Source organism: Triplophysa rosa, unplaced genomic scaffold (assembly GCF_024868665.1).
Source record: "Triplophysa rosa unplaced genomic scaffold, Trosa_1v2 scaffold363_ERROPOS117636+, whole genome shotgun sequence".
NCBI classification, from domain to species: Eukaryota; Metazoa; Chordata; class Actinopteri; order Cypriniformes; family Nemacheilidae; genus Triplophysa; species Triplophysa rosa.
The window spans coordinates 2,603-73,116 of NW_026634369.1; the positions used below are offsets into that span (position 1 = coordinate 2,603).

The 70,514-nt window shown below is 41.7% G+C and overlaps 3 protein-coding genes and 1 long non-coding RNA gene across 6 annotated transcripts; all 4 read right to left on the reverse strand.

Annotated features, from left to right (window-relative positions):
• Positions 1-17,810: 17,810 nt before the first annotated feature.
• Positions 17,811-27,121, reverse strand: gpr174 (G protein-coupled receptor 174). Its single transcript, XM_057328084.1, has 2 exons — positions 26,880-27,121; positions 17,811-19,515 (listed from the first exon to the last, which is right to left on the reverse strand). The coding sequence occupies exon 2, from the start codon at positions 19,279-19,281 to the stop codon at positions 18,280-18,282; it is 1,002 nt and encodes a 333-aa protein (XP_057184067.1). The 5' UTR covers positions 19,282-19,515; positions 26,880-27,121; the 3' UTR covers positions 17,811-18,279.
• A 1,371-nt stretch (positions 27,122-28,492) lies between these two features.
• Positions 28,493-35,279, reverse strand: p2ry10 (P2Y receptor family member 10). Of its 3 annotated transcripts, XM_057328082.1 has the most exons (4): positions 34,649-35,127; positions 31,476-34,485; positions 30,130-30,340; positions 28,493-29,846 (listed from the first exon to the last, which is right to left on the reverse strand). In XM_057328082.1, the coding sequence occupies exons 3-4, from the start codon at positions 30,306-30,308 to the stop codon at positions 29,018-29,020; spliced, it is 1,008 nt and encodes a 335-aa protein (XP_057184065.1). In that variant the 5' UTR covers positions 30,309-30,340; positions 31,476-34,485; positions 34,649-35,127; the 3' UTR covers positions 28,493-29,017. The 3 variants fall into 3 exon arrangements, with proteins under 3 accessions (XP_057184065.1, XP_057184066.1, XP_057184064.1); XM_057328083.1 differs by lacking the exons at positions 31,476-34,485; positions 34,649-35,127 and adding an exon at positions 35,160-35,279; XM_057328081.1 differs by having other exon boundaries at positions 31,476-35,127.
• Positions 35,280-51,554: 16,275 nt separating this feature from the next.
• On the reverse strand, positions 51,555-58,882 carry LOC130550586 (uncharacterized). Its single transcript, XR_008962453.1, has 3 exons — positions 57,759-58,882; positions 56,251-57,655; positions 51,555-51,637 (listed from the first exon to the last, which is right to left on the reverse strand). It is a non-coding gene; the product is annotated as an uncharacterized LOC130550586 (long non-coding RNA).
• Positions 58,883-65,606: 6,724 nt separating this feature from the next.
• Positions 65,607-66,896, reverse strand: LOC130550587 (uncharacterized protein F54H12.2-like). The gene has a single exon (XM_057328080.1). The coding sequence runs from the start codon at positions 66,894-66,896 to the stop codon at positions 65,607-65,609; it is 1,290 nt and encodes a 429-aa protein (XP_057184063.1).
• Between the last annotated feature and the right edge of the window lie 3,618 nt (positions 66,897-70,514).

Below are 70,514 nucleotides of genomic sequence, written 5' to 3' on the forward strand. Positions count from 1 at the left end.
CTCCCATAGGTAGCTAATGGACACACCATTTTTAAGCCTCTGGAGCACATCTATGAGCCTTAATGCACGTCATTGTGAAGGACTAAGCCTCTCATACACTCTACTGTTGGCTAAAGCTATATAACTCCTTACTTAGGATTATAATGACCCTTAATAGACTGTCCATCATTTACCTATAAGGGCCCCACAAGATAAGTCACGACTGGGACTTCCTGTGGTCACAGGAAGTCCCACACGTAACACTTTTGGCACTGCTCCCATAGGTAGCTAATGGACACACCATTTTTAAGTTTCTGGAGCACAACTATAAGCTTTATTGTACATCATTGTGAAGGAATGTATCTTCTGTGTACAATATTATTGGTTTTACCTGTATAACTCATTGTAAAAGCAAATAATGGTAAGTTAGAGGCTTTGTACATCCGCCAAGTATGAGGGCCCCTTCAAACAAGATAGAGATGTAAGAAATAGGCATGTGTGACAAAGCGCTAAGGATTCCCAAACTGTAGCACGAAATCACAATTCACAAAAATGCATCCCACTCCTTACCTGTCACATAGGAGTTGAATTTACACAGTTTTAAGCCTGTAGAGCACAATATTGAGCTTTAATGTACATTATCATGAAGGAATGTGTCTCCATAGGCTTTGTCCATTATTTACCTATGAAGGTTCCATTAGATAAGATACGAATGTACATGCCACACGTAACACTTTTGGCGCGTCTCCCATAGGTAGCTAATGGACACACCATTTTTAAGCATCCAAAGCACATCTATGAGCCTTAATGCACGTCATTGTGAAGGACTAAGCCTCTCATACACTCTACTGTTGGATAAAGCTATGTAACTCCTTTCTTAGGCTTATAATGACCCTTAATAGGCTTTGGCCATTATTTACCTATGAGGGTCCCATTAAATAAGTTACACATGTATGTGAGCCAAATCAAATAAGTCACAAATGTATATACCATTTTTATCATAATAACCATGTTACAAAGCTGTAATAAACAGTTAAGTGCCAAACTGAGTCACACACACTTTTGGAACGGCCTCCCATAGGTAGCTAATGGACACACCATTTTTAAGCCTCTCGAACACATCTATGAGCCTTAATGCACGTCATTGTGAAGGGCTAAGCCTGTCATACACTCTACTGTTGGCTCAAGCTATAGAACTCCTTACTTAGGCTTATAATGACCCTTAATAGGCTTTGTCCATTATTTACCTATAAGGGCCCCATAAGATAAGTTACGACTGGGACTTCCTGTGGTCACAGGAAGTCCCACACTTAACACTTTTGGCGCGGCTCCCATAGGTAGCTAATGGACACACCATTTTTAAGCATCCAAAGCACATCTATGAGCCTTAATGCACGTCATTGTGAGGGGCAAAGCCTCCCATGAACTCTGCTGTTGGTTAAAGCTATATAACTGCTTACTTAGGCTTATAATGACCCTTAATAGGCTTTGTCCATTATTTACCTATGAAGGTCCCATTAGATAAGTTACGAATGTACATGCCACACGTAACACTTTTGGCACGTATCCCATAGGTAGCTAATGGACACACCATTTTTAAGCCTCTGGTGCACATCTATGAGCCTTAATGCACGTCATTGTGAAGGGCTTAGCCTCTCATACACTCTACTGTTGGCTAAAGCTATTGAACTCCTTACTTAGGCTTATAATGACCCTTAATAGGCTTTGTCCATTATTTACCTGTGAGGGTCCCATTAAATAAGTTACACATGTATTGTCATTTTGAGCATAATAACCATGTTACAAAGCTGTAATAAACAGGCTTTGTCCACTATTTACCTATGAGGGTCCCATTAAATAAGTTACACATGTATTGTCATTTTGAGCATAATAACCATGTTACAAAGCTGTAATAAACAGGCAATTGCCAAACTGAGTCACACACACTTTTGGAACGGCTCCCATAGGTAGCTAATGGACACACAATTTTCAAGCTTCTGCAGCACATCTGTGACTTTAAATGGACGTCATTTACACAGTAAAGTGCCTCTTATACACTCTATTGTTGGTTTAAGCCATATATCTCATTGCCAAGGTTAAATAATGACCCCTAATAGGCTTTGTCCATAGTTTACCTATGAGGGTCCCATTAAATAAGTTACGAATGTACATGCCACACGTAACACTTTTGGCACGGATCCCATAGGTAGCTAATGGACACACCATTTTTAAGCTTCTGGAGCACATCTATGAGCCTTAATGCACGTCATTGTGAAGGGCTGTGACTCTCATACACTCTACTGTTGGCTAAAGCTATATAACTCCTTCTTAGGTTATAATGACCCTTAATAGCTTTGCCATATTTACCTATAGGGCCCATAAGATAAGTTACGACTGATTGCCTTGTCACATGTCCTGATAGTCAAGCGAACAGTCCAACGAGTAACACTTTTGGCGGCCTCCCATAGGTAGCTAATGGACACACCATTTTTAAGCCTCTCGAACACATCTATGAGCCTTAATGCACGTCATTGTGAAGGGCTAAGCCTGTCATACACTCTACTGTTGGCTCAAGCTATAGAACTCCTTACTTAGGCTTATAATGACCCTTAATAGGCTTTGTCCATTATTTACCTATAAGGGCCCCATAAGATAAGTTACGACTGGGACTTCCTGTGGTCACAGGAAGTCCCACACGTAACACTTTTGGCGCGGCTCCCATAGGTAGCTAATGGACACACCATTTTTAAGCTTCTGGAGCACAACTGTGAGCCTTAATGCACGTCATTGTGAAGGGCTGTTCCTCTCATACACTCTACTGATGGTTTGAGCTGGATAAATCATTGCCAAAGCAAACGAGACCACTGACAGGGGTCTTACTCTGTCTACCTAATTTTGGGCCCTTCGAATGAATCGCAGATGTGAGAAAACATTGTGTCGATGCACACCGGCGCTTTTATGTGCACGTTCGACTCGAAAGTCAAAGAAAAGGGCTTTGGGCTGTTTAAGCGTCTGTCGCACAGCCGCTGGGCTCAAATGAGGCAGTCATCTCCGAGACGGGGTCCCCCTGGGCGCCGGGTGGAGACCGGGTCTTCGGGCAGGCTTCGGGGGTGTCGGGCAGGCCTCCCTCAAGTTTAGGCTGCAAGGGGAATGCGTAGGCGTTCTGAGGATGGAGGCGTGGCCAGCGGGAAGCCCCGTCCAAAATAGGTTACAAGGGGCACGCGTAGGCCTCTCGTGTACGTCGGGGTCCAGAGCCGGCCCGTAGGCTGCAAGGGGGTTGCATAGGCGCTCTTCGGGAGGCCCGGTCGCAACCTTATCGGCGCGTGCGGCTTAGGCTGGGACCATACGTCGAGTCGCCCCCTCGTGGTTGTGCCCGAGAGAGCGCCTAACCCTTCGTTCCGTGACTCAAAAATTAGGCACTTTGGGCATTTTTCTGGAGTCCCCCGGGCGTCGCCGCCGCCCCATGATGCTTCCGTTCGATCGCAGGCGCTCTCCCCTTCGTTTCGGCACCGCCGGGCGACCTGGCAAAAATTTGGGGTTGTCGGCGCTCAGCGTCCATAACTAGCCGTCCGGCGCGTGTCGACTAAGTTACACAATACGTTTGATGGCCTTAGGCATGGCGCTCACCTCCAAGAGGGTAGGGAATCTGCAAGCACCCTCCGTGTCCACAGATTGCCTAGAACTCGGGGCCGGGATTCTCACGTTATCTTGAGACCCCGCCCTGGCTACGTGCTCAAAGTTCCCACCACTCTTCCTAGAGACCCGGTGGTGAACCTGCGGGCGCTCCCCACCGGGGAGGAAGACCCAACCTTTCCGTGTTGTGTCCAGTACGCGCACTGCGCCTCTACTTGGACCGCACGCAGAGCCCAGAAGCTCTGAACAGCTCTTTGTCTGTTCGGAGGTCAGCAGAAGGGAGGGCTGTCTCCAAACAGAGGCTGGCACACTGGATTGTGGATGCCCTCATTAGGGCATACCGATCTCAATTCGCCCCTGCCCGTTGGGAGTGAGGTCACTCCTCATGGGCACTGGCTCAGGGCGCCTCTCTAGCAGACATCTGCAGAGCTGCGGGTTGGGCTACGCCCAACAACTCCGTGAGTTTCTAATACCTATGTGCGGAACCGGTGTCAGCCCGCATCCTGGCAAAGTGTAGGACCGGCAGCCGGTAGGGCGTACACCTGCGAAAGCCCTTCCCCCTTCCTTAGGGGGATCAGCGGCTATTACGCCTCCCCTCTTTCCCCCACTGGGTAAAGAACAGGCATTTTATCCATCACTAGCACCTTCCTCGGGGCAGGCTGGGCAGAGCAGCCCTGCCCCCTTAGGCCGGGGTACAGTTGAGTTATCTCCCACATAGCTCTAACCGGACCTAGTGCTCCAGACGTGGTAACCCCCCCTCCGTGGGCTGTTCCGTCTGATGTATCCTCATGAATGGTTCCCACCTCGGCAACGCATGACCTCCCTAGGTGGACTCCCACTTTGCGGTTAACTCCTGCAGTCCGCACATTTTCCCATGAGTTCTCCCCTGATGGTGAGACCATGTGGTGTCTCCGCTAATTTCTCCCTACGGTAGGTAGTGGTCTCAGCAGCGTTTTTCCCCCGGGGGGAATAATGCTTACCCAGTGGCCCTTACGGTGCCGGGCGGCTTCTTGCCATTTAGAGAACTAGGCCTCCGCCCGTGACGGCCGGTGGCAGGGGCTTCCCAACTTTGTGGTAAAGCTCTGGGTCCCCCCCTTCCTCTCCACTGGATGGTCATAATTTCGCGTTAGGAATTTCGTCTGACTCGCCCAGGCCAGTCAACGTCGGTTGGGGGAGGATGCTTAAGGCTCCTCAGACCAAAGGTGAATGAATGAGTACGCCGGATTCCCTCTTATACCCGGACATCTGGGGAGGAGTCCAGCATGCAAATTTCATTCGCCAATTTTCATTGGCCTTTTCCAAATACTCAGAAGATGATAGGTTCTCAAGACAAACCCATTCTGTCGGTTCGACACAACGTCTCGTTCCCTCCATCAGGGAACCGAGGTTACATCCGTAACCAAGACGTTTTGTTACCCCACCGTGGGTTTTTGTTTTATCTTTATAATAAAGATCTGTGTTAACCCTTTATGGCTGCCTGCATCTGGGTTCTTCCTGCGATCCCGTGACACAGGGCCGTTATGTTCAAGCCCCTCCCCCTTAAAAATAACAGTGCATTAATTGTGGTTACAATACTGTAACGATTGATTGACAAGAAAAACTTTCAATTTTACCACAGAAACATTAGTGACAATAAAGTGATTAAGAGGGGGGTTGTTTTTTTTTACTATTTTTGTTGAAAAGCACAATAGATTGATTTGTTTTGAATCAATACAAAAAAAAACACAGTATGAATAATTCTACGAAATTCCCTGTCATGGCTCTGCTTCATTTAGTCATGTTTTTCTTGGTCCTGTAGCAGAGTCATGGCAAAGCCTTTGGTTATGTGTGGAGAGAAACATATTATTGTCCTTTTGACAATAATATACGTTCTCTCCAGTGTCTCGTCATTGGCCCCGCTCCTCTCGTTTCCTTGTTATCTTTCCCTGAGTGTTTGATTACCCACACCTGCCCCGTGTCGTTATCCCTCGGTTGTCTTGCCTATATATTCCCTCTTGTTTCTTTGTCCTGCGCTTGTGGATTGTACTGTGTTCTACGTATGTACCTTGTGCTTGTTGCTGTGGATTACTCCCTGTTCGTCTTAGTAAGGGTTAGTTTTTGTCTAGTTTGTATTTAGCCCAGTGTCAGTTAGTCTACGTCCTGTTGTTTGTTTTATTATTTTGTGACCTTTTGTTTTCCCCCATCGAGGGTGTTTTGTTTTGTACTTTTGTTTATTGTTTAAAATAAATATATATCTTGTTAACCCCTTCACGTTTGCCTGCATCTGGGTTCTTCCACCTCGCTGCCACACCCCCCGGTCGGACCAAAGTTGGCGGTCCACCAGCGGTAACCACCTGCGGGCCACCGGCTTTTTGCTCATAGTTTTTCCAGCGGTACACTGGTGGCAGCCGCCATATTTCCACCGGTGGTCTGCTGCTAAGTCGCTGGTTTATCATTAATGTTTGCTGGCGGCCCACGGTCAGTCCGCGGTTTATAATCGTTAAATCACGCCTACCAAAATGTCATTCAACACAAAAACCAATGTTCAATAACAACTGTAAATTTAATATTTTAACAGATTAAATAAACAAATATATTACATTTACCAGACCAAAACACAAATACAGTATTTGTACACATATGGAAGTTATCTATGCTTTTTTACAGCATTTGCAGTAAGACCATACAAAATCTACTACAATGATTGATTGTTGTAGTAAAACCACAATAACCATGACATTACTACAACATACAGAAAACCTATACAGACTTTCACCATGCTTTCAAAAGCATCAGAACCATTTTTAAAACCTTGATTTGAAAAAAGAAAAAAAAATTATTACATGCTTGCAGTGTTACCATAGTAAAACGTCTTGGTTACGGATGTAACCTCAGTTACCTGATGGAGGGAACGAGACGTTGTGTCGAGCCGACAGATGGGGTTCGCTCTTGAGAACCTATCAACTTCTGACTAGTTTAGAAAAGGCCAATGAAATTGGCGAATGAAATTTGCATGCCGGACTCCGCCCCAGATATCCGTGTACAAAAGCGAGACGGCGTGCTGCATTCATTCACCTTTTGGTCTGAGGAGCCTGAGCATCGCTCGACTGCTGCGGCGGGCGGCCAGCGTTCTGGCAAGAAGGACACAACATCTCGTTCCCTCCATCAGGGAACTGAGGTTACATCCATAACCAAGACGTTTTACTATGGTAACACTGCGACGTTGTGTCGAGCCGACAGATGGGGTTCCTATGGAAAACTCCACAGCGCTGTGCCGTGTCACAATCTCTAGCGGAGCGACGCTGACTGGCCTGGGCGAGTCAGATGTGAGCGCTAGCGCAAAATTCTAACCATCCAGTGGAGAGGTAGGGGGTCCCAGAGCTTTGGGAGGTGGGAAGGTGGGAAGCCCCTGCCACCGGCCGTCACGGGCGGAGGCCTTGATTCTCTAACAGCGAGAAGCCGCCCGGCACCGCAAGGGCCACTGGGTAAGCATTAATCCCCCCTGGGGGAAAAACGCTACAGAGACCACTACCTACCGTGGGGAGGAATTAGTGGAGACACCAACATGGTCTCGCCATCAGGGCCACTGGCTATCCACGTGCTCGACAAACAACAATACAACCCATGTGCATAAAATACCTAGACCAGACCAAGACCGTAACAGTACCCCCCCACCAGCGCCCCTAGGCACTTTAGGGAGGGGGCTCACCTTGTCTCCGGTGGAAGTCCGCGATCAATGACCGGTCCAACACATCCCGCGAGGGGACCCACGACCTCTCTTCTGCGCCATAACCTTCCCAGTCCACTAGATATTGAAAGCCCCTGCCTCGACGGCGGAAATCCAGCAGTCTTCTGACGCTATACGCTGGGATACCGTCCACCAGTGAAGGGGGAGAGAACTGGCTGGGTTGAGATGGGAGGTAACCACTGGTTTAACCCTGGACACATGAAAAACAGGGTGGACTCGACCAAGGGATGGAGGGAGCTTGAGCCGTACGGCCACTGGGTTAACCACCTTGGTGATCCGGAACGGCCCAATGAACCAGGGTGCCAGCTTACGGGAAGGCACCCGGAAAGGGAGGTCCTTGAAAGAGAGCCATACCCGTTGACCACACACATAGGCAGGAGGAGAAACCCGGTGGTGATCGGCCGCTGTCTTGGTCCTCAGAGAGGTCTGGGCCAAGACCTCTCTGGCCCTCGTTCACGTCCGGCGGCACCGCCGGACGAACGCCAGAGCTGAGGGAACCGCAGCGTCGAGTTCCTGGGAGGGAAACAGAGGTGGTTGGTAACCAGACGCACACTCAAATGGGGACATACCTGTGGCTGAGGCGGGCAGGGAGTTGTGAGCATATTCCACCCATGAGAGCTGTTGGCTCCAGAAACTAGGATTGTTGGATGTCAAACAGCGGAGTCTCCGACCGAGTTCCTGGTTGGCTCGCTCACACTGCCCATTGGTCTGAGGGTGGAAACCTGACGACAGACTCGCTGAGGCCCCGATCTGTCGACAGAACTCTTTCCAGAACCGAGAGGTGAACTGAGGACCCCTATCGGACACGACGTCGACCGGAAGGCCGTGTAGGCGGAAGACATGGTCCACCATCATTTGGGACATCTCTCGGGTGGACGGAAGCTTGGTAAGAGGGATAAAGTGGGCCGCCTTGGAAAATCGGTCCACCACCGTGAGGATAACAGTGTGCCCCCTAGACAAGGGAAGACCAGTGACAAAATCCAGGGCAATGTGTGACCATGGCCGGGAGGGGATAGGGAGGGGGCGAAGCAGACCTGGGGGTGTGCGGTCTTGCTTTGCGCACAGACCGGGCAAGCCAACACGAACCGTTTGACATCGAGGGAGACCGATGGCCACCAAAACTGCTGGCATACAGACGTCAGGGTCCCTTTAGTTCCTGGATGGCCAACCAGCCTGGAGGAATGACCCCACTGGAGGACCTCAGGGCGCAGCGGAACGGGAACGAACAGCCGACCCTCGATTTCCCAGACAAGTGCCCCGACGACGCTCTCCTGGGGAAGGACAGAGTCGACGGGGCTCTCTTTGTCCGGTCCCTCGAACAGATGGGAGAGTGCGTCTGGCTTGGTGTTCTTGGAACCGGGCCGGTACGATAGGGTGAAGCGAAACCGGCCAAAGAACAGTGCCCAGCGGGCCTGGCGGGAGTTCAGTCTCTTGGCTGAACGGACGTACTCCAGGTTCTTATGGTCCGTCCAGACCAAGAACGGCTGCATCGCTCCCTCCAACCAGTGGCGCCACTCCCCCAAGGCTAGCCTAACCGCCAGCAGCTCTCGGTTGCCGATATCATAATTCCGTTCGGCGGGGCTGAGGCGATGGGAGAAGGCGGCGCAAGTGTGCACTTTCTCGTCATGACCGGCGTGCTGGTACAAGACTGCACCTACTCCGACGTCGGAGGCATCGACCTCGACAATAAATTGGCGATCCGGATCTGGAAAACAGAGCAAAGGAGCAGAGATAAATCGGGACTTAAGTTTATCAAAGGCTACCTGCGCGGAGGAGTTCCAGCCGAACGGGATCTTGGTGGAGGTCAATGCCGTGAGCGTTGCGGCAACTGGGCCGAAACCCCGGATGAAACGCCTGTAAAAGTTGGCAAACCCCAGGAACCGCTGTAGAGCCTTACGAGAGTCGGGAACTGGCCATGTGGCGACAGCCTTGACTTTAGCGCCGTCCGGTCCAATGCCTCGCAGTGAGATAACATGGCCGAGGAACAAAATAGTATCAGAGTGGAACTTGCACTTCTCCGCCTTGACAAATAACTGGTTCTCGAGAAGACGCCGGAGAACCTCCCTGACGTGTTGGGTGTGTTCCTGGAGAGAGGGGGAGAAAATAAGAATGTCATCCAGGTACACAAAAACAAAACGGTTGATCATGTCGCCCAGCACGTCACTGACGAGGCTCTGGAAGACAGCAGGGGCATTAGTCAGTCGAAATGGAAGGACTAAATACTCATAGTGTCCCAATGGTGTATTACAGTAAATGCCGTCTTCCACTCATCCCCCTCGCGGATGCGCACTTGGTGGTAGGCGTTGCGGAGGTCTAGCTTAGTAAAGACCCGAGCTCCCTGTAAGAGTTCGAAGGCAGACGACATAAGTGGTAAGGGGTATTTATTCTTCACCGTAATCTCGTTCAAACCTCGATAATCAATACATGGGCGTAGGGAGCCGTCCTTCTTCTGCACGAAGAAGAAACCCGCACTGGCTGGCGAGGAGGAGGGGCGAATGAGCCCGGCATGCAACGAGCTACGGATATAATTCTCCATGGCCACTCTCTCCGAAGCCGAAAGGGAGAATAACCGACCCCTGGGTGGAGAAGTGTCGGAAAGTAAGTCTATGGCGCAGTCGTAGGACTGGTGAGGAGGAAGGGATGTAGCACGGGACTTGCAGAACACGGTACGCAGATCGTGGTATTCCACCGGGACCCCGGTCAGGTCGGCGGCATCAACCTGCAACATAGGAGACACAGAAACAGGAGAGGGAGCAGGACCAAGACAAGACACATGACAAGCAGGGCTCCACGAAAGAATAGAAGTGTTTACCCAATCAATGTGAGGATTATGCTGTGACAACCACGGATCTCCTAATACCAGAGGTGTAGTGGGGGAATCGAGGATGTACAGCTTAATCCTTCCACAATGATTACCCAACAGGAAAAGACTTACATAAGGAGTAGCGTGAGTGACGGTGAAGAGAGCAGCTCCCGTAAGGGTCACGGCAGATATTGGAGGATGCAGAGGAACAGCGGGAATACCCCAGTCCAGAGCGGTGGCCTTATCCAGGAAATTCCCTTCGGCTCTTGAGTCAATGAGCGCCCGCCTGGCGTGGGTCTGATAGCCGTAGGTGAGACTAAACGGGAAGGTAGTGCGTGGCGAGGGAGAGATTTCAGAGATGGCGCCCACCCGGACTCTCCGTTCTATGGATGGGCATCGGCTTTTGCCGGACATTGTGCCACGAGATGACTCGTCTTGCCACAGTAGAAACAGAGACTGTCCACGAGACGTTGCTGCTTCTGAGCAGGGGTAAGGTGTGAACGACCAATCTGCATCGGTTCAGGTCCAGGTGACGACTGTCGGGACACGTTCCTTCCGCGATCTGGCTCTCAGTCCGTCTCACGGTTGGGCTCTCGTCGGCGCCAGTCTGGAGGAGAAGTGCGGCGTCGGCGTCGAGCTGAGATCCGGCTCTCTACTCTGAGACATAGGTTGATTAGGTTTTCAAGATCTCGTGGAGAATCTAAGGCGGCGATCTCATCCGCGACGCCGTGGTTAAGACCATCAAGAAACCGGGCGCGTAGTGCCCCCATGTTCCAGTCACACGCGGCAGGCCAAGATCTTAAACCGGATGGCGTAGTCGTTGACGCTGCCCCGACCCTGAGTCATCCGAGAGAGTTGGGAGGCTGCCTCGTCGCCACGGACCGAGCGGTCAAACAGGCTGGCCATCTCGGCGCGGAAATCCCGAAATGACCGGCAACAGGGATCCTGGGCTTCCCAAACCGCAATTCCCCAGTCTCGAGCTCTTCCCGTAAGGAGTGTAAGAACGAACGCTATGCGGGTTTCCTCTGTGGCATACCGTCATGGCTGGAGAGCGAAGACCAGAGCGCACTGCGACAGGAAGGCTCTGCAGGAGTTGGGGTCTCCGTCGTAAAGAGGCGGGCTGTTAGCGTGTGGTTCGGGCTCACTTGAGGCGCTTCGAGGCGGTGGATGTTGTGACTCTTCGGCTTGAACCGATCCTCGGAGGAGCTCCGCCATTTGGTGCTGCAGAGCTGCTACCTGTCCTTGCAAGGCATCGACCTCCTGAGCAGCGACGGACAGACGGGAAGCTTGTTGCCCTAGAAGAACGCCCTGTTGCTGAAGAGCCGCCCGAAGTGGATCCGGTCCCGCTGGGCCGTGAAGCGTGTCTGACCGTTCTGTCATGGATGAAACACAGAGACGGCCCAGATGCTGTGAAAACCAAACTTTATTTAGGACATGGCAGACAATGATAGTATAAACCCGACCGTGAGCGTTTCAGCCCGCGGTGGTAAGAGGTGATACAGTTCGTGGATGCTGCAGTAGCGGCCCGGCCGCGAGCGTGTCAGCTCGCGGTGGTGAGAAGAGAAGATCCCGGAGGAAGTAGGGCACGGTGGCCAGGACAAGGGATAGGGACCCAGCGGTGACGAGTTGGTTTGAGAGCTGGGGTACCTCACTCAGCCCGGATGCCGTGTCGGGAATCCAGAAGTGGATTCTAGCGAGACTCAGGATCACCAATCCTCCGGGAAACCACTGGCAGCCGAAGGCTGTAGCTGCACTGGACGCCCACGGGAGCTATCGGGAGAAAAGGATGTACCGAGGCGACAGACAAGGTAAGCAGAAATAGAACAAGACAAAACTGTGACTATGACAAGGATAGAGTACTTCGTCAGACGTGCCGCGGCAACGTCTATGTCAGTCTGAACAGGTTACGAGAACAACGGTCAGACAACGGACGAGAGACACAGAGGGAATATATAGGGGAAACATAACGGCATGTAAGGAAAGTCAGGTGTGGGGCAATTACTGGGAACGAGTGTTAAATGAGTAATGAGGCAGCAGGTGTGTGAGTGTGGAGTGGAAATTCACCAGTGCGGGGAAGTCTAAGGAGACACGGGGCGGGGAGAGACACGCAGACACCGAGCATGGAATCAGCCACCGGCTATCCACGTGCTCGACAAACAACAATACAACCCATGTGCATAAAATACCTAGACCAGACCAAGACTGTAACAGACGTGGCTCTCAAATGACAGATTACTATCGAATAGAACGCCAAGATTCTTTGCTGACGACGAGGGTTTTATGGAACATCCGTCAATAGTTAAGCAGTATTCTTGGTTGTTACTTATAGCAGTTTTCGGTCCAATAAGTAACACTTCTGTTTTGTCCGAGTTCAGTAATAAAAAGTTGTTACTCATCCAGTTTTTTATATCGACTATGCATTCCATTATTTGATGGAACTGCTGTGTTTCATGAGGCTTCGAGGAAATATAAAGTTGAGTATCATCAGCATAACAGTGAAAGCTAACTCCGTGTCGCTTTATTATATCTCCTAGAGGTAGCATGTATAATGCGAAGAGCAGAGGCCCTAAGACTGAGCCATGTGGTACACCATACTGGACTTGCGATTTGATTGACACCTCATTGTTTATTGCTACAAATTGAAAACGGTCGGATAAATAAGACTTAAAGTAAAATTGAAACTTTCCTGTTTCAATCTGTCAGGGTTTACACTTTAAGATTACGACAGCTCCAGATTGGATACAGCATCACTTGTGAAGACTTCAGATGATGGCAACTATAGATGGACATACAAAACTGCCAAATATGTAGGAGCTGATAGCCTCGTGGGCAGTGCGCCGACACATGGCGTGGTTGTGCTCTGGGCGACCAGAGTTCGATTCCCGGCTCGTGGTACTTTCCCGACCCTATCCCCTTCTCTCTCCCACTTCGCTTCCTGTCCTCTCTCATACTATACTGTACAAATAAAGGCAAAAAAACCTGCCAAATATTGTAATCAATCCACTTTGTATTGTTACAATAATGGCCGTATATGTAAATGGACAATGTTTACCCTTATTTTTTTAGTTACTTACTGAGATATTCCCATTTACTTGTCCACAAAAAAAATTCCGGATATGCGTTGAAAATCTGCAAACTTAACCTGTAATAACATTGCCTGTTTAACTGAACATTACTTTAAACACATGACTTGTATTGCCTTAGAGCTATTGTGATATGAACATCACTTTGTTGTTTCTCAGTGAGTCACAGCCACCTCTGGCTGATTAAAGGATATATTTTTGATTGTAACATTGAAACATGCATTTTTAAGATGCTTTGAAATTATATTCATTGCTAAGCTCTATACCCTGTCCAGCTATCCTGGGTTTTACTATGGTAACACTGCAACCATGTAATCATATTTTTTTTTCTTTTTTTCAAATCAAGGTTTTAAAAATGGTTCTGGTGCTTTTGAAACCACGGTGAAAGTCTGTATAGGTTTTCTATATGTTCTAGTAATGTCATAGTTATTGTGGTTTTGCTACAACAATCAATCATTGTAGTAGATTTTGTATGGTCTTACTGCAAATGCTGTAAATAAAGCATGGATAACTTCCATATGGGTACAAATACTGTATTTGTGTGTTGGTCTGATAAATGTAATGCATTTGTGTATTTAATCTGTTAAAATATTAAATTTTCAGTTGTTATTGAACATTGGTTTTTGTGTTGAATGACATTTTGGTTAGCGTGATTTAACGATTATAAACCGCAGACCGACCGTGGGCCGCCAGCAAACATTAATGATAAACCAGCGGCTTAGCAGCGGACCACCGGTGGAAATATGGCGGCTGCCGCCGGTGGACCGCTGGAAAAATGATGAGCAAAAAGCCGGTGGCCCGCAGGTGGTTCCCGCCGGTGGACCGCCAGCCAGTTAGCTGGGCTCATTAGATATGGCCAGTTAGCTGGGCTCATTAGATATGCATACAGGCCAACTGTCATTGGCTTAAACTTGCTGCTTGTCAGTTCCTGGTCCCGCCCAGTTTCCATGGTAACTTTTCTCCGCTCCAGTGTGTGACACACATTCAGCAAGCAACGCACACCCATTAATACACTTCAAACTGGGATTAATACATAAATTTAACAATTTAAAATCTCATGAATTATTATTAAATTGCAAATTAATAGCATTTTTATTAATATATATATATACATATACTAAAATTTGTCTGTTAAATAATTTAGCCAGTATTCCATCAATGCTTTTGACTGTATTTATAAAAATGTCCTGTAAGAGCCTGGAAGAACACTATCATTTTAAAAAAGCTGGCAGACCGACAGCATTTTTACATTGGTCGGCTTGCCGACAGTGTCCCGACGGTGGTCCATCTGTGTCAAGCCGCTGAATCTGTGCCGCCCAGTTTGCCACTGCTGTACCAACAGAGGTCCAGCAGCAGCAAGCTGCTGGTGGCGTGTCACCCAAAAAAAGCTGGCAGACCGACAGCATTTTTACATTGGTCGGCTTGCCGACAGTGTTCCGATGGTGGTCCGTCTGTGTCAAGCCGCTGAATCTGTGCCGCCCAGTTTGCCACTGCTGTACCAACAGAGGTCCAAAAAAAGCTGGCAGACAGACAGCATTTTTACATTGATCGGCTTATCGACAGTGTGCGGACGGTGGTCCGACTGCATTAAGCCGCAGAATCTATGCCGCCCAAAAACCGCCAGGTCATTGTTTGCTGGGTATTGTATAGTTCTGCAGGAGACATTAACAACTATTAAATAAGTAATAAGTAACTAATTGTTACTTACTTTAAACATCAGTATGCTGTTACCTACTGATTAGTTCATCTTTCTTCCTTACTAGTATCAGTAATGACTACAGTGTTAGTGCAGCACTAACCATTTGTTCTGCATTAGCTCCTGCAAAACTACCTATTAAGTATGAAACAGTATTATAAAGTGTTACCCTGATTTAATAACAGTGTTGGAAGTAATGCGTTAAAAAGTAATGCATTACAGTAACGTATTGCTTTTTTCTGTAACGCAGTAGTGTAAGGCATTACTAATCAATTTTCAGTAATATTTTACTCGGTACATGTTCAGTAACGCTTGCGTTACAACAAACTTTTCACCTGCGAGACATTAACTAATCAAAAATCCCGCAAGTAAGTTCTATTTATTGTTCGTGAATAGACGCGTGTGGTGTCATTCATCTCCTTCTGGCTGGTGGAACTTTGTATTTTGTATTGTAACCCGGCATGATTTCAGCCTCTGAGCTCGAGGTCCGATGCTATTGGCCCCGCCCGGTTCGCTGTCAGCCCTAGCGCCAGTGTTGCCAGGGTCGCGGTTTCTCCGCACAACTAGGCTATTTTGAAAATGCAGTTGCGGGAAAAATTATGGAGTCGCGGGTGCGGGTTTTGGGAGTACTTTCATATTGTACTGCGGCCGCAAAAATGTTTATTTATATTCTAAGGATAAATGTTAATTGATGAGAATCTTAATGTGTATTCATACTCAGATGAATACCTGGCAACTCCAGGACCGGGACCCGTTCTCAAAAGTGTGGGGAATGAGCGTCTGACAGGCAGGCTACAGTACAGGGAGGGACGCGGGAGCTCAGCTCAACCAAAGAGGAAAATATAGCGGCGGTATTAGACAATGCATCCGAATTATGTTTTTACCAATGTTTCGTACTAAGGTGCATGTCACCTTGCACAATGAAAGAAATCACGCGTGAGTATACAACAGTTGATTCTTCCGGCTGCCAAATATCACGTTTGAGCAGCGCTAGGCAGTCTAGAACAACTAAAACATCGACATGCTTGTACACATTATACATATGCAATATATTTAACCATGCTTATTTCTTAAGTTTGTGCATGTCTTACGAAGAGAAAACACGTTTCTCGTCCATTTCCGTGCGTGGCCTCGAGCACACATGGGATCTTTTTTAAAGGGACACTCCACCCAAAAATCAAAATTCTGTTATGGATTACTCACCCTCTAGTTGTTCCAAACCTGTATAAATTTCTTTGTTCGGTTGAACACAAAGATGTTTGGTAGAATGTTAGCAACTGAAAATTCTTTGGCATCATTGACTACCATAGCAGAAAAAATTATAACGGTAGTCAAAGGTGACCCAAAATAGTTTGCTTTCCTAAATCCCCAAAACATCTTTTGAGTTCAACAGAACAAAAAATATATACAATACCTAGGAAACCATTCAGATAAGTAAATATAGCAATAGAAACTTCTTTTGGCAGTTGTTAACTTTGATTTGACACTGGAAAATAATTGGGCTAGTTTTCTTTCCTTTTGGGCGGGTTTTGAGGGGTCATTGGGCTGCTTACAGGAAGCTAGTTAGCAAGATCCCTGTGACCAGCAGCAATGACAAGGTAAGCTAACGTTTACATTATGACTAGCTAGAATTCTATATAATCTAGTTCAGTGATGGGATGGGACTATTTTGTATTTAAATACCTTTGAAAAAAAAAAGTATTTTGTATTTTAATGTATTTAATCTTTGTATTTTTGTATTTTCAAACTCCTTATTAGACTGCATGGATGGGCAGTGTTTCAAATATATCCATTTGAAATACGAAAATACTATTATTTTGTAATTGTATTTTGTATTTAAATGCATTTAATCTTAGTATTTTTTGTATTTATTTTTGTATAACCTAGTTAATTCAAGAAATCAGCAGTCTAATTAACAGGTTGATTGGCAAAAAGGTATTTTGTATTTTGAAAATACAAAAATACAAAGACATTTAGTCATTTTAGAATGTTAAGTTCTACTTCTGTAGTTATTTTGGTTAAAGTAACTCAAAAGTAATACAGGAGTCATGTAACATTACAATTCTGAGACAGAAATATTGCAAGGTAAGGGATTACTTTTAAATATGTATTATATAATGTATTACAGTTTGGAAGTAACTTGCACAACCCTGTTTAATAATGTTAAATACGAATTTGACAACAACAAAAAAAATTCAGTCATTTCATTACCCTTGATAGTTCTGCAGTCTATTTAAAAAATAAGTGACTGTGGTAAACGACATTTCTTCTTTTTCTGGTCAGTACTTCTACCTTGGGTTGTTTTGGATACAGTGATACTGGTCACTTTTAAAATAAGGTGTAAACGGGTCGTCAAAATATATAGTCTGATATAGTCACAAAAACGGTATTGGGCATCACAAACTGCAGTGTAAACGTGGCCTAAGCAACTTGTAATTGCCCAGCTGCACTCATTGGAGCATTTTACTGGTATTTTAACAAGGTATTATGTAGACTGGGAACATTCACATTTCTTTTGGACTTCACATAGGCCTGTCACGATTATTAATTAATCGTCTCATCGCGATTGTTTGTCCTCATCGCGATGGTTTCAAATAATTTCAATTATTGCACATCTCTATAGAAGACTCAAGGGGAAGCCGCTGTGCCTGCATATTGCATATTTTACTGTATATATTGTAACTAAAGCATGATAATACTGGTAAAATGTGCCAACAATCACTTAAAAAAAATCTTTAAAGCATATACCATAAAAAACTCGTTGTACAATTTAATATTATTTAAGATAATCTCAATGTGAAAACCAGCCTACCAAAATTATATTAACATAAAAGTAACATTTTTTGTAGTCTTGCAAGTGAGAAAAAAAACAGACTAGAAGCTTTTCTATGACTGATAGCATTTTATTAGTGGTTTCGATTCACTCCTGATCAAACTCCTTTTACACATATTTGGCAGCTGTATTATTGTCATGTTAAAGCCTAGACCTTAAATATACTATTACCCCATTTTTTAAGAGAAAATAAAACACAGTCTTATATTCAGAACAATATGGTTGTTTCAAAGCCGAATCAAAAATGTGTGAGAATTAAATGTCAAAGCCCTAAAACAGACAATTAATTGTTATAATTGTCAAAGCCCTTAAACAGACAATGAATCGTCACAATTACAATTATTTATTAGACAATTAATCGTCAGCAAAATTTAATAATCGTGACAGCCCTAACTTCACATTCTCAGTTTATTTTATTTGCATACCACTCTACATGAGTTCAGTGCTATTATAAATGAGAAAGTTTGCTGTCCATGAGCCAAAAACAATATCCCAATACTTTTTTCTGGCATCCCCATTTCCTTTTTACTTTTCTGGATTGGACTCTAAGGCCTCATTTGTTGTGCAAGACATCCTGTGGTGGAGAAGAATACTGTCTTGCAGTTCTGACCGAGACAGACGACGCTTGAACTCGTCAGTGGTGAAATAGTACATCACTGGGTCCAGGCAACAGTTCAAGCTGGCCAGACACAATGTGATAGGATGAGCATGGTGCACTGCACTCCTAAATGCACAAGTAACATTAAAATTTGATTTGGCCAAGAAGTCCAAAGGGAAAGTTATGTGATATGGCACGAAACAGATCAGAAATACACTGGCACAGCTCAGCACCATCTTGAGAGCCTTGCGCTTCTCCCCGGCATCGTAAGGTATGCAGATTTTCTCACGTAAACTCATTGCAGTGAGCCACGTGCATGTGACCACGACAGCTAGTGGGAAGAGAAATCCTGTGATTTCTGCAACTGTAACGAGGGTCACTCCTACCACCTTGCTTAGTTGCATCATGGGAAGCTCAGAGAAACAGTGTTGTGGCGTGGAAGGGTTTTTTCTTAGGAGAGGAAATGGTAAGCATCCTAAACACACTATGAACCAGCCGGCGACACACCAGCTGCGGTCCTGGCATCTCTTCGTGACGTCACAGCGTAGCGGCTGGATAATAAGTCGACAACGTCTCATACTGATACAGGCCAGGAAGTAGATGCTGGCATACATATTGACATATTTCAAATAGAAACAGACCATGCAAGCGATCTGACCAAAAGGCCATGACTTGTTTAGATAGTAGTAAATGCGCAGAGGAAGTGATAAAACCTGAAGCAAATCAGCAATGGCAAGGTTGATCATGAATATTACCGCCTTTTTTGTGTCCTTTACATATGCATAAAAAATCCAGAGCGCTAGAACATTACCTATCAGCCCAGGAACAAGAATCACTGTGTAGAAGATTGCATAGATTTGATGCTGATATTGTTGGATTGATATATTGTTGTGCTCGACAGTCTTGTTGCAGATGTGGCTGGCATTCATTTTGTCTATATTCTGACTAAAATCCAAGAACTTCCTTAAATTTACAAACTATAATTTTCAGTTGATCTACCTAATTTTACCTTGGCATAGTGCTATAGATCTGAGACGTTTGCTTGGAAACTGTTCAGAATCCAAGAATCAAAACCAGCATTTGCAATCCACTGTAATGGCAGTAACGTACATGCGTTTAAGTTCTCTGTTAGCAAGAGGGTTGTAGATCTAGCGTGTCCAGCTCTGAAAGATAGAATATAAAGTTTGTGGTTAGATACAGTCAATTAAAAGCTTTTTTCTCTTTCTATAAACTGTCACTTACATTTTTGCATAATTTGACTACTCCTGTATAGGTGTAAGGTAACAGGAGTGAATTATTAGTGTTGTATTACATCTTGTATTCATATTTGACAGATGGGTGATCCCTACAATTCTGAGCAAACTTTTAGACTTTGAAACTCTTGGAAAATTACAGATATATTTTTTCAATTTTATTTTGGTTCATCATTAAGGGGTTTATGTTAGAAATTTAAAAATTCATACAGGTCAAGATTCAGCACTTAAATTGGATAATTTATAGAAATAACAAACTACTGAAATAAATGTTTTTGTTATTACACAGTGAGTAGAGTACCGAAAAAGGTATCGGTGTTCTGACATCTTGTGCTACGATTAGAATGTGCTACCCTCCCACTGACTTTAGGGTTGGGGAGAGGTTAGTCTTATGTTTTGTATGGGAGGTAGCACAAACTGAGCAGGTAGCACAGATTGTCAGAACACCGACACAGAATTTCAGGTACCAGTTAACGGTACCCAACCATACCTGTCTGTAATTCATGCTTAAACCAACATACAATATGTCCCTACAATGTGTCTTATTCTACTTTTATTTTGAACTTTTTAAAATGTTGTAGCCACTTTAAATAATTGCCCTTTTTAAAAAATGGCTAGATTTAACTGTTTACTGTTCTAAATTAATTTCAAAGACAGTAATTTCCATTGTTTATTTATTTACGCCATAATTGGCTAAAAAGCAAAAATTTGAAGTAAATTGTAAAAAAGACTTGAATCTCAGTCACTGGTTACCCGTGCTGATAAAACAGGGTTACTCTTCTTAAGAGATATGCCTTTTCCCCATGCATTGTGGACAATTGACTGCCCATACGGCAGGGCCCCCTCATTCTCTACCTAAAATGCGAAGGTACTTTCAGGGTCGGTTTCTCAGACAAGGATTAGTTTAAGACAGGACTAGGCCAATAACGCAACATCTGTTTTTTTATCATCATTGTCAACAGTTACATTATATAATCACACTCTTATTCATATAAAGGCCTTTACACTATTTAGTCGCGATTTGAAATGGTTGTATTGACACGTCAGGTATAGATTGACAGCTTCTGGCTGTGGAATATGGCTCAGCGCAATGCGACAGCGGTCCCGTCTAGTGTACACATGGGTTAAAGGCTGCTTCAGAATCTGTCAGACAGCGCACCAGAATAAACTTCTCTTTCGTGCTTGAATGAACAAAAACACACAAGATTATGCCAGAAAGCTCATTTTGTCTAGTATTTTCACAAGCAGTCTTCTACGAGTTAAATAAAGTCTTCAATGAATGCAAAGAGTAGTGAAAATAGGAAGCGCATTCGACCTGCTCAGAGCGGCAGCTCTTAAAGGGGCCACGTTCGTAAACGTGCTGCTGTGACTCCTGTCAGTAATGTTAATCAAAGAAGAAAAGAAAAGAAGAAATAAATATGATTTTGTCGCTTTAATGAGGATTCTTCTGTATTTCATGTATTTAGCAGTAAAGACTGTAAAGTGTTTGAGAACTTTATTTATTTTCTGTATATTTCCTACCTGTTAGACAATTATTTGAATGTAAAGGATATTTAAAAATATAAAAGCTGTGTGTGATTAGTTAGTTACTTTTTTTAACCACTTGCCTTCTGTGTGTGAGTGTCGAGTGCGTGGCACTGTTGTGACAGCTTGTCCGGGTGTTTGTGTGCCCCGCCCCTCTCGTCTCCTAGTTCATTTTCCCCCATTAACTCTCATTTCGCTCACCTCATCTATTTTCGCCCTATTTATTCCTGTTTTTCCTTGCCCAGTGTGCGTTTGTCATTGATGATCACCCTGCAACCAGCATTTACTGCCCTCTTGTCTAGTAGTGTGTATTTTCTCTCGTCTTGTTGTTTGGATTATTTCTCTTGATTTGTCGTGTGGATTATTCTCTAGCCTTTTTATGGAGTCTCATGTTTTTGATGAGTGGACGAACTCTCTTCAACCCTGTCGGATTATTCCCCAACTCCTTGGATTATTTAACCCTTCCATCGGTTTGGCGTTTTTCTTTTCCTTGTTTTTTGGGGGGATTTATTAACCCCTTTGTTTTTTGTCTGCCCAGACTCCGGGTCTTTTTGGTTGTTTTTACCCCCTGCTGAATCCTTAGTTCTCTGTCCCCGTCATCAGCGCCAAGCATCTGTCACCCACCGCCTCCCCTCGGCCCCAAGCTCGGAAGCTTCAGCCCACCCCGCTAATGCCCGCTCAGAACTATCATTCTTGTCACAGTGTTCTCTAGTATTCAACCTACAACCATGCTGATACGCCGCTTTGTCCTCACCCTTTTCTCTTGTCGGTCCCTGGATATGGGGAATGGCCTTCTGGGATTCCCAGGCACCCTGCTGTGCGCCCTTCTCAGTTTTCCGTCTAGAAATGGATCGGCTGTTTGCAGTGGCGTAACTTTGTTTTGAAAAGTGGTGGGGACAAAGACGACACAAACAATACTTTAATAAATTGTTTCTGTAAGAACTCGTTGGGAATATTCATGGTCGTCACAAGCGCGAAACATGTAGGTGACGCCTCTAGAAAACAGTATAAAACCTGCGCCGCTTTATCGATGGCTTCAGTGGTGTAATGTTAGTGTGAAAGACGCATGACACGTAATATTGACACTGCCGTGAAGCAGGTTCGAATCCGCTGATCTCACTATTCTAAATTTTCACATCACATATCAGATCTGCTTCCATTTGTTTTTAAACTATATCATGTTTTCATCAATATATAATTTAAAGTATGTTGTGCTTTATTATATGTAAGGATGGCTGTTGCCGTACGTAATTAAACGTATTAATTCGTGATGAAACAAAAACTACTGAAACGAATGTGTGTTTTCCCCATGTTAAAAATTTGGTGTTTGACAACCCCCTGCTAATAAGGACAAACATTCAAGTATACAGGGGAAACAGATGGAAAATAATATCTTTAAAAAATCTTATTTTCACTAATTACTATGGGCATTGCCTGATAGGCTACAAATATACAACAAACTTTCTAAATTTTGTTTTGAACTCATGAAACTACAAAGTTGTGACTTTTTCCATTTATTGGAGTTTTCTATCAAGTATCAAAATGTAATTAATCTTGCAATAGGCGATAGCAACCGCATGTCGAGAACAATAAGGACGAATATATAGCACCAAAGTGCAATTAAGCGCGAAATGTTTGGTACATGTATGACTTGAACAGCCATTTTCAAATATTTTCATCATTTTATTAAAAATAAATACCTTTAAAATCTGATATGTGATAGGGAAAAAGTTCAGCAAACAGCAGTCGCGAATCCACGACGACATGAAGGAGGTAACACTTGCTTTACGCTCTACGCCACCGGAGCAGTTAAGCTTTGTGCGCCTTTTTTACATTTTGTCTATTCCAATCTGAAACTGATGGGCGGAGTTAGTATAAATAGCCTCTGCTTACAAAGCGGGCTACTTGCACGGTGAATAGACGCTCCGTATTTTTTATTTCTTACAATAAGTGGTGGGGACAAAATTGACTTTGGCAAAAAGTGGTGGGGACATGACCCACCCATCCACCCGCAAATTACGCCTATGGCTGTTTGACCGGTCGGCCCGAGGGGATAAAGCGGCCGCCCAGCTCTCTCGCTTGACACAGGTCGGGCCTCCATAACTGACTACTCCGTTCACTTCAAAACCCTCGCCGCCGCATGCGATTGGAATGCTGGCGCACTGCGGGGCGGATTCCTGCAGAGGTTGAATGACTCCATCCTCTTTAATAGCGTTCTGGGTGACATGGTTATCCAATTTGTCTTTGTGTATCTGGACAATATTTTAATCTTCTCCCCCTCTCTCCAGGTACACGCCCAGCACGTTAGACGAGTCCTCCCGCATTTACTGTAGAATCAGCTCTTTGTTAGAGCGGAGAAATATGAATTCCACGCTGAGTCTGTTACGTTCCTTGGCCATATAATTTCCATAAGAGGTATTCAAGCAGAAACCCGATAAGGTTAATGCCATTGCCAAATGGCCTAGTCCTGACTCCCGTAAGGCCTTGCAGCGCTTCCTCGGTTTTGCCAATTTTTAATGGTGGTTCATCAGGAACTTTGGTCAGGTAGCTGCACCTCTCACAGCGTTAACCTCCACTAAGGTTTCCTTCAGGTGGGATCAGAACCCTCAGGATGCCTTTGATAAATTAAATCTCCTAGAAAATAGATCCAGTTCATTGTTGAGGTTGACGCATCGGATGTCAGAGTTGGCGCGGTCTTATCACAGCGATCTGCTCTCGATGGGAAAGTGCACCCCTTCGCTTTCTTCTCCCATCGACTCAGCCCTGCTGAACGTAACTACGACATCGGCAACAGGGAGCTGTTGGTGGTGAAGTTGGCTTTGGGTGAGTGGCGACACTGGTCGGAGGGATCAGCGCGACCCTTCTTGGTCTGGATGGACCACAAGAACCTCGGCCAAGAGGTTGAGGTCCCGTCAGACAAGCTGGGCACTCTTTTTCGGCCGCTTTAACTTCACCCTCTCGTTCAAGTAACACCAAGCTTGATGCTCTCTCTCGTCTGTTCGAGGCACCAGAGGAGGGGATGGTGGTCAGGGCAATCTCCTGGAGCATCTAACGATTGGTAGAGAAGGCCGGCCGAGGGGTGCAAGTGCCAACAGAGTATTGTGCCGGCAGATTGAGGTCCTGTGTGAGGGCACTCGTCCAGACTGGCTTGCCATCCAGGCATTCAGAGAACGATGGCTGCCGTCCGTCAAGCGTTTTTTGTGGCCGTCATTGGTCTCAGATGTCAGAAAAGTTTCTGTTGGCCTGCCCGACCTGCACTCAAACTAAACCCAGTAATCATCCCGCCGCTGGTCTCCTTCATCCTCTTCCCCTCCCCTCCCGCTGTCTGACACGATCTAACCCGAGTTCCTGGTGCCAAAATCTCTCGTGGGTAGAATATGCCCACATATTCCCATCTGGATATGTTTAATCGCGATTACATTTTTTTATCTCTTGACAGCCCTAATTTTAAGATATATCAGTGCAAGTTGTTTTCGATCAAAACACCTCTAACATTTAAGTTAGTCTGGGACTAGACTTAAGCCCTGTCTGGGAAACCACCCTTTAATGTTTTAATATCTTTATTTTTATTAATAATAAAGGTTACTCTGAAGCATTACACAATGTAAACACTAACAGTGTAGGCTTGTTTTACATGTGGAACATACTTCAAATCCAAGTTCCAACATGAACATTGGAGGACCGCAAGTTTGTTTGTGCTTGGATTCGCACTTTGAGCGCACTAAATGTGGTGTTTAACATGGAATGGCACGGAATCTGGCAGATGTTAAATTCCTTAATCACTAAATAGCTATATACAGCTAATAACATTCAACTTGTGCTACAAATAACATCCGTAATTTTTTATATGCGGTTTAAATATGTAATCTGCAAACACATGAACTGCATCTCCAGAGCTGCTCTGAGAGTTTACTTCACAAGCATTTCACTGTCTGAGCTATCGACACACTGAAACTCAAAGGTGTTTGTGGCGACTCCTCAAAATTAAAGTCTGATTAAGTTGAACAAACTGCTGTAGTTACAGTAATTGTGGTAAACTGTAGTAAATTTATTAGTGAAAATAAAAAAAATACTACAAAGAAATGTTGAAAAAATGAAAGAAAAATCATACCAAACCATGAATTTGGTGAATCGTTACTAGTATTAAAGTCACCATGAAACGGAAGTTGTGATTTAATCCTTATCGTGATGTATATCTGAGTGAAATGGCATCTGAAATTGAAAAAATGTAGGGCGGGCTATATTCTGTTCTTCCCTTTTTGATTGGTTTGTTGTAAATTGGGCCTGGAGGGGAGGGCTAAAATGCCTGGCCATTGGACAGTCAGTATAGTCCTACATCTTTTTTGTTGCTTATGTCATGTGGTGAAGATTTGTTGTTGAGGGTGGGAGAGGAGCTTCATGTTTTTGATTTAAGATTACAACTGCAAATGAATAAAAAAATGATGGTGTGCACGGATAAATCATTTATAATAACGCTGTGTAAAACACTTATAATTATTTAAAGTCACCATGAAATCAAACAGGAAAATTCTAAGTATAATGTATATAAGTATAATATTTTAATAACATAAATATGCTTGTACAGTTTGTAAAACAACTCTCCATTAAAGGGTCACCACAGGTCAAAAGGGCAGAAGTTAAATTACTGTTAAAAATAAGGATCCGTGTCCTAAACTGTTCATAGTAAAGCCACAGATAGAATAACCCAAGAGGATTTTTCAAGCCAAGAACCAGATTTGATACCCCTTTACCCAGAACCTCAGTAGAACACACAGCTCATGTACTTTCAGTGAACTATTTTTGAACCATTTGGTCAGTTTAACAGAAATTTAAGGAGTCATATGACACGGCTAAAACAAATATTATCGATTGTTTTAGATGCAATGCAATGCGTATACACGATTTAAGGTTAAAAAATGCTGTATTTTCCACATACCGTGCATGTTTGTATCCGCCTCTCTGAAACGCGCAGATTTTTAACAAAGCTCATCGCTCTGAAAAGCAAGGTGTGCTATGATTGGCCAGTTAACCAGTGCGTAGTGATCGGTCGAATACTGCAAGCGTGTGATGGAAATGTAACGCTTCTTACCATATTTGGAACATCAGGTTCCAAAGCAATTGTAATGACAGGTACACCCACCTTACTTGGGTATACATTTGGGTGGTCTTAGTCAACTCTTACCACGAACTGACGTAGCTTTGTGGGGGTGTGGTTACACGAGGCGTTTCAGGCAGGTCTGGGTGAGCATTCGCTTTTAGATTGAATGCATATTTTGTTCTGACACTTCAATTTTTGCAATTTTACGTGTCTAATACATGCATGGGCAACTTATAACACACCAAAGACACAGAAAAACACGTGTTTGCATCATATGACCCCTTTTAATTTAATACTTGATAATCATTTGTTGTTAAACTTTTATGCTTAAAGAATTAGACGTGTAATTATTAATTCACCCATTATTATTCAGCTTCCTGACAAGCAGTTTGATTGTGACAAGCAACAGAAAAGAAAATTTACATGATTTATGTTTATATGCTATAGTGGGGAATAAGACAACTAAATTAGTTTATTGCTGCCTGCAGATCCAAATGGGTGCAGCCCCTGCAGTCAGCACATTATCGTCACATATCACACTGCTCAACATTTAATCACGTTCACTTAAGGTTAGGAAAAACAGTACAAGCATAAGGTTTTAATCATAAGGTCCAAATGGTCTAAACGGCATTCAATAACAAGAGTCTCTTACCTTGTGTCTCTATGTAAATGGTTGGCAGGAACACACAAACTCACTGACATGATCTTATAAGTCATATGCTAAATTATTTTGGCAAATAGACTCCCCATATCTCTCCATTTAGATAACGCCAACATCTCCCTTATGCGACACACTGTCTATAAACTGTTTTACAACTTTTTTGTGTCTTTTAATTTTAAGCTGTTTTATCCAACATTTTGTTTCCGTGTTAGCTCACACTCGCTGGTTTATCATGACTGTAGTTTCCTGTGGGGGAGAGAACAGCATTTCGCCGCTTTTTTAAATTCCTACTTCTGCTATTTCACACAGTGCTACTCATGTGCTCCAGAGAAAGGTTGCATGTGCTTTGCTGAGCTTTCAAAGCCTCTATAAACGAGAAACTTTCTTGAAAAGCAATACACATTAAATGTTTCATTTTAAAAAGAAAGATACTCATCTGTATAAAATAATACAGGTTAGATATTTTTTATAGTCTGATTTCTGCATAATTATCAGTGCAAGATTGTTTGTAAATCACCATCATGTGTATTTTATCTTTCAATGCAGTTTTTCACTTGATGCTCAAGTATACTAGTGATTGAGCTCGCATAAGTTATAACACTGCAGTTTTTTTAAGAAATTAAATTTACAGGAGTGTGACATTAACAATGTACATTGGTGTGTACATGGTATTAAAATGGCAACTACATGATTTGAAGGCTGAGTAACTGGTCTAATCCAAAAATTATAGCCTGAACTTACTCTTGTTGCATATGCCAGTAAAGTACAGTTAATGAAGTAAATGTGGCATGACTTCCTGCATACAGTTCCTCTCATTGATGTTATGAATAATAATGTACTTTGGTAACTAATAACGTACTTTGGTCACTGTATTTAGTAATCGCAATGGCAACATTCACACTATCAATTTTTAGGTTTGACAACCGTATTTACTTTCAGGTGCGAGTCTCAAAATGTCCTATTTACACAGCAGCTTACAGTTGCAGCTTGAATAGTGTTTGTATAAACAAGCAGCCAAACTCAAGCCTGTACTCTAGCTGCATGTAATGCCTGTAACCATAGTGATAAACGTAAATATAAAAGATTATGCCCTTGTCAAAAAAGTATTATTTGTGCAATGGACTTCACATTGTACAAAAGCAGCAGAAGTGTGCAGAGAAGAATTTACAACAGGGTTGTAAACTTAAAAATAAATTAATATAACATAAGGGAAGGTAATCACACGTTTTTTCATGCCAACTAGCAAAAAGTCTCACTCATTACATAGATCCTGCAAGATAATGGTTTCATGACCAACGAGGCGCTGCTTCCATCTGCTATCTCGTCCATTCTGCTTGTCTCTTCCTGCTCTCTGCATTTTGCTCATCATCAGCACTACATGATTGAAAACAACCTATTGCGCAGCGTGGTTTGCAGTCATTTTCATGCACTGCACCCTAACACAGCAAATGAGCGTTACAGGTGACATGACAGACAAATAGCAGTTCCATTCACACACCAGTGCGGTTCAGCTGTGAATCTGGTTATAGAATGCAGTTGTTGGTCCCGCAAATAACCGAACTGCATATGAGCGCAACCATAATAAAGACTCCAATACATTCTGGTGCTGTGTGAACGTGGCTAATATAATTTAATTTTCTTCGCTTGGAATTAACAATTGGCAACACTTTACAAAAAGATTCAATTGTAAATGCAATAAAATAACAATGAACATGAGTGAACATAATAATAATAATAATATAAACAACAGCACATTTCTAAATTAACCAACCTATCCTCCAACCCATTGGTTCCCAACCCTCGTCCTCACCCCCCCTCCCAGAATGTTTTAGATGTCTCCCTTTATATATATAATAATCTCCCTAATTAACACACTAACCATCTGATAATTTGAATTAGGTAGGGAATATAGGGAGAGATATAAAAAATTCTGGGAGGGGACCTGAGGACCAGGGTTGGGAACCACTTCTCCAAGCCATATGACTGTATAGGTTGTTTGTCTCTTCCTTGAAATTTAAAGGGCTCCCATAGGAGCATTTTTTAAGTTAGATCTTTTGCTGCCAGCAGAAAATGCTACTGCAACTACCACGTCAATGTTATGTGGGGTTAATATGCATGCTAGTCATTTCTCACTCCCTAAAGGAAGATGTTCTTTCCATGCTCATCAGACGGCCTTGGAGCACAGATATGCCCTGGCGGGATAACTGCTGCCTGAACTCAGTAGTCAGGAAGTAATAAATGAGTGGGTTCAGGCAGCAGTTAAGACTCGCCATGCAAAGAGAAATGGGATGAAACCTTTTGACAGCCAAAGTAAATTCACAGTTTGTAATAATGCACTGGGTTACCATCAGGTAGAGCAGAAAGTTGATGTGGTAGGGGGCGAAACAGAAACAGAAGACTCCTGTGCACAGCCCGACCAGGTGCAAGGCCTTCTTATTGTCGCTGGTGGACTGCTGGCATGAGTAATTATGTTTCAAAGAGTTCACTATTAAGTAGGTACAGAAGCCAATGATAATCAACGGGCCCACAAATCCCAAGAGTTCTCCAGCGATCATCATAGAAATGGCAGAGTATAAATCCAGTTTGACCATTGGCAGGTCCCTGAAGCAGGTACTGTAATTTCCTGAATTTCCCTTCCTCATTAAAATAAAAGGTGAACAGGAAATACTCACAATAACCCACAAAACAATGCTGATGCAAACGTCATAGCGGCGCCTCCATTTCTTGGTCCAGAATGGGTGCAAGATAAAGGCACAGCGCTGGATGCTGATGCACACCAGAAAGGCAATGCTGGCGTACATGTTAAGATATTTCAGATAAAAACATAACAGGCATAACTCATTGCCAAAAGGCCAATCCTGTTTGATGTAGTAGTGAATTCGAAGTGGCAGAGATAAGACTTGAGCCAGGTCAGCCACTGCCAGATTAATCATGAAGATAATGGCTTTTGTCTTCTTGCTGCAAACAGAAGCGAATATGTGCCATTACAGAAAACTATAAAGAGATCCAATGTAGTTCTTGTAATGGATTTAAAAGCAGACACACCTGACCAACTGTGAAAGCTTTACAATTTAATGAAACATTTAGAATTTAATTAAATTGTCAATTGTTGACCTGCAGTAGATTCATTCAATTGACATGTATAAGCAAAACGTACTACATCCTTTGTACTGTTCCCAGTATCAATAGCATAATATAATAAGGATTTTCCAGTAATAACAAGAACAATCAAAGGGCTGACCTTATGAATCTGCACAGCACCCAAAGAGCTAAAGTGTTGCCCAGTAGGCCTGGGATGAAGATAATAAGGTAAAAGTAGGTGTAGAGCTGGTTCATAGCATTATCCCACTCAGTGGTGTCATTGGAACAGGAGCAGTTCGAGATCTGACGTGATGCCTTTATGGACATAGTGCTGTCCATAAACGCGGTCTCATTTAAGTGAGAAATTACATCTGTAGGGTAAAACAAACAAACAAACAAAAAACTTTTTATGGATAAAGTGCTTACTAATGTTGCCTGTCTGTAATATATTTTATTCTTTCATTTCAAGGTTCATAAATTTGACCATTTGAGGGTGCATTAAGTCTCTGAATACTTTTTGAGGACTCTGTATAGATGGTTTCATCAGATGTATATGCCTGGTCCAAAGTTAATTTCCAGTCTGTGTTTGGTTATCGGTCTAGTGGCTAGTAATATAACAATTTATTAAATATAAATTATATTTAATTGCATATTAATTGTATTAAATTAAATCTACAGTTATTGATTCTTTGCAGAGGTCTACCAGAAGTTAAGTTTGGGCCACATAATGTTAGTTTATGTTGTTGCCGCTAAAACAGTCTATACATCTCTAATGTTTTGTTGAATTTACCCAAATTACCTACTTGAAACTCAGTAACCAAACCATAGATTTCTTGAAAACGTTAACTCCCTTCCTGTACAAGCCTGACAGAAGTATTTGTGGGGGTGGCGTCTATAGTTTAGTGACAAACCTCGCTGTGTGTACTGTGCGCATATTTAGAAATAAAACATTTTAACAGGTCTGCTGTGAATGGATCAAACAGCCCAGCACGTGGCTTTTAGTTTTTGTTACTGCTTCAAGTCATAAATGTTATTTCTTTACATATTCACATATATCATAGCATTTATATCTCATGAAATATGGCTCTACTGCCTAAAACAGAAAGAACATTTTAAACAATCTGAGAAACTTTGGTTTCACATTTATGATTAACTCACTACCCATTACTTTTGCTGTGAGACATTTGTAATGAAACCTCTGTAGTGAAAACACACTAAGATAGTTTTACTTTACTAATTACAAAAAGTCCTGTAAGTCCATGACTAAAATGACAGTACACGCATGAAAGTTTTTAAAGCTTGCCTGGCATTATGTTTAATATTTAACAAAATATTTGCCGCAACTACAAGGTGTATTTTCAGTCTTAACCATGAAAAGTAAGGCTTCAATAAAAATTCTGCAATCAAGTTTTTATTACAGGATTGTCTCAAGTGCATCTAAAAATAAAAGAATAACCAATACACAATTCATTTTGTTTTGTTGTTGTGCGATGTAGTTTTTCCTACCATCAGGTTGAGCTGTAGTCTGTATTCATGCTCTGCTTTTCCAGTTCAGTGGCTTGACAGTACGTACAGCAAGAGGAAGTTATCTGAATGCAGCGTGCCCTGTGATTTGTCATGTTAGACAAGCCGCCCTAATATCTCATGAAAGTGAAACTGTTTCTTTAGCATGTCTAGTGTTTGAATGCCTGTCAATTGGTTGTTACTAAAGCTCAGTATATACTCGTGCGTAGGACCTACACAGAGCCACGTACCCTACACTGTAGCCTGACGCACACCTCTCCAAAAATGTAACAATGCGTCAACTCAACGCGGACCGCAAGCACTGTGATTGGGTTGGGTACCGTTCACTTTTTAGCCGGTACTAATACGGTACCTGGAATTCGGTGCCGGTACCAAACGGTACCTTTTTTTGGTACTTTACTCTCTGTGTAATAAAAAAACATTTATTTCAGTGTTATGTGCAGTGTTGGGGTAACGCGTTACAAGTAACGTGCGTCACGTAATCAGAGTACATTTTTAATTCGCGAGTAATGTAACGCAGTTACTTTATAAATTTACATATCAATACTCGTTACTTTGAAAAGTAACTCGAGTTACTTGAAAAACAGTCTAATCATTGATTTATATGAACATTTTTTAACTGCAGAAGTGAAATTCTGAATTAAAAGTAGTGTAGACATGATGCTTGCGCAGAAACCGTCGCTAGTCAGACATAGGCAGTGTTGCCATGTCTGCAGTGCTGCAGTGTTCCGGCTTCGTTTTTGTTACGCAAATCTGACAACCCTTGACACAGCGATGGGAGGCCAGAGCTCAGATGTGGATCTATAGTGTGGCCGCTCTCGCGACCATGGACAAAATGCCTGCAAATGCCGGTCATGCTCAATAGATAACTTTCAAATTAAAATTAGCGCTAGTAACGAGTTGCAACAGCAATCAATTGTCCTGCAAATGCCGGTCATGTTTGGAAGATAACTTTCAGATCGAGAAATTAGCGCAAGTCATGGCACGCAACAGCAATCAATGGTCTCATGCCTCGTGAATGTAAACATGAGCTGTGTTCGACTGTTCGTGGCGCTGCACGCACAGACAGATCTGCAGATTTAAATGGGCATGGTCACTGTTAGAAGAAGGGTTGGGGAGTGGGCAGAGCATGGGAGAAAGAGAGGAAACAACTGTCATCTGTTAGTGTCCTCACCAAATACCAGCATATATACGACATAATATGTTAAATGTCATTTTCCCCTCAAAATAACATTATATAATATATGTTAGATTAATCATAATTTCGTATAACACTATCAAGTTGTTTTGGCTCAATGAAGTGCTCAGCAATGCAAAGAGGATCTGTCATATCGCTTATATATTACTTAAAAAAAATAAAAATAAGACCCATATTTGCCGGCCAAAAATACTCCTTTTCCCAAACAGTGTTATACGACTGGAAACTACTCTGCCGACCCAAAAGCTCACCGGCGCCATCTTGTGCAACTAGCCGTGCTGTCAAAACAATAAATATGGAGTGACACCGAAGTTAGCAGTGTCAACAGTAGGCAGAGCTCTGATGAGGTGGAGGACTACTGGTCAGGAAATATTTGAAATGTGTTTTTTAAAGGAAATAAAGGTGTGTTATAGGTTATAGGATTGTTAGATTCATTACAGCGTTAAACACTAAAGAACAGCAAAGTCTGGAAAAGCATGAGCATCAGTTGAGTGAGAAAAAGTAATGCAAAAGTACTTTCAGTTGCTTTCCACAAAAAGTACCCAAGTAAAGCATCTACTTACTTTTTTATAGAGTAACTCAATATTGTAACTAGTTACTTTTAAAAGTAACTTTCCCCAACACTGGTTATGTATGTGTGTGCGTGCCGGCTGCCTCTGAGTGCGCATTTCCTTAACGCGAGTGTATTCTTAATTTTCTAAACAAGAACAAGTGAAATAAATGTTATAAATATGATAATAGAGTCGTAGAGTCGAGTGTTTATTTTCATTTTGTACGTTTATTAGTACATCCTGCTTTATTAGCGGTTTTATTTTCGCTTTGCGTTCTCGGGTACCGAAATTCGGCACCGATTGATTTAATGTGAATCGATACTCTGTAGTACCGAGGTAATTCGGTCGGTGCCCATAAAAGTACAGAGTCCGGTACCCAACCCTAGATTTGAACCCCTCCCTCAGGTCAAAAAACTCTGCGATAGCGTCATGTTTACTTAAATGCATTTCCAAATGAATTATCCAAGTAAATTATTTGTTCTTCTGTATTCAAGATCTCAAGCTGCAACAAAAGTGACTGTTTATTTGCTGCTACCACTGCTAATGCTTCTCAAACGAGCTGCTTCTTATTCGGCTCTTGTCTTGGTTACACAAGCAACATGTGCGTGGACACTGACGCCTAGTGGTCATTGCCTGTCGACGCGGACAACGACGCAGAAGTATAAATTAAAACCGACAGGTAGTCTATGGCGTAGAGGCTACGGCTGTGCTTAAGTGAGATGGTGTCATGACTGCTGTAATCGTCAAATTACAAATGACCAAGCTACATCTGAAGCTGCAGAAAAACAGCAATTGATTCTGGTTAATTATTTGAATTTCAGTCAGTATCAAATTATATCTACCAAAAAAGGTGCATTTTGAAAGGATACTTTTAAAACACCGTCCATGCAGGATTTTGTGATCACAGAATTTAATGCATAATCAAACAAACTCTAAATGTAGAGATTGTTGCAGATTTTTCTGCATAATTTCCCCAAAGACGCGACATGTGACATCATCACATCGCACATTCCGTCAAAATCCCCGCAATTTTTAAGCGCAAAATTTGAATAAAGCCGCTGCAAAATTAAGCATTTTTTGCTCGCAGAAATCACACATTTTTTTTCGCAAAATCCTGTGGGGACTAAACACAAACTTCGGAACACAAATTAATGTAAATTTTAATTAATGTAATAATTTTAAATTATAAAAGAATGCACAGATATTTGTTTTAGCCAATCTTGCTGCATGGCCAACCACATCCCTGTTGAAAAAACCAACATATGCTGGTTAGGTGAGCTTTTAAACATGTTAGCTAGCTGGTTTGTCCTGTTTAAGCTGGTCATCTGCTGATCCTTAGCCAGCTCAGGACCAGCATAAACCAGCACATGACCAGCTTAAACCAGCTACCATTCTTCAAAACCTACCTAATCAGCATATTCTGTTTTTTCAACAGGAATATGGAGGTCCTGAGGAGGTTTGTGGCTGCCCTGGCCTGAGAGTAGAGAGAGTTTGGTGATAAGGCGAAATCCTGTGGAAGACTTTGTGTAAGACTTTCATCCTGTCCCGTAAAATGTGTCTGGCAGTAGTCCTAGCAGCCTTATCTGATGGCACATTGGGCATTTGTTTGTTAGCCCACCAAAATCCAGACACAATGTAGCAAACCTTTCTCCATAATGGCCATTAGAGAGGGGCCTGCAATAAATCAACGACCACCTCTACTGTTTTTACAGCGTTGAGCTCAAGGTTGTTCTGACTGCACCAGGATCATACCAGAAAGTCGCAATTGACTCTTCATCTGTCCTTCGTTTAAGTATTTGCACATGCGCTGCGCATGACACACTAATGGTAAAGTCAAATTATCATAGAATAGCTTTTGATGAATATGTCTGTAAACACAAAACTGCATTTCTTCGCATTGAGAAAAAGGTATCCTACCTTAAAAAATATTTTTCATGTGGGTGCTATAAGATGTTTCATAAATGAAGAATGGTCTATAAAGTTTCAGACTTGCAGCGACAGCGTGTACTTGCAACCACAGCCCAGGAAATGTGCTGCCAGCCAGGGACGTTTACCACATCAACATGACAACAGTTCATGATCAGATTGTGTTTGTAAAATCATAACACGCTGCTCAAATATTCAAGAACTACTTAAATTGTGTAAATAAAACTGCGTTTCTTCGCATTGAGAAAAAGGAATCCTATCTTAAAAAATATTTTTCATGTGGGTGCTATAAGATAAATGTTTCATAAACGAAGAATGGTCTATAAAGTTTCAGACTTTCAGCGACAGCGTGTACTTGCAACCACAGCCCAGGAAATGAGTTGCCAGGCAGGGACGTTTACCACATCAACATGACAACAGTTCATGATAAGATTGTGTTTGTAAAATCATAACACGCTGCTCAAATATTCAAGAACTACTTAAATTGTGTAAATGGTAGATGTATCACTTTGTGGCTATAAAGAACATATGTTTTGGACACTTTGATGCATTCACCTGGTAAAGGCTCAAAGCCTACTCCTTCAAACAGACAGATATTCTTCAGACATGATAATAGGCTGATGTTACGATGTTGTGTTTCAGGGTGCCTAGATTTTTAGCTGTGTGTTTATTTCTCTCTCTCTTTGTCTTTGTCTCCCACAGTCAATGCGGGTTGCCGCCACCTTGTTGATTTGTGAATCTGCACCCCGACGGTGATTGGTTGCTGCAAAGAATGTTTCCTTTCAAAAGTCAGAGAGCCGGCGGAATGGAGCCTCTTGTGACTTTGCGGGCCAGTTGTAGGGCTCTGGCAGCAACCAGACAAACACAAGCTTGTTTCCGTTATACCTCTTTTATGTTTGTTACATAAACTATCCAAACCAGAAATAGAGAAAGTTCATTCGTAGGGGTTGTAACAGTCATGAGACACTGTTACATGTTTTTCTTATTGTAATGCCTCTCCACGCCTGAAGGGGGAAACAGGGCTATGTTAGGAGGACTATCCCTATAAAAAGGGCCAAGTGAGACTGGTTAGAGAGGTGCAAGCATGGCTGTGAGTGTTTGTTAGGCTCGGCCTCATGCCATCTATAACCCCATTGTGAGGAACCTCTTAGGTTCTACAGCTCCGAGTAAGTTTGTATATATTTTGGTGATGGTTGTACTTGTTTATATTGTGAATTGTATATTTGTTTAGGGGGGTTTTCATTGATAACCTCATTGATAATGAGATGGACATTTCCTATGGACTATGGTTCATTTACCATCGATTTTACGGATTCTTTGCTGGATTATACTTGCCTCTTTGGATTATTACAATGCTGGATTTCTACACTATGGATAAGTGAACTGCTAATCGTGGTCTCGACTGTGTTTATTGTTGGACTCATGAACTCTTGAAGTGATACAAACTTATGTCTGGACTGAAATGCTCAAAGTGATGATGGCGTAAAGTTTATTAGTGTTTGGTAGGGCTATCCACTGTTTATTGTTGAATACACTTGACTCTACTCTCGAATGATTGGATCCCCTTTATTTAAATGATTGATGTATGTGTCTTAAACTAGTGACGTTACAGGGTGACCTGCCCTTTTTGGTTTGAAGCTCATTTTCCTTCGTTTATGTTAACTCAACTCAACTCAACTTTATTTATATAGCGCTTTTACAATTTTCATTGTTACAAAGCAGCTGTACATGAGACACATTGACTACAAGCAAAACAATCAAAGTTGTACCTGCAAAAACAAGAAAAGGTTGAAAACACAGAAGACAGATACACCCACACACAAAACACTCCACACACACAACACACACACACACACACGCACGCACACGCACACGCACACACACGTACGTACACAGACAAGTACACGCACACACACACACACGTACGTACACAGACAAGTACGCGCACACACACACACGCTCAGTGAGAGCACACATTTAGGATAAAGGAGAGAGAAGCACAGGTCAAATATAGCAGATAATAAATTCCTATATGCAATATTAATTAAGTAAAACTTTAAGATTCTAAAGCAGCCCCCCGGTCAGGCAGATAGTGCAAAAACAGTATGCAAACGGTGGCGAGGAACCCAAAACTCTAATAGAGAAAAAAAACCTCAGGAGAACCCAGGCCCAACCAGGGGATTCCAGTTCCCCTCTGGCAAAAGCTGCTGCCTCTGCACAAGCTCCAGAGAACTTGCACAACAAGGCTAAATAAAATAAATAAACTTAATAATAAAATAAATTGTAGTTTAAGATTATCATTAATAATCTAATAGCATTTGAAGTTTTGTGGTGAAGACATGTCAAGAGACCGCGTCCTTCTTTATCCAGCTCTATCATCTCAGCTCTTGTCAGGTCCCCACTTCCCATTCTCCGCTCTACCATCAGGTCAGGCCATGAACTGCATCCTGCTCGCTGTGGTAACCTTGGAACAATGAGACAAGACTGGCTGAGAGTAGAGTACTGTTCTGTACTCTTTGATGCAACAAGTACATCAGTTGTGTTTTTGGTTCCGGTTGATCTAACTAATGCAGCCTAAACCCTCTAAAGATTTATATTATGGAAGAGTAGTGTATGCAAGATTAAAAAGATGTTAAGGTAGTTAGGTTACATTTCTGCACTTTCTTTTCATCTTAACATGTTAGTTATTTTTCCATTTTACTTTGTAGAATTGTTTTGTTTGTTATTTTGGGCCAGGGGTCACCCTGAAGCTCATATCACTACACTATCATAAACTAAAAAGTCTTCGAACTCTTTCAGAAAATCAGTGTAGGGCCCAGGTCTATACACATTAGCCAATGTAAGAGAAAGCAATGTTTTTTTTTACTTTTGTTTGTAACAATTATATACAGAGCCCGTCTGGTCACCCCTCGCAGAAAAAAAACAAGATCCGCAAATCCGTGGCCACAGTTTTGTAATTCGTTCCCTCAGTTTACAAAACCGTGCTCTCGGATTAATAAACTGTACCCACGAGTTTACAATCCGTGCTCTCGGTTTTGTAAACCGTCCCCTCACAGTTTTTGAAATCTGTACCCACGAATTCATAATCTGTGCCCACGCTTTCGCAATCCGTGCGCACGGTTTTGCAAACTGTAGCCTACTCGGGGAATTGAAGCCTCTGTCTGTCAACAGAACAAGCTCCTTCCTACTGGAACATTAACCAATATTGTATACTGTTATATAAATTGTCCTAATGTGTTTACACACGAGTGCGTGGCGCATATAAAGCATGCGTTCATTGCCGCGTTTCACTGTCATAAAGTTGGTTTGACATTAAACTTTCGTGAATTTAGGGACCATCTCTAAAGTACACATTAAAATACATTTTTCCAACTTCAATGGCATTTAAAGGGAATGACTTATACCCACAAGACTAACTGTACAGAGATCATGTGTGTGTCAGATATAATGCACACCTTTTAGATTATTTATATTTATTATAATAAACAGTTAAATCAAATGCAAATATTCTTATGTGTTTCACTGCTGTATGGGCTCATACATAAATATACACATTTTAAAGCTCAATAGCATTTAAAGGGAATGACTTCCCTGACTAACTGTAAAGTGTTCATGTGTGTGTGAGATAGAATGCACACCTTTTAGATTATTGATATGTATTAAAATAAACCGTCAAATCACATGCAAACATTCCTATGTGTATAATGGTCTCATACACAAATATACCATTATTTAAAGCTCAATACGTATAGGAATATGTACATATGATTTGATGGTTTATTTTAATACTCAATAATCTAAAAGTTGTGCATAATAGCTGACACACACATGAACACTGTACAGTTAGTTTTGTGGCTATAAATCATTCCCTTTAAATACTTTTGAAGTTGGAAAGGGGTATTTTAATGTGTACTTTAGAGATGGTCCCTAAATTCAGAAAGTTTAATGTCAAACCAATTTTATGACAGTGAAACGCGGCAATGAACGCATGCTTTATATGCGCCACGCACTCGTGTGTAAACACATTAGGACAATTTATATCTAAAACAGTATACAATATTGGTTAATGTTCCTGTAGGAAGGAGCTTGTTCTGTTGACAGCCAGAGGCTTCAATTCCGCGAGTAGGCTACAGTTTGCAAAACCGTGCGCACGGATTGCGAAAGCGTGGGCACAGATTATGAATTCGTGGGTACAGATTTCAGAAACTGAGGGGACGGTTTACAAAACCGAGAGCACGGATTGTAAACTCGTGGGTACAGTTTATTAATCCGAGAGCACGGTTTTGTAAATTGAGGGAACGAATTACAAAACTGTGGCCACGGATTTGCGGGTCTTGTTTTTTTTTCTCCGAGGGGTGACCAGACGGGCTCCGTACAATTATGTTCAACGCAAGCACTTCAAATGATTTAAATTTATGCTCCGTTCTCAGAGTTGCAGTAAGAAAGTCTCTAAAGATTGTTGCGACACCACCACCTCGACCAACCGGTCGTGGCTCATGCATATAACAGTAGCTTGCTGGGGTAGACTCATTTAGGCCGTAATAATAATTTGGTTTAAGCCAGGTTTCGGTAAGGCAGAGTATATAAAAACTGTTGTCTGTGATAATTTCATTTACAATAACTGCCTTTGAATTTAGTGATCTAATATTCAGTAGCCCGAACTTTTTGAGTTGGTTTTGCTCGTTTATTACATTGTCTTCAGGTTTAATCACGATCAGATTTTTTCTATGACTTTTACCGAAATATAATTTGAACCAACAGAAATTGTGCTTGTCAAAAAGTATATTTATTTGCTTACAGTGTTACACATCAAAGCAAAATGAAAGGTATTTGTGATATTACGTTCTTACGATTATTTTATTGCGTATTAAGGAAACTTTTCCCTATGTTCACACAACACATGTAAATATAACGTCAAAAAAAGCATTTGCCTTTCATTTGTTCTTGCTGTGAACGGATTTGAAATGATCTGCTGTCTCAAGTATTCAACAGATAAATGACATTTCCTGAACTCATCCGTGGTTAGTTTAGTTTTAAACATCTCAAATATCAAATAATTCGTCCTCGGGCTCAAGAAATCCGTCACAGCAAACAATGAGTCGTAATAAAGAGCGCACGTTGTGTGCGTGTAAACTTGTCAATGACGACCTGGATTGTGCGCGTCTGCGGGAAACAGTGACACGTGAGTGACCTGCCTACTGACGCGCAGTTGACTTTCACACACAGCCTGCCCTGGTGGCCGGCTTGCGTTCTACTCGTCTTTCCTACATGAAATAACTACTAGAAGAAATTCCAAATTTGCAGGTCGCACATGTGCGAGTACTTGTGGTGGTAGAACAACTCACGGACAAATGCACAGACCTTGAAGGTCACAGTAGGAGACAGAACATTCGTATATTACACATCAAAGTAGCCGAGACTGGAAGGAAGCCAAGGACTTTGTGGCTCAACTTTTGATGGAGACATTCTCTGGATAATCTGCCTTTTGGTATGCTTGCTTTTGAATATGTTGACACGTTCACCAACTCTAACATTGTAAATGAAATGACATGACGTTGAATTTTTCATATGTTAAAAGTATTTTCCTAAATTTCCTTATCTCTTGACCACTAGGGGGCGCTGGAGGAAAACTTTACAGGTCCTCTCAGAATACGGACATGAGGAACCATACAAAGTTTCGTAGCGATATGCTATGGCGTTCATGAAATACTGCATTTCATGACAAAATTCAAAATGGGCCACCGAGGAATGATGGGTATGGTTTGACTATGCATGCCTTAAGGAATTAAACAAGACAACTCTTATGATTTAACACCAAAATTTTCACAAGTTATAAGCAAAAATAGCCATGTGTTGAGGGTGAGATTGTCGTCTTCACACCATGTCACAAGACACACTATTCATGTGTGAATGGTGTGTAGAGGATGGGACTGAGGACACACCTGTGGGATGCCAATGTTTGTTGTAGCAGTGGCTGAGGACTTATTTCCAATCCTTACAGACCTCTTCTCAGTCCATACTTTGCAGCTTTGTACTCTGTCTCGTTGCTTGATGTAAATGCAAAAGCTCGAGCATGCAGCATGTGACGTACATGACTGTTTATCTAGAGCAGGGCTGTCTGAGAGTTTATCTCCAACTTGGCTCAATAAGGTAAACTCTGCAGGACACAGGACCGACTTTGGACACCCCTGATCTAAAGCTTCTGGTTGGGGAACTTAGTGACTTGTATGGTTGGTACAAAGCTATCAACACAAGTGCTGATGTACCCAGTCACATACTCGGCATAATCCTGTATGCAGACCTCATGAGTGGCTGCAGCTTTAAACACATCCCAGTCTGTCAGAGCAAAACAGTCCTGCAAGACGCCCTCAGAGGTCCAAAGCTTAACCTGTTTGGTGACAGGATTTGTTTGAGTCTTTGTCTGGGTACAGGAACAAAGAGATGTGGTCTGAATATCCAAAGTGAGGGTGGGGTGCAGCCCTGTGTGCATTGTGTATGTTACTGTAAACAACGTCCAGTGTGGTGTTTTCGCAAGTGGGGATGTTCAGGTGTTGGTAATATTTGGTAAGTACAGTCCATGTGTTGCACTGATTAAAGTCACCAGCGGCAATAAAAACAGCATCAGGGCAATCCGTCTCCTAGATTAGTGCGCTAAAAACGTCATGGAGCTTGCCTAGCGCTGCCCTGGAGTTTGCTCCCAGAGGAACGTAAACAGCAGCTATGAACACAACAGTAAAATCCCTTGTGAGGTAATAGGGCTGACATTTCAGATATAGTACTCCATATCTGGTGATCAGTGCTTATAAACAGTCTTTAGTCTTAGCTGAGGCCGCGGTCCAGTCTCCTCGATGTTTGGAGTGAGTCTGTACCTGAATATAGGATTCCGGGACTTTCTCTGAGAGCCAGGTCTCAGTAAAAATCAAGGCACAACATTCCATTACTTCCCGTTGTGATGTAATCCTTGCTCTCAGCTCATCGAGTTTGTTTTCCAGAGACCGCATGTAAGTTAACAAGAGGCTGGGAAGCAGTGGCCGGCTAACATGAGACTTACGCCTAGCATGGAGCCCTCCCCTCTTGCGTTGTCGTCTCCAGAATGCACTGATCAGGTCAGCTTTCTCACTCGAGCTCGGCGCTTCGGGGCCTTCCTGGGGGTGATGGCAGTGGTTACGGGAGCGAATAATGACTTGTAGGTCCAGAGGCATAAAACCGGTAAATTCAATAAGGGTAGCTGAACTGCCGATGTCCAGCAGAGCCTGTCTGTTGTATTTTAGCAGTGCATGGCATTTGTGCACTGCAGAGAAAACAAGAAACAAACAAAAAATAAAGAATAGACGGCATTCGAGAGCGGAGAAAGCAAACACGTCTGCCACCATAATGTCGATTGAGCGCTTTAAATCTTTGTTGAAAACTCATCTTTTCTCTGCTGCTTTTAATTATTTGTAGCTATATTTGTGGCTGTGTTATGTGTCTTGTTTTATGTTGTGATTTTATGTTTTATTATTTGGTTGTAAAGCACTTTGGTTAACGTGTGCTGTACATGTGCTATACTAATAAAATGATTGATAGATACAGCGTCACTACTGCTGTTGTGTCAACAGCAGAATACTCTAAATTCCCAAAATAAAGTATGTCACTGTAAACTACTACCCATAATGCATTGCATAATACAGTAATTAACATTAAAACATATATATTTTAATGGGCATTTTGTTTTGCAATTACTAAGTCTAACAGTGAACTCTCCTTCCTGGACACTACCATTTTCTCTCATATCAAAAACAAAATGAATTTTAAATGACTTGAAATTCAAATGAATGATAATGTTTGTAATCATTTTTATTTTACTTTGTTCAGTAAAATTCCATTTTGTAGTCATCAGCACTGGATTAACAAATCAGATTTCGAATACAGAGTAACAGACAGATATTTGTAATTGAAAAGCCTAATGTAAAAGCTATTAATGTCAATTATCATCATTGGCAATCATGCTAATATAAAAAAATAAGAGTGTTTATTGTTTAAACAAAACAAATATTTAATTGATACTAAATTAATATCGTTGTTAATCCTGAGCCAGCCAAGATGATCAGAACAGTGTCCAGAATATTAATGCTGGCTCCACTCCATTGACTCTTCAGTATTCTTGAAAGCTTTCATCCGTGTCTGTAACAATAACGGAATGTTAGTTCAAGTCAAAACAGTGAACTTCACACTAGAAGCAAATATGACAGAATGACATGCAAAAACAACTTAAGGTAAATTTAAGATACTCTTTACGACATCTATGTTACTTCTCATGGAGGACAAGAAGAGTAACAGGAAAATCAATAAAGCATTTTATTGTTTAATAACTAATTGTAGAATAAAAATAAGCATTGACACATTTGTTTCCAAATTCATACATCTAAAAATAGACTAAATGACAAAGTAGTTCATTATTTAATACTAGGGCTGGGAATATTAACGCGTTATCGCGTAAACGCATTAATTAATTAACGCAGACAATTATTTTATCGTGCATTAACATCAACGTTTTTTTTTAAGTATTATTTTATGTCAAAAGTCCGTTGCTCACTGGCTCTGAAATGTACAGACAAACCATGGGTCACATAAGGGGTGGGTTGTTGATCGGTACTGGCTGGGGTATGGCATTACCACGCGTCTCAACCAATGAGAGCATTTGGGGTTGGCCTAGATACTTAGGCGCGCACATGAACCAGGAACACCAGAATGGAAAGGTACCGAACCTTACATGGACATTTCATTTTAAATCTCTTCCAAACGGCGGATTTGATAGAACAAACCACTGAATTTCGTCTCCCCTCCTTCAGCCATGCGCTTATCTATCACAAATACGTAATATGAGCAGGTGTGAGAGGCTTATTTAATGCTACTGATGATAAAGCGGAAGGAAATCAATAGCCTGCGGAATACAAAAAATTCCCCGGCTAAGGTACAAAACGGCTAAGGTACAAAACGGCAACGATAACGAATTGTGTTGCATGTTTTGTATGCAGTGGAAGGCTAAAACAAGTTTAAACATGCGTGCCTAGAGAGACAGAGCACAAACTACTAAACCGAGTTCTCTTTCATGTCTCTGAAACAGACAAATAAACACAAAATCACGTAAAAATTCCCATATTAGCAAGGGTCCATGTAAAAGTAGTCCGTTTTATGAACGTTAACAGCTGGGAAACAATGTCACATTATATTAGATCCGTATATCTATAGAGCTCTCTTAAAGGGGCAGCAGCATAATAAAGATCTCCGCTTATAATGTTCATCAAAGAATAAAGGACAGGGCCAAAACACTCATATTAAAGGAATTGTGTCAGATAAAAGTAGCATAAAATAATAAAGTTGTTCAGGAAAAACAGGAAAATCCTGGCCAAAATGGGAGTGTTGACAGATATGATTATAATTGGTGTTGCTTTTCGATGCTGGGAGCAGCTACGGGAGTCAAGGGTTTAAAAGATGATGCCATGGTAACGTCTGGACAGGTAGGTACATGTTATGATTCGATTTTGATGGGTTTTGAATATGTTGCTTATGTAGTTTGTGGACCTTTATGTATTAGCTTAACAACATCGTTACCAAATGTCTAACGGGAACTATGCTTCATCTAATCCAGTTTTAAAGCTGTTGTTTAAGGAGCCATGAATTAAAACCACAATTTTAAGAGATTTTGTTATATAAGAAGGAATTGTATTCAAGCGAACATGCTGTAAGTGTCAGAACTAAAAACGCCCTTGTTACTGAAATAACCGTAATTGACACCAGGCCCAGCGAACGGCAGGTCTTGGAATGCACCTATCTATGTATCGATCAATCAATCAACTTTATTTATAAAGCACTTTACAACCACTAAGGAGCAGACCAAAGTGCTGTACAATAAAAGAACAAAAAAGACATCATTCAACTTCATAAAAACATCATAACCAATTAAACCTAGACACATAGCTCATAAATATATACTTAAACTAGAATAAAACAAATACAAAATCACGTAGCCCATACATATAGACTATTTACACAAATATCAAAATCAGGTGTCAAAGGCCAAGGAAAAAGGTAAGTTTTAAGATGGGATTTGAACATAGACAGCGAACAGGGCTGCCTAATATAAGGAGGCAGGGCATTCCATAATTTGGGGGCTGCCACCGCAAAAGCACGGTCCCCTCTGAGCTTACACTTGGAGGTTGGTACTCTAAGCAGCAGCTGATCTGATGATCTCAGACAGCGTGAGGGTGTATAGGGGTGTAACAGCTCAGGGGCCTCATTTATAAAACTGTGCGTAGGATCCTTACTAAAAGTGAACTTACGCCAGAATGCTGAAAAGGGCGTACGCAAACAAAAATTGAGATTTATAAAACCTTGTGCACGCACACCTGCATGCAATTTTCCCTTTATAAATCACAGATTACCTGCAAGTGTGCGTACGTGAATCAGCCTCATATCCCGCCCTGTACACGCCCATTTTTACCCATAAATAGTCAATGCAAAGCACCTCATGAATGCTTATTCGTATATTAATAAGCCTGACATCCAATCCGCTTGTTAAGCCTGACGTCACTCACCATAATGGACGTATACAGTTTCGAGTTCAACCGTTATCAGATGCCATAGAAAAATAAGAAAAACTTATGTAAAACTCCCGATCTTTTATCTCCGTAACGAAATCACAAATGGCCAACACATGAGATTCACTGAGATTTCCATATTAATAATTGTTATAATTATTTTTATAATTATATTAAAGCCAAAGAAGGTCTCTGCAGCATTTATATGTTTACAGCATTTAGACTGATCATTAACACCTCATTAAAATCACCTCATTAATTACTGGTGTCCTTCACCTGATATTAAATTTGAAGACATAATTGTTAAAGACTAATGTTTCTTCATTCCGGTTTTGTTATGAACTTGGTTAGAACCGATAACGAGGACATTTAGAGAAACGATTGTGCGAGAGTTTAATGGCTGTATTTCCAGACTTTGACATTCGATGATTATTCACAGTAAGGAAAATATATTTAGCCATTTATTTACACTGTGTTATTTGATGCTGTCCTATATTCTATGCAGTCGGATCATCTCCTCCTCATGCGCTCATAGTGTGATGGTGAGACAGTGCTGATTAAATATTTAGATTTAATTTTTATTTAAGATTTGAGTTTGATTTTACAAGAGCTGCATGAAACAAGTATCACTCAATACAAGCGCAAATAACTCTGCAGATTTAATCTTCGTGATAATGAGGATATTTAAGGTCACATTAAATGTGTGTGAGGGATTAATGCTTATAATCGTTTTTATCACACTTACCTTTTGCAATCTAACTTGAGTTCACTAACTCACCATCGGTGTCGCCAAACTGCTCAGTCTCAAAAATGTCCGTACGCATGGGTCAGAGTTTGCGTGCAGGTGCGCACATTTTTCCATTAAGTTTGTTTTTATAAATCCCATATTTTGCGTGGGAAGTGGCGTACGCCTCTTTCAGGGCATGTTTTGTATGCAACTGTTATAAATGAGGCCGCAGATATGTAGAATGGGGCAGAAACATTTAAGGACTTAAAAACAAACAAAATAATTTTGAACTGAATCCTACATTGTACTGGCAGCCAATGAAGTGATGATAGAATGGGGGTAATATGCTCAGATTTGCGAGTCCCCATCAAAAGACATGCTGCAGCATTTTGCACCAACTGCAGACGGTCCAAAGACCCACTTATCCACATATAGTGCATTACAATAATCCAGCCGGTTTGTAACAAAGGCATGGGTTACGGTTTCAAGGTGCTGCCTTGAGAGAAATGGCTTTATTTTAACCATTAGTCTCATCTGAAAAAAGATTGATTTAACAACAGCCCCAATCTGACTGTCCAACTTTAGATCAGAATAAAATTTAACCCCAAGGTTTGTGATGGTTGGTTTGATATACTGGGCTAAGACACTCAAATCAACCGAAGAGGTCCCAGTAACATCCCCAAAGACCATCACTTCAGTTTTCTTTTCGTTAATACTTAAAAAAAATTAAAAGCCATCCAGGCCTTTATGTCATCAAGACACTGAAGTAGTGGTCCAACCGTCTCACTCTTTTTAATGGGCACATAGATCTGGGTATCGTCTGCATAAAAATGGAAAGACATAACATGCGTCCTAATTATTGACCCTAGCGGGAGTAAATAAAGAGAAAAAAGAAGAGGGCTTAAAACTGAGCCCTGTGGGACCCCACTCAGTAGAGGGACAGAGGAGGAGAGATAATCCCCAATGTTTACAATAAAAGTACCAGATAGGACCTGAACCACTCAAGGCGCTGTCCCTTTAATGCCCACCCATTGTTCCAACCGAGAAATTAAAATTTCATGATCCACAGTATCAAATGCAGCGGTTAGATCAAGAAGCACAAGAACGACATAATCCCCAGAATCAGTAGCTAAAAGAATATCATTACAAAGAGAGTGACAGAGGAGGAGAGATAATCCCCAATGTTTACAATAAAAGTACCAGATAGGACCTGAACCACTCAAGCGCTGACCCTTTAATGCCCACCCATTGTTCCAACCGAGAAATTAAAATTTCATGATCCACAGTATCAAATGCAGCGGTTAGATCAAGAATCACAAGAACGACATAATCCCCAGAATCAGTAGCTATAAGAATATCATTACAAACTTTCAACAGAGCCAACTCAGTAATGTGCATAGCTCTAAAGCCCGACTGGAAAATTTAAAGCAATTTATGACCTTCCAGAAAGGACATTAATTGGTTACATGCTATTTTTTCAAGAATTTTTGACAGAAAAGGTAATTTAGAAATAGGCCTAAAATTTGTGAGGTCTGCAGTATCCAGACCAGGTTTTTTGAGCAAAGGTTGCACTACTGCATATATACAATTTTCAGGTACCACACCTGAGGACAAACTACTATTAACAATTGATAAAACAGATAGCCCTAGACTAGAAAAGACCTCCTTAAAAAATCGAGGAGGAAGTGCATCATGCAGAGAACCTGAGGGCTTTAAATTACCTACAATCTCCTGTAACATAACCAGTGTCACAGTCTCAAACTTATCAAAAACAGCAGAGCAAGGGACAGAGACAGAGGGATCATAAACACCAGATGGAATAAGCGCCCTAACGGAAGTGACCTTATCTTTGAAAGATTTTGAAAGTGACCTATTAGTCAGATATGGTGACCCATACCCGAAATGTGACCTCTGCTTTTAACCCATCCAGAGAGTAGTGAAACACACGCACAGCAAGTGGTGAACACACGTACAGTGCCCGGGGAGCAAGTAGGGGTAAGGTGCCTTGCTCAAGGGCACCTCAGTCGTTACCCACCCGCCCGTAAAATGAGCAGCAGTGGAGGAATTAATAATGTGGCAGTGCCGAGCAGGAGCTTGCCGTTCAAATGTGTTATAGATCAGAGGAATCTCAAATACTACAGGCATATGATCTGAAAATGCAGCACCACTTATCTCCAGGTTCATAACAGGCAAACCAAATGTTAAAACAAGGTCAAGAGTGTGACCGCGTTGCTGCGTGGGACCACGAACAAACTGCTCAAGATTAAAAGAGTCAATGAGATGTAAAAAATCCTTTTCCAACTGGTTCCCAGAGCCGCAGACGTGAATATTAAAATCCCCAACAATAAGGACATGGTCATAGTTAGGCATAATTTCAGCCAGAAAAAAAGAGAAATCATTCATAAAATTCTTATTATTTGGGAGGCCGATAGACCACAGCACATAATACCATGTGAGAACAGCCCAACTCAAATAGACTCAGTTTAAAGCTGGTAAGCGAGAAGAATAATGATAACTGTTTTCATTTATGAACGTTCTTAAAAATAGTTGCTATTCCTCCTCCGCGTCCCGATGTTCGAGGGGAATTTAGATAACAGCAACTATGCGGTAAGAGTTCAGAGAAGGCATCGGACTCACCAACCCGCAGCCACGTCTCAGTCACACAGAGAAAATCCAATCCTTGAGATGTGAAGAAATCCTTTAAAATACAGGTTTTATTTGTTAGCGACGTAGCATTTACCAGGCCAATCCTGGCAGGAGCCGGCGGGTTTGTGGTGCTGACACTCCGAGGGGCCAGACCCAGAGGCCGCAAATTCTGCAAATTTACCCCGCGCCAGCAGGGACGAGAATAGCAGCGGGAGCGAGGCTGGAAAACCTCGTCCGGGAGCAAGGCTGGAAAACCTCGTCCGGGCTGGCGACAGGTACCACCCAGGCGTCAACAGGATCTAGAAAACGCAGAGGAATATAAAGGCGAGACACCGCTCTGTCCTCATAACAGGAAGCCGTGGAAAAGTGAGCCAGGCAGGTCTTCACTTTCAGCAGTCTGCCGCTGCGTTTTCCCCAAAGACGATAATGCTTGCGCCGGAAGTTTAGAGCCGAGTGGCGACACAGGTGATCAGGAATGACCGACAAAAGTGGAGGCAGTGTCTTGTGATCACCTAACTTCCCTAGATCCTTGGCACAGAGTCGAAGATCTAGTAGTGTTTGACGATCATACACCAATAATGAATTCGCATTTCGGACAACAAATGACACAAATGAAACAAACAGCATAAATCCCCACATCGTTAGCAGCGCTGGGAAACACAGACGGCGAGCCACACACACCGGCGCCATCTTGAGGATAGGCTATTTTCATATGTCATTGATAGGTTGAACACCTCTCCTCCACAGAAGAATATCAACGATAACTTCTCTAGCCCCGCCCACTGATTCGCACATGACAATTCTGAAGTAACAAGTTGATAGAGCGCGCAAGCAATAAGCATGCCGTTAAAGATCGCAAAATATTGTGCAGTCAGTGCCTGGTTGTGGAAGAACACAGTCGCTGCATAACTTTCCTTCGGATTCCGACATTAGTAATGTGTGGTTGAAGTTTATTTTTACAGTGAAGACGTTCCAGCTCACGTGGATATAACATTGCGTTTGTTCGCTTCATTTCACCACAGATTCCTTCGTGAACAAGGCCCAGGTCGACGCTGGATTTGCGGAGAGACTAAAATTAAAAAGCAGTGCTGTGCCGTCAATATTGGATCCGCTAGGAATGGCGCAGGAATCTTATGTGTGTAAAACATATTTGCTATTGCTTTGTTAGAGATCGCTTGATATGCCCTGAGCACTATTCGCACGGGATTAGTATTACCTGGGGACCTCTAGTCATTTATAATAATTGCAGAATTTGTGTGTGATCTTAATCCCGTGCGAATCGTCATCTCTGTGATTTGGTGGGCTCATATATCATTTTTCAAGGTTTTATCCTCCGTTTGCGAATAATGGAGGCTGTTCTGAAGTGTTTTGGTATTATTTTGGGTGCTGGGTCATATCCATAAGTTACCGGCAGTCTCCCATTTGTTTATTTATCATAGAAACTCTCGTAACATTTGAGACCTGCGATCGCGGTGATCTTCTGTCTGGGTTCGCGCTCACGGGTCTCAAATGCTGACAGGTATGGTCATATATCATTAAACGCAATACAACTATAGGCTATACAAACTATACGCAAAGCCTTGCCATCACATCCGGGAAATAAGTCAGTAAATTTGAGTAAATCAGAGGCTTCACTTATCCTGTGCAAATGCGTCACATGAAATACAGATGTGGGGAGGTAATTTATAAATCACAGGAGGTCTCCAGATAAGTTTACTACTCAAACTGCTATCCAATCAAAGCAGTGGGCATTTACTTCCAAATCTTCAATGCGGCACGCCCATTAAAACCAAGCGTTAGTAGAGCTGGCCTCAAAACCCGGGTAGAAAATAGCCTATTACTTATTGATTTTAATGTTTTTGAATGTAAAAACCACGCGGACATCATAAGTAGACCTCATACAACAGTATAAAACAACAAACAAGCCCAGTTCATGAGACGTTTAAGTTAGCTGTTTTCGCAATTGTAATAACGTTATTTACTTTATTTTGTAACGTGTTCTCTCTGGTGAATGAGACAAGATTTTATTGGAATGGATCCAAGAGCTTCTGGTTTGTGCGTGTGTTCATGTGTTTTGGAGGAGGCGTGGCTTTGGACTGCGCATGGAGGGTGGGATCATAATTTCAGTGCTAGCAGGCAAAAGTTAGCACCGTACCAAATCACCCATTCTGCCTTTAATGTTTGGGGAGAGTTGAACTAATTATTGCAAGTTTAAATGGTTAAATGTGTTAAAATGGTAGCTTGCCCATCCAATCGGCTTGCTTTGCATCAGTCCTGTAGAATGCCCCATACACGAAAACATGCATAGAAAATTTGACTTGTTTGTAACCTCTTAAGGCCTCAACACAAAATTTGGAGAAAAAAAACGGTGGAACTAATGGCGGAACTTCCTGGTAGTTTCTGGAGGAAATCGAGGGTGTTTGTCAGTCTCACCTCAAATGTCTGCAAGATGTGTTTACACACTTCAGTGAGGTTGTTCAAGCCACTGCGCAGAGGTTCATATGCAGGAAGTCCTCCTGTAGAATTCGCAGAAAAAAACAACAGGTTAAAAGCATAAACAACTTTTTAATGAAATATAACAGGCTTTTCATTAACATAATAAATGCATTTCAGGTACGAAACCTTGGCGTCCTTATCGACCAGCATTTAAAATTTGATAAACAGATTTCTGCCATTATTGGCTCAAGCTTCCACCAGCTACACCTCTTGTCGAAGATCAAAAACTTCCTTAACCCCAAAGCTTTAGAAATGGCCGTTTTTGTGACATGTCGGCTAGATTACTGCAATTCCTTTTATAGTGGTATCTCTAAATCCCAGCTAGCTCGCCTGCAGCTTGTTCAAAATGCTGCGGCCAGGCTTCTTGTCGGATGTAACAAATTTGAGCACATCACCCCGAATCTTAGAGCCTTACATTGGCTGCCTGTCCATCAGAAAGTTCTCCTATTCGTTTACAAATCCTTGAATAATCTTGCCCCAGTTTACCTTGCCCAACTACTCCATAGTTACACCCCTTCTAGATGCCTGCGGTCTGGCGACCAGGCTCTACTGGCCATTCCCCAGACGAGGCTAAAAAGAAGAGGGGAGCACGTGTTTGCCGTGACCGGGCTCCGTCTCTGGAACTCTCTCCCATTAGAGATCAGATTGGCACCCTCTGTGACTATTTTTAAATCTCGGTTAAAATCTCATTTGTTCGCCTTAGCTTTTTAGGTTATGGACTATTGGTATGGGTTTTTAGGTTTTAATTTTCTTTTTATTCCTTTAGTGTGTGTGTTATGTTCGATGCTTTGTCTGTTAAGCACTTTGGTCAATCTAGTGGCTGTTGTAAGGTGCTATACAAACAAAATGAACTTGAATTTGAAATGAACTAGGAGCAGTTTAAATGTTGTAGTGAAGACATGTCAAGACGCCACGTCCTTTATCCAGCTCTATTATCTAAGCTCTTGTCAGGTCGCCGCTTCCCATTCTCCGCTCTACCATCAGGTCTGGGCATGAACTGCATCCTGCTCGCTGTGGTAACCTCGGAACAATGAGACAAGACAGCTGAGAGTAGAGTACTGTTCTGCACTCTTTGATGCCACAAGTACATCAGTTGTTATGGGAAGTGTTCCTGGTTCCGGTTGATCTAACTAATGCAGCCTAAACCCTCAGAGGATTTATATTATGTAAGTGTAGTGTATGCAAGATTAAAAAATGCGTCTTTAGTTTAGGTATGTTAAGTATGTTCTGTGCATCCCGGCCACGAGTGCACCTTCTGAGAGAACAGTCAGCTTTTGTGGGCGGAGTTTGGAGGAGAGACGTGAACTGAAATGGTTGTCAGTCAGCATCAGTCAGAATTGCTTGCATTGGATGTTTTTTTTTTCTCAAATCATTTTTCAATGTAGCCTATAATAATCCAACAGTTTTAGTTTATTCATATTTTTATCTTATAGGCCTAATGTGGAATGACAGTTTTTAATGAACTGTTTTGTTGTAGGGGTACAGAGTAACTTACATTTTTTTGTTTGAATTTACTTTGTTTTGCTCAATTTTATATTAAGTTGTATTGTATTTTATTGAAAAGCAAGACAAAATATAAAAAGCACATTTTGACTATTCAGTTTGTGCAATAGTGAAAAAAATAGCTTAATAAATAGAATAAATGCAAAAAAACATGTTCGGTGTTCGCTATTATTCTATATATTATGTTTCACATCATGTTCGGCTTCGGCCAAGAATTTTCGTTTCGGTGCATCCCTACCTTTAATTCATTTCAGTTGTTACATTAGATGTTAACTTTTTATATACATATTCGACTAAGCTCAATTGATTAAATATTTATTTAAAAAAGTATTGTCCGGACCTCCGCTGCAAAGAAAATATAGAGACCGCACCTGACCCCCATTTAACTTCCGGTTTGTGTTGGGCTAGTGTCTAATAATATAACTTTATATTTCATTTCATTTACGTTAATATTAACGTAATATTAACTCGGTTTCTTTTGATTGCATGGATTAAAGTGAAAATAATTCTTCTAACTGAATTTTTTTTCAGGCCAAGTCATGTTCCTTTAACTGACACTTTAAATTTAAATAGTCGAGACCAATAGTGTTTTAATGGGAGATGTTTTAAACCACTTTAATATTGCCAGTTATATTAATATTTTAAAAGCTATTTTAATCTATGAAAAAATTATACTTACCTTGACAAATAATCAACAATCTACTTAACTTTTCAGTGCATGTTTTTATTTATCTAATAAGACCAATACATGTTTTCTGAAACTCTTAATAATTAACAGCACCACCATTAAAGACCAAAAAGTGCCATTCCTGTGAAAGGTCTCTAGAGTGATTTTTTCTGCCTTTTGGCTGTATATATTCTGGAAAGTGGAAATTCTTAAAAGTATTTATGTATGTTTTATCTAATTGCAAAAGCTGAATAATCGTTCAAAGTAGAGGCAGGGAAAACATTTATTCTTAGATGCATTACGAGGACAAATTATCAATACAAAAAATCAGAAGTCAAACGCAGGAGCGGTGCAGCATGCTGACAGTTTAGAGAGCGCAAATGTCACGCCCAGCTACAGCGGAGCATAAACGAGCAGTAGAGAATGATATAACCGAACACATTAAGCCCTAGAGCTGTGAATCTTCACCTGCCTCACGATTCGATTCGATTCGATTCGATTACGATTCAGAGGGTCACGATTCAATGCATCTTGTCTGCCATTTAAATTAATAATTTCAATGAATTAAATTAATAACAACGTTTTTATTTGAAAGCTTTTTTAAGCAAAAGACTAATGAAATACTGAAATGAAAATTTAGGGCCAATCAGATTTTTTTTATATTTATATTGGGGCTGGGCGATATGGCAAAAAAGTAAACTCAATAGTTTTTTTCTATATTGATCGATAACGATATTTATTTCGATATATATATTTAATTAAAAAACTGTATTTAAAATAATCTATTTTAAATACAGTTTATTAACAAAAGTTAACCTTTAACCAGTTAAAATTAAATTAAATTAAAGGGAGTGTTCATTCAGTACATTCAACCAATGAAAGGGCTCCGTTACTGTGTCCATTCGAACGCTATTGGCTCAGCACCTGCGCACATACATAACGTCTTGCTCGAGTAGTGGGATTCATTCAATGCATTCAGTGAACCTTAAAGACATCTCACATAAACTGTAATACATTTCTTTAATCATGCAAGCATCTTGCATACAAGGTTCAATATTTTAATGTGCACACAAACTCACTTCATTACATCTCTAATCTGTACAGGGCAGCGCTGGTTTGTTTCATATGCACCAGCTCATGTTAGCAGATATGTTAACGATGGATATAAAAACGTTTGTGCTTGAGTTTCAAAGTAACTCGCTTGCAATTGCGCCTCAAGTTTGTTTTGTTTAACCGGCGATTGCAAAAAAAATAAGACACTTGATAAACCGCGTGATGACAACTCGAGGTTAGTTTCACCTTTGTTTCCGCTTCCAGTCATGTTTTCTTTGGCAAGTGCAGTATGAAATGGACTTTGTACTTTGACACGCATGATAAAAGCTGCACGCTGACTGACTGTTGTTGCGTTTATTTCTGCGTTCTGTTAGACTGTAAGATTAATCCATATCGAGTCAAAATGCCAATAGCTTATCATCGTTTTTGAAATACATTCTATCGCGATTCGATATGATATCGTTTATCAGCACAGCCCTAATTAATATTACACTTTTAACACACTAAAAACAACAAAATGTGACAGAACATATTTGTTACATAATCAAAATATCAAATACAACTTTTACCAACTACTATGGGCTCAAAATGCGCTTCTGCCGCATTCCACATGAGCACTGAAAACTACATCATCAGTTACTGGCAAATCATTCGCTGATCATTCTCGTCTATTGATGCATTCCAAATGGAATATATCGCCCTCTGAAGGGCCCTTCAGGAAAGTGACACTATACAAAACATCACTACAAATAAAGAGAAAATGACGTGGTAAGAGATACAATTGCATTTTTCCCTCTGGAGTTAACACATCAAGAGCTTTATCCTTCGAAGGGCGTTGGGCACAGGGTTGATCACTTTGGAATAGAACGCAGGGTATATGTGAAGAGTCTGTTGTGTTTCATACAATGGTTTAAGGTCGCCTTTAAAAACGCACGGCTTGCGCATAGTCTCAAGCAATAGAGAAAAGCGCAATCATGAGCAGTCCCAAATCACACAGAGCCTGCATGTCATCTTCTGTCCAATGATGTGCTCCCTTATCTTCATAAAACCAAAATGTGTCCACTCCAAACCATAGCTTTTTAAGGCATTAGGTGCGTTTATTAGCACCATCTCCTGCTCTCCCTTCTGCCTATACAGTAGGTACTCAACCAGAATGCCTACTGCCGCCGATGGGGAAGGGCATAGTGAAGGTTAAAAAAACGTCCAGCATCACAGGCATCATAAACCACTGTAAAGGCACCAAATGTGCAGTGGTATTTGGAAACATAAGAAAGGATGTATATTTAATTGTAACTGACTTTGATTAGTTTAATTGAGTGCTGGGCACTGGATAGTACATTAAATAAAACTACATTTGAGTTGATAAATAAAAAATATTTATTCTAGACTGAATATTTAGACAATCCTCACCTCGTGTCTGTATCCGGAAGTTGATTTTACTTTCAGATGGGTGGGTAATGCTGTATCCACAGAATTCCACATCCTGACTGTAAAAACAAGCTCAATGAGTCAAAACTACACTTTACCAAGATGGACATGCTTAGCAAAAGTATTTTGCAAAGTATTTAACTTTTAGCTTGTATCAGCATGTCCACAACTCTCGTTTGGCTTAAAACAAAATATGACTGACAGCAACAATATTTTTAAATGCCATGCCATTTTCAGTAAAAAACTAAAAATCTGAATTAAAAACTGCATAAATAGATCAGATAAGAGAAGCTTAGACAGAGATGAAGCATGCTGCTCATTAAATGATCAGGGTGTTAATAAGATCTTGCTGGAAGCAGCCCTGTACATGTAGTTAATATTTATAATATAAAACAGAATAAGAGTGAATTAACCGCACATGATTAGCTGATTTACTACGATTGTTTTTGCGCAGTTCTTCAGTGAAGCGCAGTTAAATGCTACTGCATCTGAAAGCCAGAGGGTGCTGTCGCACAGAAACTCCAAATAAGTGCCGCAGAAGTACAACAGTTTTTATGATAATAAAGTATATTTATAATGATGATGTTTGACGGGTTTCTCATTTTCAAATGCATGTTATAAGCCTCTGAAACCCAGTGATTTCAGATGGGGCAGCACTTACTACTGATCAAAGAGCCGATTTCCGCAATATTTAGTGAAAATTGCGATTAATCGTGCAGCCCTAAGAGTGATGTATCTTCATTGTTAGGGTTTTTTTCTACATTTTTGCTATGTCACACCACATGTCCGATTTATTTGTCAATGAATGAATGAAAAGCATTATTTCGAACATGTGAAAATAATACAATGTTAGCTACTAAACAAAACAATAACGAAACAAAATTATAATAACATATACATGTCCGAAAAGAAGTAGGTAAAAGCATCAGCTTATATAGTCCTACCCCCTAGGGATGGGCGATATGGCCCTAAAACTCTATCACGATAATTCCTGGTATTTGTTGCGATAACGATAAAAATGATGATATCCATAACGCCATCAACCACTGTTTTTTGCATCAAGTGATAGTAGCTGCATGTGGTCTAGACCCTCAGAAAAACAAATATTATAAAAAAGTAAAACTTACCCCAAATCAAACAGCTCCTAAAATATACCTACAGTATTTTTGTAAATATAAAATATAATAGTGAGATTCGACTTCAAAAGGTTGTAGTAAAGAAAAGTTAAATGAACTAAAGCTCAATAAACACGTCATACCTAAAACTGTATATATTCTATTGTTGGGTGGAAACGATCGATCGCATCACGCTGTCAATCACTCTCTCTTGAACTGTGTGAACCTTCTCTTCTCACAGCAACATACGCTGAATCTGTCTATGACTCGCGCTACAGAAATAGAACAGAAAAATGCGGATAGAAGAAATTAATTAAATAATCCATGCTTTTATACGCTCATAAACGTATTTAAAATAACGTAATACAAACTCACATTTTGTACCGTATGTAAACAGGCAGCAGTGCTGTGCACGCTGTGTCGCTATGAAAGCACATGTGGGCGCGAGCTGCGCACGGGACGCTCCGTTCATCCTGTATATAACAGGCAAGAAATCATATTAAACAATTTGCGCACGCGCGCATAACATCTAACGAATGTTTAAATAAATACTTTTAGCCAAACTAAATGTTGTGGTGTAACATATTATGACTATCAACGAATACTTAAACAAATTAAATAAAACGAAAGTGAAACTAAACATTAACTCGGATGCATCTACATTGCCAACCTAAACGAGATTTAGAGCTCGTCTTTTAGTGCAAACTCTTTCTCAGCTTCACGTCCGCCCTCCGCTATACCCGTTTTCGCTTCACATATGTGACCCTGGATCACAAAACCAGTGTTAAGTAGCACGGGAACATTTTTAGTAAAAGCCCAAAATACATTGTATGGGACAAAATTATTGATTTTTCTTTTATGCCAAAAATCATTAGGATATTAAGTAAAGATCATTTTCCATGAAGATATTTTGTAAATGTCCTACCTTAAATATATAAAAACGTTATTTTTGTGAGTGGATGGCCTGCTTCAGCGCCTCTGATGGACAACTTTAAAGGCAATTTTCTCAATGTTTTGATTTTTTTGCACCCTCAGATTCCAGAGTTATAAACGTTTGTATCTCCGCCATATATTGTCCTGTCCTTAACAACATCAATACATCAATAGAAAGCTTAATTATTCAGCTTTCAGATGATGTACAAATCTCAATTTTGAAAAATTGACCCATAAGACTGGTTTTGTTGTCCAAGGTCACATATGAGCTGTGAATGGGTCTCACAAAGAAATACGTCATCAACTAGAATTTATCGTTTATATCACGGGAAGACTAATTCCTATCGTGTGGGGAATTTGTACCAGTATATCGCGAACGATATAATATTGCCCATCCCTACTACCCCCTCCTCCACTACTCATTTATGATCATCATGAGTGTTTCCCCTAGGTTTACAGCTTTGGGGGTCATTTTCTTTGTGGCGGAGGTCCGGATAATACTTTATACAATAAATCGTACTTAATCAATTGAGCCCAGTCGAATATGTATATAAAAAGTTAACATCTAATGTAGGGGTGTAAACATACACTCAGCTCAAGATTCGGTACATATCTCGATGCTGGGTTCACGATATGATACACATCTCCATATTTTGAACAAAATTAAAAAATGAAACTGAAATTCAAATAAAATTTTTCAACATATTAACAATTTCAGCAACTTTTTTTGTTGCACATACAACTTAAAGAATTTTAACATTTTAAGGCTTAACTGAAATTAGAATTAAGATCAGTGTCGTTTTGATTTAGTTTTAGTCATAGTCAGTAGTATATATGGGGGTCATTGTGTCAAAATGATTCACAGGTATGATTGATGGTGACCATTGATGGACCACCCACGTCGCGAGGGCCTGCCCACTTTGCGTTGACCTTTGACCATACCCGCCCCTTAGTGTGGTACCGCCCCTATGTGTTGAACTTTTGCCCTTTGACAGTATCTGTCCACGTGGTGAGGGATTGTCCGTGTCTGGAGTTGAACTTTTGCCCATATGTTTATCGAACATTTTTCTCTCTTTTCCGGGGCATGTTTGGACAAGTTTTTATGAGGTTGACACGTATCTTATGCGCGAATGAATAAATCAACGAGTGATTAAATAAAGGCATGAATACGAATAAGTAATTAAATAAACAATTGGTTATATAAGTGATTAAATAAATAATGAATAAGTAAATAAACAAAGCAAGGAATGAATAAGTAATTAAATAATGCATTCTATATATATATATATATATATATATATATACAGGTGCTGGTCATATAATTAGAATATCATCAAAAAGTTGATTTATTTCACTAATTCCATTCAAAAAGTGAAACTTGTATATTATATTCATTCATTACACACAGACTGATATATTTCAAATGTTTATTTCTTTTAATTTGATGATTATAACTGACAACTAATGAAAATCCCAAATTCAGTATCTCAGAAAATTAGAATATTACTTAAGACCAATACAAAGAAAGGATTTTTAGAAATCTTGGCCAACTGAAAAGTATGAACATGAAAAGTATGAGCATGTACAGCACTCAATACTTAGTTGGGGCTCCTTTTGCCTGAATTACTGCAGCAATGCGGCGTGGCATGGAGTCGATCAGTCTGTGGCACTGCTCAGGTGTTATGAGAGCCAGGTTGCTCTGATAGTGGCCTTCAGCTCTTCTGCATTGTTGGGTCTGGCATATCGCATCTTCCTCTTCACAATACCCCATAGATTTTCTATGGGGTTAAGGTCAGGCGAGTTTGCTGGCCAATTAAGAACAGGGATACCATGGTCCTTAAACCAGGTACTGGTAGCTTTGGCACTGTGTGCAGGTGCCAAGTCCTGTTGGAAAATGAAATCTGCATCTCCATAAAGTTGGTCATTTATGTAGATTAAAACGGCCTTAACTATTTTGTTATAAATACTGTGCTTTAAAATAGTATTTGGTTTTGTCTACGTAAGCGTTCAACCAGCCGTTTCATGCTTCGTACATTATGCATATTTTTTATAGGAATTGTCTCGCAGGTTCAAACAATTACGATCAAGATGAATATGTCGACATTGAACAACTACGTAAGTTAAATCTTTTTACATGTGTTTGTCGAGCAAAAAATATATATGTTTATATTCTGATCTTTTTTTAAAACCAATGTTGAGCCACTAATCTATAAAATAATCACATTATACAAATTTTTATATCTGTTTTATATTTTTATATCTGTTTTATATTTGCCATTTTACTCTATTCACCATTTATTTTTGTATTGGCTATGCAACGTGACATAATTCCTCTTTGTTAGTGCCGAAACCATACGGGAGGGATGGCCGATGAAAAATGTTCAGAGGCCGGGATGGCTGTCATCCAGATCAAACTCTCTCAGACCTGTTACAGGAGCGATCGGAATGCACGCAGAGACCCATCATCATAACAGCCGATAGACTACACTACTGTTAAATACACACCCTGTACATGAGCAAACTTTTAATACCGCGCCGCCCCAACAGATTTCTAATTTGGAATATTTGGAAGCTGCGATACGTGAAAGTACAGATTTTAATCCATGCATCAGACTATGCGAAATATTAAATACGAGGGACACAAACACCGAACAAGACGGCAGTGGGTTATCAGATACAAGCGTCCCGACTATTGACTCGGCTCCCCCTAGAGGTAATGTCGATAACGAAAGGCCCTCGACTTCCGATACACAGAGGACTAGCAGCGTCGACCTCGATGCTTTGATACGAGATGGCGGTACCATAAACGGTTATCGTGTTTTACCGAGTCCTCGTTTCAATAGCGTGGAATTGAGAAGACCCATGAATCTACGGGATATTGGCGCTACAGATTTGGCGACGTATCACGTTCGACTGCACGAGACCATGAACGAAATCGCGACGTTTGCCAGACAAATCGGCGGCGATGGTAGCGTAGTTAGTTTATCCCTGAGAGGGCCCAGTCTTAAATCTGACGTTACAGCGATATTATCACCCGGCAATGATTACGACGTTAATGTATTTACCGATCAAATCGAAAAAATTTTACAGAGCGATGACAGGTTATTGTGTGACGACGCGGTCGAGATAGGAGCTACCGTGGCTTCGAACAGACAAGGGGGAGGTCGCCATCGTCGTAAACTCACAGATTTGGCTCTCGACCAGGTGATCAAAAGAAAAAAGATGAGTTTATTTTGCCCTATCAATATTGCGAATAATTTGTGCTTTTCTATATGTCTCACCCATTTTCTTGACCCTGAATTACCTGAGAGCGATTTGGAAAGCCACAGTAATCCAAAATGATGTGGGGTTTACGATTCAAGACAAGATCGGTTTTCACAACATAGCAAAGTTTGAAAGACTGTTTGGCGTCAAAATAGTTTTTTACAGAACGAACGGCGGAGCGTTAGAAACGTATGCAAATCAGAGGGAACCTCATTCGAAAACAGTATTCCTCGATTTACACGATGAACACTTTTATATGATTCTTAATCTAAAGGCGTTCGTCTGTACCGACTACGCATGTACGTACTGTTATAAAGGATACAACGACGTTAAACATCATCACTGTAGCCGTGTCTGTAATGTGTGTTTTGACGTCGACTGTCACAAACACCCTAAAAGACTGTACACTGTACCAACTGTCTGAGATTTTGCAATTCCGACTACTGCTACAAAATGCACAAGAAGCCCAACCCCGGCGAAGAAAAGGCCCTGTGCGATAGAATAAAATATTGTCAGCTGTGTAACAGATGTTATGAAATTTCAGGACAAGGCATTGGAGCACAACACAAATGTGCGCCCGTCCGGTGCCTACATTGCGGCGAAGATTTCGTAGTTACGGGATCGCATCGGTGCTTTATTCAACCCCATGCGCCCAAGGATCCTAACGAGAAGTATATTTTCTATGATTTTGAAACCCGTTATGAAAATGAGAAACACGTCGCTAACTATTTTCAGACGTCTCAACCATTTCAGACAACGCCGATACAAAGGGTACAACTTTATAGCCCATTACGCATCCAAATTTGATTCTTTTCTCATTCTGGAATATTTTTGCAAAGCGGGGCTCACGTTGGACATCATCATGCAGGGGTGCAAATTAATCTGCATGTACGACAGCACGTATGCCCAACGTTATATCGACAGCTACTCGTTCATCCCGATGGCTTTGTCCAAGACCCCCGCTGCTCTAAACTTGACCGCTACGGAAAAGGGATACTTTCCCCATCATTTCAACAGAGCGGAAAACGAGAAATATGTAGGACCGTACCCCGATAAGACGTTCTACGGTTACGATAACATGACCGACAAAAACCAGGACAAGTTCAATGCGTTGTACGCCACCGTGTCGGGTAAAATCTTCGACTTCATGAAAGAGTTGCGCGATTATGGTGTGAATGACGTTGTCTTATTACGCGAAGCATGCATGAAATACCGTCAGTCGTTCAAAAGAGCAAAACATACTCCAACGTTTCGATCGAATGGCTCGAGTATCTCAAAAAGACCCGAAACACTGACATTCACCACGACGTGAACTACGGCGAAGTATCCATAGGCAATTACTTTTTAGACGTATACTACGAACAAGACGGTGTTAGACACGCGCTAGAATTCTGTGGGTGTATTTTTCACGGCTGTTTAAAGTGTTTTGCAGGGCACCAGACCCATCCGTTGTCATACGTCCCGTACGGGGTGCTCAACAGACAGTTTGACGAAAAGGTTGACATGCTTCAGAATGCGTACGGGTTAAAAACCGAAGTGATGTGGGAGTGCGAATGGCGTGAAATGAAACGGACCGTTCCCTCCATGATAGAATTTATGAGAACTTATTCAGCCCCCGAGAGGCTGAAACCTAGGGATGCCCTCTTTGGCGGATGAACGAACGCCTATAAACTCTACCACAAAGCCGCTGAAGGAGAAAAAATAAGCTATTTGGATTTTACAAGCTTGTACCCCTTCTGTCAGGCTAGGAAATCCTATCCGATCGGTCACCCCGAAATCATTTTCAAGGATTTCGAGCCGATTGATCACTATTACGGTCTTGTTAAGTGTACTGTGTACCCACCGCACAATTTACTGCATCTTGTATTACCTTATCGCAGCAATAAAAAAACTTCATTTTCCATTGTTTCGCACATGCACATGCACGCACACGCAAAACCAAACGACGAGCTGTAATCATACCGATGAGGAGAGAGCTCTCTCAGGTTGCTGGGTCAGTATTGAACTTTTAAAAGCCATCGAGAAGGGCTATGTAGTATCTAGAATCGACGAGGTATGGCATTTCCCCCAACAATCGGAAAAGTTGTTTTGCGATTACGTGAAAACGTTTTTGCGGTTGAAGCAGCAAGCGTCCGGCTACCCGTCGAACGTCGTCACGGACAAAGCGAATTACATTCGTAATTATTATGAAAAAGAGGGGATTCGTCTCGACCCCGAAAAGATCAGTCACAACCCCGCTCAGAGGTCAATCAATAAACTGCTGTTGAACTCGCTTTGGGAGCGCTTCTCCATGCGCGAGAACCTACCTAAAACGAGTCTCGTGGAAAAACCTGAACAGTTTACCAGATTAGTTTTCGGCGGAATCGACACCCTGAAATATTTCACGTTCGTGTCGGACGACGTAGCTCTCGTTCAGTATCAAAGTCCCGAAAGCGATGTTTGCAAACCTGACAACATTAACGTTTTTGTAGGAGCATTTACGACAGCGCACGCTCGGCTCGAGTTGTACGAGCTTATGGAAAAACTCGGAAAATGGAAAATGCTGATTTCTATAAAGGTTGAACACGTTGTTTTTCTGTACGATTGTTGGCAACCTCTGTATGATGAACTGCTTAAATTGTACAATATTAAATTTGTCGAAGGAATACCACAGAGTCTGAATGACAATCATTTACTGCCTGCTGATAAGACATTCATGTCTTCAGAATCATGTCTTCTGATAATCGATGATATGATGCAAGAAGCCAGTGTAAACAAGGAAATTCAAAAGGTTTTTACGCAGTATGTACATCAACGTAATCTCAGCGCTGTTTACATTGTTCAGAATCTATTTGTTCAAGGGAAATCTAGCAGGACCATTAGCTTAAACACCAATTATTTCCAATATTTCCAATCACCAATAATCAAATGTATCCTGGAAATGCAAAGTACTTCATGGAGTGTTATCACGACGCGACCAGTCAGCCTTTTGGATATTTATTGATAGACTATAAACCAAAAACTCCCGAACAATATCGTCTCAGAACGGGGCTGCTTTCCGACCGCCAGGTGGTTTATCTCCCTAAAAGCTTTAGAATCTTAAAGAATCTTAAAGAATGCTTTAGAATCTTAAAGTTTTACTTAATTAATATTGCATATAGGAATTTATTATCTGTTATATTTGACCTGTGCTTCTCTCTCCTTTATCCTAAATGTGTGCTCTCACTGAGCGTGTGTGTGTGTGCGTACTTGTGTGTGTATGTGTGTGTGTGTGTGTGTGTGTGTCTCTGTGTCTGTGTGTGTTGGTGCGTGTGCGTGTTGTGTGTGTGGAGTGTTTTGTGTGTGGGTGTGTCTGTCTTCTGTGTTTTCAACCTTTTCTTGTTTTTGCAGGTACAACTTTGATTGTTTTGCTTGTAGTCAATGTGTCTCATGTACAGCTGCTTTGTAACAATGAAAATTGTAGAAGCGCTATATAAATAAAGTTGAGTTGAGTTGAGTTAAAAGAAGAAGACTCTAATCATTCGTCATGTCAGCGCGGCTTTGTAAACATCTACCCGTGCTGAAACTGCTACATAAAGCGAAGCCTAAACAGCGACGTCTTATTTTACTATCGGCTTCCGACGAACTGATTCTAACGCTCTGCGAAGTAGCTCTTAACATCTTATACAGAACGATTCCAATCAGCGCCAAAGACTATCGCAAGCTGAAAAGGAGAAAAGCCAAAATTAAATTGGTCTCCGATAAAAAAATACCACGTATCCGAGCTGTTGGTTACTAGAAAGTTTTTGATGGTGCGGGGAAAACGTTCATCATCGGGCTGATTCCCGAAACTGTCGAAAAAACATGCGGATCCCTCTCGACCTAAATAAACGGCTAACCAGTGCTCGCCCGGTAGCTCCGAAGCGTGAGTGTTGATTATTGCCATCGCCGGTAAGGTCCTTATCGGTCTTTCGAGTAGTTGATCGCATGCGAGAATGCCGAGAAAATGAGCGTTACGTGAAATTTTGTCCATGATTGTCGTGAGCTGTAAAGTGTTCATTTTATAGATCAATAATGATCGACCAGGATCTGTCTGCGATTTGAAACTTGAATGATTGAATCGAACAACGCGTAAACGATTAGCGTAATGGTCTTAGCTAGCGCTTTTTTGAACCGCACTTCTAGCCTTATGTTCCCGGACTTGACGAGCGACAGGTGCTGTCCGCACTCTTCGTCGGGTGTTAGGTTAAATGCGAACAGGCTGTAGCCATTCATAAACTCGCCTCTATCGAATGCGAGCCAGTGGTTTTTCAGATGTCTCCCTGTAGACATCACCAGCTGGTAATATTCGCGCGCCGCGGCTCCTGAATCGAAATCCGGCTGTAGTGGCTTGGCGGGCACTTGTTGACCGTCGACGTAGATGGCCAGGAACTCCATGTCGTAATGATTGAAAGTGAATGGGTTTTTATTGTACGCTCCGGTAAAGGCGTCATTATCGACCATCCCCAGAATGATTGATTTCGGCAGCGTTCCTAAAAACAAGTTTTCTTGATTCGAAACGCGGGATCCTGTAGGTGTATAGACAGGGTTTTGAGGCATACTCTGTCTATAGGGTACTTTGCAGTAGCGGTGAGCAGAGCCTGGGCATGCCCCAGTCTCACAGACTTTCTCGACAAATAGGGATGCCAAGACGATTTTTACTTTGTAGGCCACATCGTCGCTTCTCATCAGACAGAATTTGTTTTTGGCTCTGATCAAATGTATTTTAAAGTCGACACCGTTTAACAGTAATTTTTCTTGAAAGAAAATGTCTCTGTGAATAGGCGCTAGTAGCTCTACCACCTTGCCACCCTTCGTGTAGTTTGACCTTTTCGTCAGACCCTCGTTATCGTCTAACGGGTCATTCTCGTCAATCTCTCCGGCCTCGTCCTTGTGAAACAGGCCTGATGTGAAAATCGTTTCCAACACGTCTTTACTGTAGTTCATAAGACACTCGATCATGCAGCGATGAGGGTAGGTGCTCAAACTCTGCGATATCAAACGGTCTCCAAGACTCACGTCGACTTGTGAAAATATGGTGGCTCCGGGGTAGTTTATCAGACCTACCGACGCGGGGTCAGGAATGTCACCGCCATTAGGTTTTGTTATTTTAAGTCTGAGAAAAAGTAGCGTATTATTTAAGTCCAAGTAATCTTCTCCGGTCCCTGTGATAAAAAACTCCAATGGCACAGAGTATGATATAGCGGAAAAAGGCGGTACTTCTAAATAGGTGTTTTTCTCGAGAACCGTCTGTGGAACTGTAAATAAATCCAGCTCGGACTTGATACATTCCCCGGACATGCTGTGCAATAATGCCATGTTAGAATATGGTCTTTACGGATCTCTTAGCCGGCTTGCTTCGCTTAACAGGTTTCTTACGCTTTCTTCGTGCTACTGAGCGTTTCTTCAGGCCGCTATTTGTTTTCTTTATTGAATAACCACGCCTCCTTACCCCCGGCGGTTTAGTCATGCGTTTACGAGCCACGACCATCAGACTCGATCCGTCTTGAGTCTTATGAGCTCTCGACAGGGCGGTCGTGACGACATCTGACACGATGTTTTTAGCAGCCGTTTTTAGGTGCGGCTTAGCGATGCTGAATCCTTTTTTTAACAGGGGTACGGCCATTCTGAACAGACCTCTGAAAAGACCTCCTAGGCCTGCACCGTACATAACCCCTCCTCCTGCATATCCTGGCATTCCTCCACCTGCCTGGTTAAGGTAATAGTCGACGTAATCGTTTGTATTCATAGCGTGGTGGTTATAATAATTCATTTTTCAAATGTCAATGCAGAAAATTCAAGGGGTCGGTCGTCGTTCAATTCTATGTCGACGTCTGTGAAGACCGGAGCGTAATGAGGATGTCGGTAACCAACACGTGCTTATGTTCGTTCATTTTCAGAGAACGGATCGTTTCGACGGCTTAAAGTGTAATTTTACAATGACCTTTCCGTGCGTAAATGGTACTTCGAGGTTTTGGTCTTCCTTCAATAGCACGTCGATGTCCGTGATGACAGACTTGTTGACAGCCACGTAATGAGGCTTCTCATAACGAATCGTAATCGATTCCTTATCTTTACCCGAAACATGAACACATCTCAAAAGGGGCACATACGAATCGCCCACCGTTTGGTATTCGATAATGTCGGTGTAAACATAGATCGTATAGAATCCTTCGTGGATATCGGCTTGATGAGGGGCGTACGTGACAACATCTCTTTCAAAATCAGCTTTTTCATTGTAGTTGATTAGCCCCAAAGCATCGTCAGGTCGCACTCCTAAGATATTGGCTAGCTTGCCGTAGAACGATATTGAAATGTTACGCTTCGCTCTCAGAAAGACTTTGTTTGTCAAGCGGTCTTGGCCCAAGGCCACCGACAGGGCTAGTACTTTGTTTATCACTTGAATCACAGCCTGAACATTTGCGTAGTACCCGGGGTTTATACTGAGCGCCTTTGAAACAAATAAGCTGGATAAGTAAGCGCTTTTTGCGTGGCGGTTGGGATTCGGGGTAAAGTCTATCTTTTTTCCGTCGGCAGCGCTGGTGGGTTGGATGTGTAACGTAAAACCACCATCTTCCCGATTAAAGCTGTACACTCCTAGGATATTCGATCTCGCACAATCCTACATGCCATCGGCCTTTCAAGTTGATAGAAGAGGCTAGTTTGGTTCTGTAACTAGATATCCGATTTTCAGGGTAGACCAACATAGAAGCATTGCACGGGAGCGTAACGTAGAACCCCTCGTCGTCCATGTTAGTCGTTGACTCGAATGACATAGCAAATGATTCTAGGAGGGTTTTATGGCGCTTGCAAGTCCACCAGAACTTTTTTGTCTACATAGCTGTTAAATTTCGAGGGCCACCCCACCCATTTGACTAAAATGAGCGTATTTCGGCCCTGTTTTTTCTGTCCTAAAATCTTTTCCACTTTAAACGTCTTGTCTTTGCTCACGATTATTTTTTGTAACTCTTCCTCGTAAAAAACTCCGTCGATGATTTCTCCATCGTAATCAGACAGTCTGTAGACCGGCGGCTGTCGCGGTATGTAGACCGCTACGGTGAAAAATTCTTCCGTGTAGTTCTGCTCGTAACCTTTGGCGAACACCCTTCTCACTTTAGAAATCCTCACAACGTCGCCGACTTTAAATTTAAACGATCGCGCTTCGTTCTTTGTACCGCCTTGCAAGTTTTGAAACACCAAAGCCTCATTTTCTCTGCACACTTCGATCGGTCGCATTCTAATACTCCGGTGAAAACTGCTGTTGTAACCTTGTGTGATGTCTTGTAAAACATCTATGTATCGCCACGAATTAGTGGCTGTTAAAAATCTCCACACACGACTTTTTAACGTTCTGTTAAAACGCTCGACGACGCTCGCTTTCAAATCGGTAGCGTAGCAAAATGATATATGTCGTGCTTTTTCATCAAATCTTGAAAATGTTTATTAAAGAATTCTTTCCCCAAATCTGTCTGTAATTTGCGCGGTACGCGTCCCTCGTCGAGTATAGATTCAAAGGTTTTAGTAACCTCGGGCCCGCTCTTATTCTTTAGCACTCGCGTCCAAGCGTACTTGCTAAATACATCTATGCACGTTAGTAAAAATTTATGATTATCGTTTTCCGCGGAATAGGCGGACATGTCGACAAGATCCGCCTGGAACTGAGTATCCATACCGTACACTACGACTCTATTCCGTTTGTATTTTATAGGAGCCGCTCTATGCAGCGTGTAAGCATCCTCGCCCGACAGCCATTCCGTAACCTGTTGTTCGCTCAGGCGGACACCGGTGTCCTTTAGAACGGCGTCTTTTAATCGTTTTTTACCTCCTAATGATCCAGGGTTGGACGGCGTGTAATAAGCTTCCTTCATGAGCTCTGCCATGTTAGCACTTCCTCTCTCCATAAAAGAATGAATAGCAAAATTTAAGCGTTTTAAGATTTTATTTAAAAAAAAGAATAGCGATACATGACATAGAAGAGAATAAACAATCGGTTACTAAAATAAGTCATAATAAAACAATGGTTACATAGGCAGTAAAATAAATCATGAATAAACAATGGTTACATAGGCACTAAAATAAATCATGAATAAACAATGGTTACATAGGCACTAAAATAAATCATGAATAAACAATGGTTACATAGGTACTAAAATAAGTCATGATTACATATGAACAAACATGATTACATGATGAACACACATGTGATAAAGCCTTATATATTATCCAGCGAGCACAGAAAATATACGCAGGACATTAGGTTCTTGTCGAGAATGTAGTCGACCAGGGTTTCAACAATTTTACCGATGTTGTGTTTCTCATTTTTTGAAATCAGGGCCACGCACAGCTCTGTTACGTACGTGCACATGCACATGATCTCTTTAACATCTAGCTCGTCGCTACATTCAGACACTATGTCCAAAACTTTTCTGACGCTCACGCAGATAGGCTCTTGACCAATCGTGCAGAAGCTGATCATTTTGCCCCACGAATTTGACAGTCCTTTCACCGTGATCATATTTTTCTTGAGATTTGACAGACGAACGCTATCCGCAGAGCAATTGTTTTCTGAATCGCAAGACGCGTTGATTAATTTAAGCATCAGGTCCACCATCTGTCTTTTGTAATGCTGTTTAAAAATGGGAGCTATGATCTTTTGGCTGCTGCAGCCGCTTCCCATCTTGTCTTGTTCAGGCTTTGCTTGCATCTGTGCTGACGCTTCGGGCGGTATGCCAGGAGGAACCGACGTCTTTGTCTGAATCCGTTTGGGAATACCAGGTATTGACGACGTCGCAGAAAACCTTGTCGGTGTTGCTGTTCAGAAGACTCTGTCGGATTTCTTCTAGCTTTGCGACGATGTATGGCTCGTCTTTCAGTTCGTAGTAAATGGCACACGCGGCTCCTTGTATCGCGCGAGTATCTGCCTTAAACCCGCAGCGT

Bases quoted from the DNA above. Each gene is read 5' to 3' on its own strand.
- LOC130550587 (XM_057328080.1), bottom strand. From the start codon at position 66,896: ATGGCATTATTGCACAGCATGTCCGGGGAATGTATCAAGTCCGAGCTG.
- p2ry10 (XM_057328083.1), bottom strand. From the start codon at position 30,308: ATGGACAGCACTATGTCCATAAAGGCATCACGTCAGATCTCGAACTGC. The intron at 29,847-30,129 runs GTCAGCCCTTTG...TTCTGTTTGCAG, and splicing joins GTGCTGTGCAGATTCATAAG to CAAGAAGACAAAAGCCATTA.
- gpr174 (XM_057328084.1), bottom strand. From the start codon at position 19,281: ATGAATGCCAGCCACATCTGCAACAAGACTGTCGAGCACAACAATATA.